Here is a 72089-nt window from a genome sequence, read left to right on the forward strand (position 1 = left end):
TTTACCGATTGGATTAGTTCTTTTTTTATATTGATAGATCAGGCGATTCTGAACGCGGCGATACCAAATATGTGTATGTAAGGTTTTTGGTTTTTTTATTATATTTTGAATGGGGCGAAAGGGGGGTGATTTAAACTTTTATATTTTTTTAATTTTTTTTTATATTTTTAAAAAAAAAATTTTTTTTCACTTTTTGCATGCTTCTATAGTCTCCATAGGAGACTAGAAGCTGCAACTGTCCGATCGCCTCTGCTACATACAGGGGACGAGTAGATCCCCTGTATGCAGCAGAAATGCTCCTGTACTATGAGCGCCGACCACTAGGTGGCGCTCATAGCGACCAGCTCATGACAACCACAGGCGTCTGCTGCAGACCCTGGGTTGTCATGCCCACCCATCGGTGACCCGCGATCACGTGACCGGGGTCGCCAATGGGCGGTGCGTAGGACGCACTTCCCGGAAGTGCGCGTTAAATGCCGCTGTCAGAGATTAACAGCCGCGGGTGGATCGCGATTCCACCCGTGGCTGTTGTGGGCACATGTCAGCTGTAATAATCACCTGACATGTGCTCTGTTCAGTGCGGGCTCACCGCCGGAGCCCTCACTGAACCAGGGGATTACAGCCTGTGCGTACTAATACATCACAGGTTGTAAAGGGGTTAAACTATCTTTCAATATAAATTATATGTCCATATGAAATGTTACGGTAACATCAGTATACTGTATATCAGAGCAGAGGCTGCTTTGTTATTCCATGGAAGCGTGTGCACATTTTGGCAACTTTGAGGTAACTTCCCCGTTGTCAAGTATCTCTAGAACAAAGGAATGGTGAAGTGTAGAGATGAGCGAACCTGAACTTAAAAGTTCGGGGTTCATTCCAGACAGTGTCTGGTGCTAATCGCCGAACATGGACTTCTCCCGGAAGTCCATGCAATGTTCGGAGTTCCAGGGGAAGTCAAAAGAGAGAATATTTTCCAGATCATAAGTTCGGGTCCCATTGTTTTCAATAGGGTTCAAGTTCTGGTACCCAAACCGAACTTTGGAATAAAGTTTGGTTCGGGAACCAGAACCCGAACTTCCACGGGTCCGCTCATCCCTAGTCAAGATGACCCACACAACATGCCTGACCTTTCTTTTCTCTCACATGTATCTCCAGGGTACAGTCAGGAGGTTCCCCATGCACATTAGATGGTAGGCCAGTCTTCCCAAAATCAGTAGGTTCAACAAGTTACCAGTTAATGTGTAGGGTGACATGAAGCGCAGATTAGGTTGAGCAAGTAAGAGATGTCAAGATTTATATGCATCCTGCAAGGACTGTTTGCAGCTTTTAAAATATAACGTTTGCCACATAGATTGTTTCTAAAATACATATGTACCTGTCTTTTTAACTAATTTTTGCCTTCTTTCAAAATACAGAGCAACAAAACTGTCCCCCAGAGAAGGACTATTGGTAAATATGTTTTAAAAGTCTCCGATGCAGTCTACTGACAGGAAGGTCTGTTTCATAGGTTTGGCATTCACGGTCCAAGTATGGACCACAATGTCTCAACTAGCCATGGATCCCTCTACCCGAACTTAACAGCCTGTCGTATAAGAGGCTGTTGAGTTTGACTTGGGAGACCCGCAGTTAATCCAAACTCGGACCATGAATGTCAAATGGGTGAAACTGGCCTAAAAAGATGCTGTTATCCAGGAGGCTGGAACTGTCAATGAGATCATTCTCCTCTCTGCCGTATAATGTCAGGTTCCGGGGGGCGATACCAGAGTAAGCCATGTCTACTGTATTTCCAATAAACTTGTATTTTATTAAAACTGCAACTGTTCGTGTATTACTACTTGTACCAGCATTTTAATTGTGCTAGATTGAATTATAAAATGACTGAGACTTTACTAACTTTCCGCTAAATTAATACAATTGCTTATCAGGAAAGACTACTTGCTCATTATTAAAGCACCGCTCCAGCAGTTTTTTTTTTTTTTTTTATTTCATCGCTGAAGTGGTGCTACTACTCTTAAATTCCCCAACCCTGGCATAATACTTACCAGCTGCCATATTCAGCTGTTCCCGGTGCTGCTCCAGTCCCACAACACCATCTTGTGGCTGCAGCTTCCGACTGATCGGATGTCAGAGGTAACGGTCACAAGCTCTCAGTGCAACTCTGAGACCCATGTTTTGACTCTCATTGACTTAAATGGAGTTGTGACTTATGGACTGGTCCAGCAAACACCGGAGCGATTCGGCAGGTCACATAATATTAGAAACTGACCAGAACAGATGAAAATGGCGGCTGGTAAGTATAAGACTATGGCAGAGAGCTTATATTAGTGGCACCACTCCAGCGCTGCAATAAAAAACCCCGCTGGAGTGGTGCTTTTAAATATTTAGAGACAAGCCCCTTACAACTTCACTATGGCCACAGTCAAGCACTGTCTTCATTTTTTTTATTTTGGCAGTGGTTCTTTCTCTACATCCCTCTTCTCTGTAGGTGAAGCCAAGTGGTGGCATGTATGGTTGTAACAAGGTCTGGAATATATGGGCTGATGACAGGAGTCCTAGAGCCATGCTACTTCTAGTATTTTTTTTTTTCTTCTATATCTTATAAAGGGGAGAGATGGGGAAGGTGACCTCACTGGAATATTATTATAGTCCAAAAGGCAATGACTAGACCAGTCTATCCCTCTAAAATTACAAGTCTTGTCCAGGACTAGAAAATATTTTTCTTCCCAGAAGAGCATCAAACTTGTCCATAGGTTTGGATGTGATTTTTGCATGTCTACCCCCTACAAGGTCCTTAATAAATATGTGAAAAAGATGGCCCAATACTGACTCTTGATACTGTTGAAAATAATTTTAGTAATGGGTTTAACTACCAAGACAGAATGCCAATTTTCCAATAAAGAAGAACCTCGTCCTTAAAGCGCACCTGTGAGCAGGGTTGTGCTCAGCAAACTACATACACTGTCAGGTGGGCGTCATTTCACTGATTTAATGATACCTGGGTTGATGAAATCAGTCCTTTGGTTGTTGCATAATCTTTACTTTCAGTTTGGAGATAATGATATGCTCGTGCTCCGGGGCGGCCTGTGGGGGGGCGCTCTATCTGGTGTTCTGCTTACATATTCATCTGTATGCTCTTATGACAGCTCACTGTGCCTTCACTGACCTGCTTCCTATTTTACATAATGCATCTAGTAGTGCGGGGCTAGGTAAAATAGGAGGCAGGTCAGGGAAGGCACAGTGAGCTGTCATAAGAGCATACAGATGAATATGTAAGCCGAGCACCGCCCCGAAGCACAAGCATATCATCTCCAAACTGAAAGGAAAGATTACACAACAACCACAGGACGAATTTCATCAACCCAGGTATCATTTCAATCAGTGTAATGTCGTCCACCGGACAGTGTATGTAGTTTACTGATCACAATCCTGCTGCCAGGTGCGCTTTAAAGGGGTAATGTGGCTTTGCTCATTTTCGTATCGGGATTTATGCAGGGCCATTTATGTTTTGTCTATAGATGGCTACTGACTGGTATCGCACACTTGTACTAGACATGCGTGCCAGTTGCTGTCTGTGAAAATTTCATCACCAGCCCTGCTCACGGTCTCATGCTGAAATGATTGAAGCAACATTACTCCTTTAATTATTGAGTGCGGTTTTGTGATCTCTTATTATGTGAATTGTTATAACATTCCAATGAACTTTATATGTCAACGCCCCCTGGAACCAGTGAGACCTCTGGAAAACCAAACAAGTCTCCTGCACTGCAAGTCCTCTCTGGTTACTTTCTCATTCCTGCATGCTTCTTAAAGAGACATTCTGGTTGGATCAACTTATCACCTATCCACAGGACAGGTGATACTGTTCAGACTGGTGGGGGTCTGACCATTAAACATCAACACCCTTCTCTTATCACTACAATGGGGCACTTTTTTTTTTTTTTTTTATCCCCGTGAGAAGGTGCCACAGTGAGTGTGCTTCACCTGTGTGCCATTCTCTGTGCTGTGTTGTTACTAGAGAAAGCCAAACGCAGAGCTCAGTGGTCCCACAGTGAATAGATGGTGCTGCGGTCGAGTAAGTGCTGCTGCACCTTTCACATTGAATTTTAGCACCCATTCAGTGGTCCGGCACTGTCGGGGCTTATGTCTAAACCCCCTGCAAAATGTGATTTGGACGTACAGTTAGGTCCATATATATTTGGACAGAGACAACATTTTTCTAATTTTGGTTCTAGACATTACCACAATGAATTTTAAAGAAAACAATTCAGATGCAGTTGAAGTTCAGACTTTCAGCTTTCATTTGAGGGTATCCACATTAAAATTGGATGAAGGGATTAGGAGCTTCAGCTCCTTAACATGTGCCACCCTGTTTTTAAAGGGAACAAAAGTAATTGGACAATTGACTCCCAGGCTATTTCATGGACAGGTGTGGGCAATCCCTTCGTTATGTCATTCTCAATTAAGCAGATAAAAGGCCTGGCTTTGATTTGAGTTGTGGTGCTTTCATTTGGAAGGTTTTGCTGTGAAGTAAACATGCGGTCAAAGGAGCTCTCCATGCAGGTGAAACAAGCCATCCTTAAGCTGCAAAAACAGAAAAAACCCATCCGGGAAATTGCTACAATATTAGGAGTGGCAAAATCTACAGTTTGGTACATCCTGAGAAAGAAAGAAGGCACTGGTGAACTCATCAATGCAAAAAGACCTGGGCGCCCACGGAAGACAACAGTGGTGGATGATCGCAGAATAATCTCCATGGTGAAGAGAAACCCCTTCACAACAGCCAACCAAGTGAACAACACTCTCGAGGAGGTAGGCGTATCAATATCCAAATCTACCATAAAGAGAAAACTGCATGAAAGTAAATACAGAGGGTTCAGGGCACGGTGCAAGCCACTCGTAAGCATCAAGAATAAAAAGGCTAGACTGGAGTTTGCTAAAAAAAGCTAGCACAGTTCTGGAAGAACATTCTGTGGACAGATGAACCCAAGATCAACCTCTACCAGAATGATGGAAAGAGAAAAGTATGGCGAAGGCGTGGTACAGCTCATGATCCAAAGCATACCACATCATCTGTAAAACACAGCGGAGGCAGTGTGATGGCTTGGGCATGCATGGCTGCCAGTGGCACTTCGTCACTAGTGTTTATTGATGTGACTCAGGACAGAAGCAGCCGAATGAATTCTGATGTATTCAGAGCCATACTGTGTGCTCAGATCCAGCCAAATGCAGCCAAACTGATTGGTCGTCGTTTCATACTACAGATGGACAATGACCCAAAACATAAAGCCAAAGCAACCTAGGAGTTTATTAAAGCAAAGAAGTGGAATATTCTTGAATGGCCAAGTCAGTCACTTGATCTCAACCCAATTGAGCATGCATTTCACTTGTTAAAGACTAAACTTCAGACAGAAAGGCCCACAAACAAACAGCAACTGAAAACCACCGCAGTGAAGGCCTGGCAGAGCATCAAAAAGGAGGAAATACAGCGTCTGGTCATGTCCATAAGTTCAAGACTTCAGGCAGTCATTGCCAACAAAGGGTTTTCAACCAAGTACTAGAAATGAACATTTTATTTACAATTATTTAATCTGTCCAATTACTTTTGGTCCCTTTAAAAACAGGGTGGCACATGTTAAGGAGCTGAAACTCCTAAACCCTTCATCCAATTTTAATGTGGATACCCTCAAATGAAAGCTGAACTTCAACTGCATCTTTAATTGTTTTGTTTAAAATTCATTGTGGTAATGTCTAGAACCAAAATTAGAAAAATGTTGTCTCTGTCCAAATATATATGGACCTAACTCTATGCACTGATGGGGGGGCCATAGACTATAATGGTGCTGACAGTGAACGTGCTCTCTGACGTGCAGCTTTTTCGGATGTGTACACCTACTGGAGGTGGACACCCAGTCGTAATAGACTACATCTGCGTGTCCACCTCCAATAGGTGTACATGCCTGAAAATGATACATGTCAGAGTGCATGTTTGCTCTGCCAGTACCATTATAGTCTATGGCATACGCCCGAATCCCATATTAGGGGTGGGGTGGGGTGAGTGGGGGTTGTGTTCAGACGTAAGCCGCAATGTGAGCCACATAACTTGTGCCTAAACGAAATGTAAAGGTACCCCAATGGGTAAAAGTGTCCGTTCTGGAAGGCAGTGGTCGGACCCCAACGGATCTAAAGGTTATCACCTATCCTAGTAAGTTCTGAGGGGGTTGCTCCTTCCAATAACTTCCTGATACCTAGGATGCTGAAGTTGGTTTCTTATTCGGCAATTTCTTTTTGTCTTTTACAAGTTTAACAACATAAAATTACAATAATAAAATACAATGTAGCGAGGTGACCTGATCTGTAGCTGCTTTTAAGCATATTCACAAGTCATAAAACTGGCACAAAAAATGGGCATCAAAGTGGGCACCGAAGGGCGTTATTGAAAGGGTTAAATGACATTGGCCACTGATCTCCCACTGCAGACACACAGATCAGGGAGCACTACATCTAATTCAGGTCACTCCAGCCTGGCCCAAACGGGTCTTGGGCATCAAAGCGGGCAAGTAGCCACTTTTCACTGATTTGAATAACTGGTGTTTTTCAGGGGTTAAATAGGGGCCCTGCATTAGATATGGTGCTCCCTGATCTGTGTCTGTGAGCTCAGTGGCCCAAAGTCATTTAACCCTTTCAATAATGCCCTTTGGTGCCCACTTTGATGCCCATTATTGTGCCAGTTTTATGCCTTCTGTAGCTGCTTTTAAGCATATTCACATCTGGGCTCCTCGCTGCATTGTATTTTAATATTGTAATTTTTTATTTTTGTCGTTAAACCTGTAAAACACAGAAAAAAAAGAAATTACTGAATAAGAAACCAACTTCAGCATCGACTCATGTCTACCCCTGCTGTGCCAGGAGCAAAGACTGAAGGCGAGGGGAGGTGTCTGCATTAGAGGGTCTTGTCTGGGGGTATATGACCTTCAGCACTATGCTCGGTGCTCTGCGGACCCCTGCCAGCACTCTCCAGCCCCGGGCTGCTCCCCGTGACCGCCATCCTCCACCATATAACACTACTGTACAGCCTATGGCAGCGGCCCCCGCCAATCACATTAAGGTCACTTCTCCTTTAAACGATTTGGCGACCAAATTAGACGTCAGAGCACTTCCGTCCTGAAGCGGGAAGTGACGTCACGACAGGTAAGGCTGCTGGCGAGGGCTGGTAAGAAGCGATCGCGCCTCTACGTACGGTAGGTGCCGTAAAGAGAGAACGTTCCCTAGACGATCCTTGGGGTTGTAGTTGCCCGTATGACGGTGCGCGGTCTCGGTGATCATTTCCCTTCTGTCCGTGGAGAGATTCGGTGCGGAACTTCCGGCTGCCTGCTGCCATTACACTGGGGCGGGCGTGCGGGCGTCAGAGGACGCGTCTATCACATGTATAGTGAACAGCTACAGCGGCCCCCTCTGTGCACACGGGGTATGGCCGGTAGCTAAGACCGCACTAGAGCGTTCCCTGCCCGTCACTGAGCACATGGGCAGCATGGAGGGAAGGCCGCGGTGCTGTATGGAGAGGGGTGAGAGGAGGCCGCGGTGCTGTATGGAGAGGGGTGAGAGGAGGCCGCGGTGCTGTATGGAGAGGGGTGAGAGGAGGCCGCGGTGCTGTATGGAGAGGGGTGAGAGGAGGCCGCATGGGGGGGGGGGGTGATGAGAGGAGGCCGCATGGGGGGGGGTGATGAGAGGAGGCCGCATATGGGGGGGGGGTGATGAGAGGAGGCCGCATGGGGGGGGGGTGATGAGAGGAGGCCGCATGGGGGGGGGGTGATGAGAGGAGGCCGCATGGGGGGGGGGGTGATGAGAGGAGGCCGCATATGGGGGGGGTGATGAGAGGAGGCCGCATATGGGGGGGGTGATGAGAGGAGGCCGCATATGGGGGGGGTGATGAGAGGAGGCCGCATGGGGGGGGGGGTGATGAGAGGAGGCCGCATGGGGGGGGGGGTGATGAGAGGAGGCCGCATGGGGGGGGGGGTGATGAGAGGAGGCCGCATGGGGGGGGGGTGATGAGAGGAGGCCGCATGGGGGGGGGGGGTGATGAGAGGAGGCCGCATGGAGGGGGGGGGGTTGATGAGAGGAGGCCGCATGGAGGGGGGGGGGTTGATGAGAGGAGGCCGCATGGAGGGGGGGGGTTGATGAGAGGAGGCCGCATGGGGGGGGGGTTGATGAGAGGAGGCCGCATGGGGGGGGGGGTTGATGAGAGGAGGCCGCATGGGGGGGGGGGTTGATGAGAGGAGGCCGCATGGGGGGGGGGGTTGATGAGAGGAGGCCGCATGGGGGGGGGGGTTGATGAGAGGAGGCCGCATGGGGGGGGGGGTTGATGAGAGGAGGCCGCATGGGGGGGGGGGGTTGATGAGAGGAGGCCGCATGGGGGGGGGGTTGATGAGAGGAGGCCGCATGGAGGGGGGGGTTGATGAGAGGAGGCCGCATGGAGGGGGGGGGGTTGATGAGAGGAGGCCGCATGGAGGGGGGGGGGTTGATGAGAGGAGGCCGCATGGAGGGGGGGGGGTTGATGAGAGGAGGCCGCATGGAGGGGGGGGGTTGATGAGAGGAGGCCGCATGGAGGGGGGGGGGTTGATGAGAGGAGGCCGCATGGAGGGGGGGGGGTTGATGAGAGGAGGCCGCATGGAGGGGGGGGGGTTGATGAGAGGAGGCCGCATGGAGGGGGGGGGGTTGATGAGAGGAGGCCGCATGGAGGGGGGGGGTTGATGAGAGGAGGCCGCATGGAGGGGGGGGGTTGATGAGAGGAGGCCGCATGGAGGGGGGGGGGTTGATGAGAGGAGGCCGCATGGAGGGGGGGGGGGATGATGATGAGAGGAGGCCGCAGTTGTACATTTAACTGATTTTCTATATTATGGTGATCTTAGGGCAGACTATAGAATTGACATTGTTGTCCATCTTTTCCATCCTCGTTGAATAGGTTTGCTCACTGGTCTCCGTTTGCTTTTTTGCTGTGCCATGTCTCATTTTCATGTATACTATAGTATTTGTGTAATTACTAGTGATGAGCGAGCACTAAAATGCTCGGGTCGAGCACATTGGAATACTCGGGTGCTCGACCCGAGCAACGAGCCCAATGTAAGTCTATGGAAAACTCGAGCATTTTTCTGGTAGTCGTCCCCCCCCCCCAGGCGGTCTGCAGAGGGTCAAAAATTGCCCAAATCGATGGGAACAGTGCTCAATTCAACGTCAGGCAGGCAGGGTATATAGGAGGGTGCATGAAAAACATAGCACCACACTTGGAACACACTAGTGCCCTCCAGTTTTCATGCACCCGTCTCTTTAAAAAAAAGCCGGCCGGCAATTCAGCGGCATACACCGGTACCAGACAATTTAGAACAGAAAGAATAGAGCATCACACATAGATTAGATTAGATAGAAACATGTCAGTCACATATATAATAAGTACAGTGATAGTGTTGATTACTGTACTTGTCATTTAGTGTTAAAAAAGGATTTATTAAAAAAAAAATTGGCGTGGGGTTCCCCATAATTTTAGTCTCTAGCGGAGGTTAAGCAGATGGCTGGGGCAGATGTTTGAAGCCTGGGAAGGGGGTAATACCCACTTAGCTTCCCAGGCTACTAATATCAGCCCCCAGCTGAATACCCAGCCTTTACCAGCTATTAAAATGGGGGACCCCCCCAAAAAAAATTACGTGGGGTCCCCCCTATTTTAATAGCTAGCAAAGGCTAGGCAGACAGCTGGGGGCTGATATTAATAGCCCAGGAAGGGTGCCATGAATATTGGCCCCCTCCCAGGCTAGAAACACCAGCCGTCAGACACCCCCCATTACTAACCCCATAGTCAAAGTTAAAAAAAAAACCACAAGCACCCAGAATAAAGTCCTTTAAATTGAAATAAACACACAATTTTTTAATGTTCTAAATTAAACCATACTTAGCATCACGCCCATTCCAGCTGAAGCCAACAATCTCCTGCAATAAAAATAAAATAATAAACCAACATCATCCTTACCTTTCCATGGTTCCCAGGACGGCTCCAGCTCTGCTACATCGAGATGACAGGCTGGACCGCAGCAGAAAGCTGCCATCCAGCTTGCCATGCCACAGACACTGAGAAGTGCAGGCATGCTTGCGCTCCTCAGTGTCTGGCTGTGACGGCATCCAGATGAGCAGAGTTCATGTCCAATGAACTCAGCTCACCTCATGCACGTCACTGACAGCGTGGGAGAATTCTCCTGCGCTCAGCGCTTGAGCAGGAGAATTCTCCCACGCTGGGATGGCATTGAGATGACAGGCTGGATCGCAGCTGAGCATGGATTTATACAGTGTGACCTAGTTGTCACAAGCACTTTCCAAGTGATGCTAATCGCTTGGAAAGCGCTTGTCAATCCGCATGCGGAAATGTCAGTGAATAACGCTCCATTTCCGCATGTCCCTGGCAGGAAAACGTATGTACAATCCGCATGCACAATCTGCATGCGTTTTTTTCTGCCAGGGAGATGCAGAAACTCTCAGGAAAAAATCCTGAGCATTTCTGCATCGTGGGCACATAGCCTGACGGGGGGCTTTAAATGGGTCATCAATATCAGATAGGTGAGGGAGGTCTATTTAACCTGTTGATCACCTTTGTTTCATATGATTGGGTCACCAAGTGTCTGCATGACATTTTTAGGGACTGTTCCAATAAGAAGATAAAGACTTGTCTCTTAACTACACGCTCCTCCTTGTGATGAATTCCAGTAGTAGATTAGTAAATATAACTTATTTATTGAAACATAGTAAAACAGCGCTTTTCATGGACGTCCTGTCCACTTCATCAGGTACATAGCCATTAGTAGACACCAAGGTATAGCGCATATATACAGTACAGACCAAAAGTTTGGACACACCTTCTCATTTAAAGATTTTTCTTGACTATGAAAATTGTACATTCACACTGAAGGCATCAAAACTATGAATTAACACATGTGGAATTATATACTTAACAAAACAGTGTGAAACAACTGAAAATGTCTTATATTCTAGGTTCTTCAAAGTAGCCACCTTTTGCTTTGATGACTGCTTTGCACACTCTTGGCATTCTCTTGATGAGCTTCAAGAGGTTGTCACCAGAAATGGTCTTCCAACAATCTTGAAGGAGTTTCCAGAGATGCTTAGCACTTGTTGGCTTTTTTTGCCTTCACTCTGCGGTCCAGCTCGATTGGGTTCAGGTCTGGTGACTGTGGAGGCCAGGTCATCTGGCGTAGCACTCCATCACTCACCTTCTTGGTCAAATAGCCCTTACACAGCCTGGAGGTGTGTTTGGGGTCATTGTCCTGTTGAAAAATAAATGATGGTGCAACTAAACGCAAACTGGATGGAATAGCATGCCGCTGCAAGATGCTGTGGTAGCCATGCTGGTTCAGTATGCCTTCAATTTAGAATAAATCCCCAACAGTGTCACCAGCAAAGCACCTCCACACCATCACACCTCCTCCTCCATGCTTCATGGTGGGAACCAGGCATGTAGAGTCCATCCGTTCACCTTTTCTGCGTCGCACAAAGACACGGTGGTTGGAACCAAAGATCTGAAATTTGGACTCATAAGACCAAAGCACAGATTTCCACTAGTCTAATGTCCATTCCTTGTGTTCTTTAGCCCAAACAAGTGTCTTCTGCTTGTTGCCTGTCCTTAGCAGTGGTTTCCTAGCAGCTATTTTACCATGAAGGCCTGTTGCACAAAGTCTCCTCTTAACAGTTGTTGAAGATATGTATCTGCTGCTAGAACTCTGTGTGGCATTGACCTGGTCTCTAATCTGAGCTGCTGTTAACCTGCCATTTCTGAGGCTGGTGACTCGGATAAACTTATCCTCAGAAGCAGAGGTGACTCTTGGTCTTCCTTTCCTGGGGCGGTCCTCATGTAAGCCAGTTTCTTTGTAGTGCTTGATGGTTTTTGCAACTGCACTTGGGGACACTTTCAAAGTTTTCCCAATTTTTCGGACTGACTGACCTTCATTTCTTAAAGTAATGATGGCCACTCATTTTTCTTTACTTAGCTGCTTTTTTTCTTGCCATAATACAAATTCTAACAGTCTATTCAGTAGGACTATCAGCTGTGTATCCACCAGACTTCTGCACAACACAACTGATGGTCCCAACCCCATTTATAAGGCAAGAAATCCCACTTATTAAACCTGACAGGGCACACCTGTGAAGTGAAAACCATTTCCGGTGACTACCTCTTGAAGCTCATCAAGAGAATGCCAAGAGTGTGCAAAGCAGTCATCAAAGCAAAAGGTGGCTACTTTGAAGAACCTAGAATATAAGACATATTTTCAGTTGTTTCACACTTTTTTGTTAAGTATATAATTCCACATGTGTTAATTCATAGTTTTGATGCCTTCAGTGTGAATGTACAATTTTCATAGTCATGAAAATACAGAAAAATCTTTAAATGAGGTGCGTCCAAACTTTTGGTCTGTACTGTATATATCCATATATATATATATATATATATATTATACACACACATTATATATCTCCACAGATCAATTGTGCTAACCAAATTTTATTGAAAAAACGTGCTGAAAGAAGGGGGGGGGATATATAAAAAATAATATATCTATCTCCTTCAAACTATAATATATAGTAACCTTTCTTTTAGAAAAAGATGTGAATAGTTGGATTAGATGATAGTGAGGGTTATCTCAAAACACAGAGACTTATACTTTCACATTGTTAATTTGATCTTGACTTGATAGGTATGGAAAGACTTAAATAAAAATATGATAATAAATAATTAATATGAGGAATAAGTGGACCATATAGAGAAGAGGGAATGAAAGAAAGAAAAGATCTCTCATTACCTATACCTCTCATTATATTACACTAGATAGCACTCGAAAAAACTTTTGCATGATTTCGATAGAGAATCTATGGACCGTGGGCGTAACATCAACTAGAGCCTTCAAGGATGAAAAAGGAAGAATCAATGACAAAAAGAGGGACACTTCCCCCTTTTCACCCGATTATTGTGACTGAAAAATGAATCAACCTATTCAAATGCATACTTCTGATACTTCGTTTATTTCTTGTGGTTTTAATGTATTCAGCCTATAAATCCAGTAGACCTCTTTCCGGTTTAGACTCTGGATTCTGTTAGCGGTGTGAACGGGAATGTGTTCTATGGGCATGATTTTTAAACAGCTAAAATCCTGTTTGTGGTGGTTAACCATGTGCCTTGATAACCCATGTTTTAAATGTTATGCCTATGTGAATTTAATCTTTTATGTAGATGCTGTGTGGTTCTGCCCACGTATTGTTTCGTGCATGGACATTGAATCATATGTACTACATACTCTGTGTCACATGACATAGAGCTGTTAATTTGGAAATTTTCTCCAGTAGATACTGAAAATAAATTATCTAAAGAGCGAGTGATTGATTTACAACACAAGCAATTCCTCCTGCCACATCTATTTATTCTGCTTTTGATCTTTTTAGTGTTTATTCCAGATGATATATAGGGAGTATGTATTCTAGTAGGAGCTAAGATATTCTTTAGGGTGGGAGCTCTTCTGAAAACAATAGCAGGGTCTTTTGGTATAATATCTTTTAAAACTGGGTCATTCCTCAAAATGTACCAATTTTTTTACGGGACTTCTCTGATACCTCTATGTTGAAGATTAAAAGTGGTAATGAACTTCAAACCATCTTCAAAAGTATTTCCTTTTTTTTATTTGTAAGTCATGAGGGAATCCTGGCCACAGGTTTCTTTTACTCTTTCAAAGGAATCTTACTAATCCTTTGGAATATTTCTGCTTGGTAAACCTTTGCTTAAGGATATTCGACTGTTCGGAGAAATCTGTTTCTAGGGTGCAATTTCTCCTTATTCTCTGGAACTGGTTATATGGGATGTTACTCAGCCACTTGTAGTGCCCGCTACTGTAATGAATAGAGTCGCCTTTTTAAAAAAAAATTTTTGGTGATCAGGTCATCCTTTTATAAACAATGTAAAATCTAGAAAATTTATGTTCTCTTTGTTGGTCTCAGAATTGAACGAGATCCCCCAGTGGTTGTCATTTAAAAATTGAACAAAAACAGTTGGTGAAATGATGTCTGTCTATAATCAAAAATAAATCATCCATATATCTTTTATAGAAAACAATACCCTTGTAAAACCTCCCTCCATAAACAAAAACTTTCAAAACCTCCCATAAAAATGTTTGCAAACGTAGGCGCGACCTTGGACTACATCGCAGTACCTTTTTGGTCTGATGGTACATGTGTTTTAAAAAATAATTATTATGTACAATTAAAGATAATCCAGTTAAAATAAAACTTTTGTGTGCAGAGGACAGGCGCTCATCTCGGGAGATGGCATATTGGATGCACAATAAACCGATGTCTAGTTCGATATTTGTGTAGAGGGAAGCTAAATCTAGACTGGCGAAAATATGATTTCTTCCACTTGAAACCTTTGACCTGTTGTATCAAGTGACTGGAATCACATAAATAGCTTTCTAAGCTCTTCACGTGTGGTTGTAGTATAACATCTAAATATTCCACTAGGTTACTAGTAAGTGACCCGATGCCTGATATGATCGGCCGCCCAGGAGGCTTGACGGAATCTTTATGTATCTTGGGGAGATGGTAAAAAAAGGGCATATTTGGATTTTTTACATTTAGAAATTTCCTTTCATTTTCATTGAGTATCCCATCCCCTGCTGCTTCTGCGCTAATTTTTCTTGTAAGTGGGAATGATACTTTTAAGTGGTCATAGAAAATCTCCTTATAGTATTGAGTATCATCCAAAATTTATTGGCTTCTCCCATGTAATCCAAATAGTTCTGGACGACAATACCTCCCCTTTGTCTGCTGATCTTATGTTCTTGTTTCCTTTTAGATCGCTTAGAGCCTGTCTTTTTTATTCAAGTTTTTATCTCTATTAAACATAGTTTTTTTTTTTTATGACTTTCTTTAGATATTGCATAGTAATCTCATTGAACGTGTCTATCTGATGGCTTTTAGTTTCTGTAGGATAAAACTTGGATTTATTCTTTAGATCAACATGTAATGAGGGGTTAGGATTAAAGTTTACGGGGTTTTTATCCTGTGTAGGTTTTTCGGGTTTCAGTGCAAAATTCCTCTTAAGGGTTATTTTCCTAATGAAGGAATGGAGGTCGAGAAAGATATCAAAATCGCTCAATTTGTGGGTAGGACAGAAGGATAGCCCTTTGGATAATAATGTTTTTTCATCCTCATTAAGTTGTTACGATGACAGATTAAATACATTTGTTGCGTCTATACCATCTACCGGTCTTATAGTCTTTTTTTTGTTTGACTCCTCCTCTACACCCGCTATGGGTTTTTTTTTCTTTTCCCCAGTTTTCTGAAGTAGTGGTCTAAAGTGTTATGTCCGGGAGGTATTACCTGAGGTTAAAAATGATTAATACAAGTCGGGATTGAGGATTACCTGTATGAAAAAAATATATAAATATTATGCGCTAAAAAGATGGAAAACCTCTTTTTGAGATTAAATACAAATGTAATATAAAAGTCGCAAAGAGATACATTTTTATTTTATATAATCTCATACCTTACATAATGTGTGTAGACTTTTATCTGTTACACATGTGGAATTCTATGGGAGAAATCTGCACATACTTAGCGTATCTGCAGGAGAATTTGACATATTGGCAATTACAAACATACACCTCAGGTCACAGCATTAAAAACAAAAGCACAGTGGACACGAGATTTCAATATTTCCCAAGGAGCGTCAAAACCTCCTCTTCGGATCTTGACCTTAGTCATTCATTGCTGAGACGGTAATAACTGTGTATGCGCCAGCCAGCAGGACTCCAGGAACAGGCGAGGGCTGCACAAAATAATCCTGTAAGGCCCAAACCTGTGTGGACGTGAGGGGATAATAAATAGATATGCTATTGGTTCCTCCATCTTTGTGGTTCACATTTTCATTCTTGAAAAATATGTATTTTTACATCCATTCAATAATGCTGTTCTTCTAAATTGAAATTATTAAAAAAAAAATCTAAAGTGTGTTGTTTTTTTTTTTTCTTCTGTCTCCTCAGGTAAAAATGTCACAAGTTGTCCGTTTAGAAGGAGTTGCATCTGCTGTTAACCTACAAGATCTTCGATCACACTTTATAGGATTGGATATTCCCCAAGGAGGAATTACGATCATTGGTGGTCATTGTGGTGTGGCTTATATTAGCTTCAGCTCACGGGTAGATGCACAACATGCTGTTCGATTATCTGGCCGCTCCCTAAGGGGGTCCATTGTGTATGCTCTTCGCAGCTCTATATCAGAAATGGCGCACTCCTTAAAAAGCTTTGAAATGTCTAGAAACGGAGTCCATAAAGGTAGAGATTCTTTTACATCAGGGCATGAAAGAGAAGGACACCATTCAAGGTCTCCAGAAAGGCTTTCTGATTCATCATTTCGGAAATCTAGGTCACAACAATGGCATTTTAGATCTCCGCAAAGATATCCGCCACCTGAGCAAAAGTATACAAGATCGCCACCATGGCATTCTCGGTCTTCTCACAGTAATTCTAGATCACCACGATTTCGTTCCCGATCTCCTCCTGTGAGATCTAGGTCTCCCCGAAGGCATAGAAGCTCTTCACAAGAAATGTCCAATGACCCTTTATACAGTGGTGACTTTCACGTCCACGTGACAAACCTGAACTATACCACTAAGAAAAAAGATTTGAGGAATTGGTTTTTTAACCTTGTGAGTGAGGATCACATTCGGTTTCTGCATGACGAGAAGGGCCGGAGAACAAGAGAATGTTTCGTCGTATTCCAAAGGGAGAAGGACGTCAGGAGAGTTCTTCAACTTGACAAAGTAATGCTTAATGGACGTCTTCTGTTCATCTCTCCTATTTCTAAGACAAACATGATAAATATGATAAAAGGCAGGAGAGTATTATCCTCACATCATTCAAAGGGAAAATGCCTTCTTATGAGAAACTTTCCTCCGGATTTGAAGAAAAGTGACATTCAGAAGTTCTTCGCTGGCTTGGCTCTCAATGAAGAAGACATTTCACTGCTAGCTGACAAACATGGAGTTAGCCTTGGTGAAGCATTGGTCAGCTTCTCATCTGAAGAACACTTGAAATTAGCTGAAAAGCTGCATCGTAAGAAGTTTAGAGACAGGGAAATCAAACTGAGACGAATTCCTGAGGATAAGCTGGAAGGTTTCTTGCATGCCAATGCTGTAGTCTTGATCCCTGATGATCCAAATGAGTGTGTAACCCAGGAAGATGATTTACTTGATGAGGATGACACACAGGAATATAATACACCTCACGAAGATGACCAGAACGACAACATCCCAGATGAAGATTCGGGTTTCCACCAAACGGACAACACTAATGAATGTGTCAGTCAGGCGGATGATGCACCCAATGAATCTCCTGTCCAAGCAGATGATGATGATGCAATTGATGAATCTCCTGTCCAAGCAGATGATGCAATTGATGAATCTCCTGTCCAAGCAGATGATGATCCTGCTGTCCAGGCAGATGAAGCACCCGATGATCCTGCTGTCCAGGCAGATGATGGATCCGATGATCCTGCTGTCCAGGCAGATGATGGATCCGATGATCCTGCTGTCCAGGGAGATGATGGACCCGATGATCCTGCTGTCCAGGCAGATGATGCATCCAAGGATCTTGCTGTCCAGGCAGATGATGGACCCGATGATCCTGCTTTCCAGGCAGATGATGCATCCGATGATCCTGCTGTCCAGGCAGGCGATGAACTTGATGATCCTCCTGTCCAGGAAGGCGATGCACCCGATAATCCTGCTGTCCAGGCAGGCGATACACCCGATGATACTGCTCTCCAAGTAGATGATACACAAAGTGCCTAGTGCATTTTGAGCAAAGAGCATATACATCTAGACCATGATAATGCCATCCTGTAAGATGCGATTTCAAGTGACGATAGCGTATGATGATGAAGTGTGGTGGTTATTTTTATATGTACTAATTTCTAATCCCCCCCCCCCCCCCCCCCCCCGCTTAGAGTAAGTGTCCTGTTGTGGATGGATTTTAGCTATGTTAGAAGCATTGCCTGCCGTATACCTCCAATGGAAGGCTCTGATGTGACCTACAGTACAACCATACAGTAGCATACATCTTCCATTTAGCACCATTATAAAGACAGGATCAAATATAATTTTCTTTTTAATAAAACATGGTGGCCCACTGTATAAGAAAGTACAATTAGTGGTATACCAATACATACACCCGACTGAGGCCGATAAAAGCAATCTTTGGGTGACTAACCTATGAGATTTAATGTGAATATAGCCTAAGAGATGATTTTGCTTAGAAATCCACCCCAGTAAAGAATATGGACTTTATTGGGACTTTTTTTTTTTTTTCCCTCAAATGCATGTGTTTAGAGTTAAAAATATTTTTTACAATTGTGTCATTTAAAATTCTGTATAGTTTGGCTTTCACATTTTCTGTTTCCTTACACATTAATGGCTGCAGAATGATTTAATTGAAAATCTGTCGGTGAGTTCCTTCTTCCTGGAATTTTTCTTTTTTTAACTTTTTTTTTCCCCTCTCCTTTTCTGTTGATTTTATGACCGCAGACTACGTCCAAGTTTAGCTGAACTTTGTTCAGGACAAGAGAAGCTCAGAAAAAGACAGATGAGCATTGTAAACTCTCTTCTCAGAATGCACTCACAGATCCTCAGTTAACTCATTCTGCAGTCAGCATTGTGCCAGGGAAGCAGAAAGCTAAAAAGCGGAGAAGTTATAATGAACGCAATTGCAAAAATTCAAAATAGATGCATTTAAGTAGATAAAACCTGTTCCCTAAGATGCCCAGATGCATCAATGCCAACAGTCTTTACACCCAGGAAACATGTCAGCTCCCATAGCTGTTCTCTATGAAGGCAGCATGGTATTGTGATATGCAGAATACCCCTGCCAGGCAGACTCTTGATAGGCTTCTTGCACAATAATAACAAAAATCTGCTGATGAGCGTGAAAACCCCTGCATATCAATTGGGCTGCTTGTAACACACTGCACAGTTTAGCATGTAAGTTCTCACAAACTTCTTCACAGTCAGGGTATGTGCACACCATGTCTTTTTGACACCGGTGGTGTTTTTCCAGCCCCCCCCCCTCCTCTCTCTTTTTTTTTTTGCAGCGTACATCTATAAAGACGAGTGAAGATTGGTGAGGTCACTTTTCTTTTTAGTGTTTTAACAGGTTCACTTTTAAAGGGGGATCTATGAGTATTGTAGTATTCAAACCAAGTACAGGCTCTGGGTGCAAAAAGACAAAAATACCATCAGCTCACCAGATTGAGAAATGTCTGGAGTGAGGGCACGGTTAGGGATGGTTTCCTGAGCACTAAAGCAATGAAAGAAGAAAAAGGAAAATCCAGCAAGCGTAAGAAAAAATATTTTCAACCATCATCTTTATTTTAGATATTAAAGAATGTAAAAAGAATTAAAAATACATATTGAATGCTAAGATTGAAACGTTTCGAGCTGTACAAGCTCTTAATCCTGAAGATCAGGATTAAGAGCTTGAAACGCGTCGACTTTGGCGTTCAATTTGTATTTTTAATTTTTCTTTCACATCTTTTAACATCTAAAATAAATGATGGCTTAAAATATTTTTTCTTGCGGTTCCTGGATTTTCCTCATTCACAGGCGCTGAGTGCACCCTTGGTGTGGCCAAACATTGAAGTGCACCTTCCCACTTACTTGTTTTCCATCTGTCTTGCCCTTTTCAAGCTCTATAAAACAAAGAGCTCTGAATCAATCAAAGAGGGGGGATGGAGATAGATGGAAAATAAGTAGGTGGGAAGGTGCACTGAAATGTTTGGCCAGGCCATTTACTTCCTAAACTTCACATAGAAAGCATAGCTGGTCATTTCATGCTAAATAAGCCACAGTCAAACTGCTTTAGCAGCGTTTATCTGTTAGAAAAACACAAGGATCCCAATCATTATCTTTCCTGATATCCTAGATCAGAGTCGGGAGGGTGCAGACAGACAGTCATATTACTCGCGTCAGGATCGCATCGCAATCCTTGGACTGGCTCATGGCTATCCTGAGCCTGACCACATGTATTTCTATGCAGATGTCACACTCAGGTCAGGAGAGCTGACTAGTCCGAGGATTGCGATGCGATCTTCACGCGAGTAATACAGCTGTCTGTCTGTACCCTAAGGATTGGTAGACAGAGGTGAGGAAAGAGATGTAGGGCGGTGCAGAAATGTGGAGAACTTTGTGACTGAGAGAGAGAGAAGTTTATATTGTATTCTATAGTGGGTGGGTAACCAGTGCAGTGAATGGCACAAGGTGGAGGCATCGGTGTAGCAGCTGGACAGAAATACAATCCTAATCTTACTACGCTCTGTTTGTGTCCGGCAGATTATCTAAGGGCTGCTTCAGATGTCCTAGCATGGACTGGCCATAGGTTTCCCGACACGAGTATGATTGCTTTATATATATCTGAGGTTGTGACGCTCAGGTTGGGAGACCCATGACTAGTATGTACTCTGACCAATGTGCACGGATGTCTGAAGCAGCCCTTCGGTATACGGGGCACATAGTCTTAGGAGTACAAAATGTGTTAAAATTCGATACTACCCAGGAGGGAGAGTTTTTGTGTTTGTTGTAGTAGAAAGGATTGACCACCATGCAGGGAGATAGTAGCTATGTGTATAAAAAGTCACTAGTTTGTCATTGACCTTGAATTACTTCGGTTCGTAAGTTGTTCACTTGTTTAATAATACAATCTTCTAAATTGTTTTCAATCTACATTGTCGAATTCCTCAGCTGAGTCATTTCTGAAGATAAGTGCACTCGTGTTCACGAAGCATGACCAAATCTGACCAGCAACATTTATGAAGATCATTTTCCCCTCCAATTACATTGACTCGTTAACAAGTTCAGAGAGCCACGGGGACCCCGCTTGCTTTTTGCACAAGTTTTAGTTACAGTAGCATACAATTTTCTTCCTATTTCGCACCGTGAAATCCCCTTAATTTCATGTCTATCTTTATTAAATTAGTTGTTCATGAATATTCATTATGTTTTCTGCCTTTAGCTCCTTTATTAGCTGAGAGCTAATTCTTGTGTGTCCTTCCATTCATTTCAGTGCCGGAGCCACAAGAGGGGGTCTCTAGAGGTCCTCACTAAACTTGCTTTGTTTTTATACAGATGATTTTCTATGTTAATTCACAAATCTGAAAAGCTGATGCATTCCTCACTGCATACAGCAGACACATCTAGGGAAGGATATACCCCAACATATGACATTCAGGAGCGCATTATTTGGCAGGACAATGGGTCCTGTTCCTACAAACACCTTTCATTTTGTCTTTGGGAATAGACAAGACATAGGATTGAATGTCCAAAGTGGTCTGCAAGTGCCCAAAAGATATTGCACTTTGGGGCAGCAAAAACAATATAAGCCTAGGTACTTTTAAGAGCTCGTTCATACATAGGAAAAATGCGGTGGATTTTCTGCTGGGTATTGACTCGAGGAAAATCCACTAAAGTGCCAGCATAGTGCAAAAGAATTGAATTAGCCTGATACAAAAAAATATATGTGGAGTAAACTGATAAGAGCTGCGGGTTTAAGATCCACAGAAAGTAAATTTTAGGCTGTGGATGTCGATGCGAAGGGTGAAGTGTGTGGTCACCGCCATGACCTTCCAATGATATCCGCGTTGCTTACGCTGTGGCATCTCTGCTGCAGGAGGTTCACGTGAACGACTCTCAGTGGAAACGTACCCTAATGAAGGAAGTCAGAAATAAACATTTCCGCTGAAGGCATAGACTTCTGAGATGGCTGAGTGTTGTTACTTTCACTTTCTGAACATTATTAAAATTACTTGTTCCTTGTTTAATTTGGATGTTACTGTTCCTTTTAAACCACTTTTTTTTCTCCTTTGATATATGATCATAACAGTACAAGCTTCTCTGTAAAAATGTGTTTTGGTAACAGTTTAGCTGGAAGACATGTGCCATTAAATCTAATGTTACATTAAATGTGATAATTACCTAAAGCTTCCACTAAGCACGTTGGGTGATTCCAGGGCCTCCATTACTTTACTTACTTCAGAAGTACTTCTTAGGTGTCCTTACACAGAACATGTCTGCCAAACCAACACATTTCAGCAGCCTCAGCAGTCTGCCAATTCTAAAGTGTATGGTATGGTGGTGGTGTCCTAACCCTCCTCCCTTACTCCAGCTGTTGGAGAAAAAGGATCAGGCATGTTGGATATCAACATGTCCCATCCTTTGATGAGAGCAAAGATGAGCCAAAGGAGTCTGGCAGCATATTCTACACCCCATTAAAACACACGTGTGTAAAGGAGGGTTAACAGCTTCTGTACATCTAATGGCACCTTTAGACAAGAATTGCAAATGCAATTTTAACTAAAGACCTAAGTTTCTATAAAGTCATTTTTATACTACCTTTTTCCGGATCAACTTCTGGCTTGGGCATTAAAAACTTGTAGGTGTGATCAAACCAAATACTTTTTTCTTTTGTGTTAGGCATTGTCTTACAACATCTACACAAAAAACTGCATATGTGAAAGCCATCTTAAAGAGAGAATCTCCATACCACTATTGGTTTAAAGAGGTATTCCCATATTCTATCCCAATATGTAGTAGATGTAATAATATTAGCAAATGCCTCCCAATTAGAAATGTAGTATAGTTCTTCTGATTCACTATATCTTTCCTCTTGTGCAGGAATTGCAGTAGCTTAGGTATCCATGGTTACTATCACTAGCAACTAACTGTCACTAGATGAGTGGTTGTAACCATGGATACCTAAGCTACTGCAATGCCCTGCACATGGTGTAAGAGACATAGCGAATTAGAAGAACTATACTACATTTCTAAGTGGAGATATTTGCTAATATTATTACACCTACTACATGTTGGGATACGTTCTTGGAGATGGGAATTCCCGTTTAAGTTGCATATTCTTAGTAAAAACAAGCAATTTTCCAATTTACCTATTCAATATCCTGCTATTTTTCTTATGTTTAATGCTCAGTGTCTAGGTTACTGGCAACCGTTGCAGTGTATCAGAGGTGGCCAAGTATGTGCAGTGCTTACAAGCTCTTGACGAGGCCACGTTCACATGTTCAGTGTTTGATCAGTATTTTACATCAGTACTTGTAAGCTAAAACCAGGAGTGGAACAATCAGAGGAAATGTATAATAGAAACACGTCACCACTTCTTCTTTTTTCACCCACTCCTGGTTTTGCCTTACTAATTCACGCTTTCAGTATTTTACACGAGTATGTGGCCTAATAGACATTGTAAATTCACTGATTTAAAACTGGCCAGATTGCTGGAGCACACTATGGTGCCGAATATACACTGCTCAAAAAAATAAAGGGAACACTTAACCCCTTAATAACATCTGACGTACTAATACGCGTCTGTGCCCTGGGACGTAAGAGCCAGACCCGTATTAGTACGTCATCGCGATCGCGCGCGCACACAGGCTGTGCGGGCGCGATCGCCGCCGGGTGTCAGCTGATTGTCACAGCTGACACCCGGTACTATGTGCAGGGAGCGGTCCTGCACCGCTCCCAGCACATTAACCCCCGAGATGCTGCGATCGAAGTCGATCAAAGTCGATCGCGGCATTGCGGGGGCAAGGGGAGGTGATCGGCGATACTCACCTCCTCTTCCGGCTTCCAGCGCAGTCTGCAAAGGCTTCCCGGGTGTTGCCATGACGACCCGATGTCGTCATGACAACATCCGGGTCACCAGATTGCAGGAAGATTGCTTGGACATGCGCAGTGCATCTCCAAGCAATCTTCACACTGTGCACTTCTGACAGCCTTCATGGCATAGGGATGGTGCTCCATTCCTGTGCCATGCAGGCGATCAGAAAAAAAAAAGTGAAAGTCCCAGAGTGGGACAAAGTAATAAAGTGTATAAACTGTGTGAAAGTGGAAAAAAAAAAAAAAAATGTGCAAAAATATTATAAAAAAATAATACACCAAAAATAAAAATATAATGTACCCATCAATAAATCTTATTATTAAAAAAAAAAAAAAAAAAAAAACAATAAAAGTACACATATTTGGTATCGCCGCGTCCGGAACAACCTGACCTATAAAACTGTCCCACTAGTTAACCCCTTCAGTGAACACGGTAAAAAAAAAAAAAAAACGAAGCAAAAAACAATGCTTTATCACCATACCGCCAAACAAAAAGTGGAATAACACGCGATCAAAAAGACGCATATAAATAAAAATGATACCGCTGAAAACGTCATCTCGTCCCGCAAAAAACAAGCCGCCATACAGCTCCATCAGCCGAAAAATAAAAAAGTTATAGCTCTCAGAATAAAGCGATACTAAAAAATATTTTTTTCTATAAAATAGCTTTTATTGTGTATAAGCGCCAAAACATAGAAAAATGATACAAATGTGGTACCGCTGTAAACGTACTGACCCGAAGAATAAAGCTACCTCATCAATTTTACCACACGCGGAACGGAATAAAAAAAAAAAAAAAACAATTCCTGAATTGTTGGTTTTTGTTTATTCTGCCTCCCAAAAATCGGAATAGAAAGCGATCAAAAAATGTCACGTGCCTGAAAATGGCACCAATAAAAACGTCAAGTCATCCCGCAAAAAACGAGCCGTCACATGACTGTCTGCCAAAATCTGGAAAAATTATAGCTCTCAAAATATGGCGATGCAAAAACTAGATTTTACAAAAAATGCGTCTTTTAGTGTGTGACAGCTGTCAGTCATAAAAACCCCATATGATTCTGGCATTGCTGTAATCACACCGACCCGAAGAATAAAGTCGTCTAATCACTTATACCGCACAAGGAACGGCGTCAAAAATAAACTCTTGGGTTAGGATTGGGCTAGGGTTAGGGCTGGGTTTGGGGCTAGGGTTGTGCTGGGGCTAGGGTTGTGCTGGGGCTAGGGTTGTGCTGGGGCTAGGGTTGTGCTAGGGTTAGGGCTGGGGTTGGGATTTTTTTCAAAAGTAAGAGAAAAAGATGACGATATGGCGACTAGTGTTGAGAGCAAGTGCTCGCTACTTGAGTTTGCATCGGGTGCTCTGGTATGCATTGAGTATCGTGGGTATTTGAGTGACATGCTCGAGTCTCTGCCCCATATGCTTCGCGGCCAAAAAACTTTACGGGGATTGCCTGCCATGCACGAGCGATCCCCGCATGTTTTTTTTTGGGTGTCTAATAACCGTGAAACATGCGGAGCAGGGACTCGAGCATGTCACTCGAGCACACGCTGTACATGGTGCATACCTGAGTACCCGATGCAAACTCAAGTAGCGAGCACTTGCGCTCAAGAATAATGACAACTTATTCAATATGATGACCTAATGTAAACAAATAATGTGCCGTACCTCTGGGTTCAAAATGTTCACTATACACCTTAATAAAATCCTTGAGGGGTATAGTTTCCAAAATGGGGAAACTTGTGGGGGAGCTCCACTGTTTAGGCACATCACGGGCTCTCCAAACGCGACATGGTGTCCGCTAACAAATTGAATGGAAAATCGGATCAAATTGTTAGCGGACGCCATGTTGCGTTTGGAGAGCCCCTGTGTGCCCAAACATTGGAGCTCCCCCACAAGTGACCCCATTTTGGAAACTAGACCCCCCAAGGCACCTATCTAGATGCATAGTGAGCACTTGGAACCCCTAGGTGCTTCACAAATTGATTCATAAAAATGAAAAAGTGTTTTTTTTTTCACTTTTTCATTATTACGAATCAATTTGTGAAGCACCTGGGGGTTCCAAGTGCTCACTATGCATCTAGAAAGGTGCCTTGGGGGGGTCTAGTTTCCAAAATGGGGTCACTTGTGGGGGAGCTCCAAAGTTTGGGCACAGAGGGGCTCTCCAAACGCAATGTGGCGTCCGCTAACAATTTGAGCCGATTTTCCATTCAATTTGTTAGCGGATACCATGTTGCATTTAGAGAGTCCCTGTGTGCCCAAACATTGGAGCTCCCCCACAAGTGACCCCATTTTGGAAACTAGACCCCCCAAGGCACCTATCTAGATGCATAGTGAGCACTTGGAACCCCTAGGTGCTTCACAAATTGATTCGTAAAAATGAAAAAGTGTTTTTTTTTCACTTTTTCATTATTACGAATCAATTTGTGAAGCACCTGGGGGTTCCAAGTGCTCACTATGCATCTAGAAAGGTGCCTTGGGGGGTCTAGTTTCCAAAATGGGGTCACTTGTGGGGGAGCTCCAAAGTTTGGGCACACATGGGCTCTCCAAACACAACATGGCGTCCGCTAATTATTCAAGCAAATTTTACAATCAAAAAGTCAAATGGCGCTCCTTCCCTTCCGAGCCCTGCCGTGCGCCCAAACAGTGTTTTTTCCCCAAATATTGGGTATCTGCGTGCCCAGGGGAAATTGCACAACAAATTTTGGGGTCCATTTTTTCGTTACCCCTGTGAAAATAAAAAAAATTGGGTCTAAAGTAACATTTTTGTGAAAAAAGTTAAATGTTCATTTTTTTCTTCCACATTCAAAAAATTCCTGTGAAGCACCTGAAGGGTTAATAAAGTTCTTGAATGTGGTTTTGAGCACCTTGAGGGGTGCAGTTTTTAGAATGGTGTCACTTTTGGGTATTTTCTGTCATAAAGACCTCTCAAAGTGACTTCAAATGTGATGTGGTCCCTAAAAAAATGGTTTTGTAAATTTTGTTGGAAAAATGAGAAATCGCTGGTCAACTTTTAACCGTTATAGCTCCCTAACAAAAAAAAATTTTGGTTCCAAAATTGTGCTGATGTAAAGTATACATGTGGGAAATGTTATTTATTAACTCTTTTGTGTGACATATCTCTCTGATTTCAGGGCTTAAAAATTCAAATTTTGAAAATTGCAAAATTTTCAAAATTTTCGCCAAATTTCCGTTTTTTTCACAAATAAACGCAAGTGATATCGAAGAAATTTTTCCACAATCATGAAGTACAGTATGTCACGAAAAAACAATCTCAGAATCAGGGGGATCCGTTGAAGCGTTCCAGAGTAATTACCTCATAAAGTGACAGTGGTCAGAATTGTAAAAATTGGCCCGGTCATTAACGTGCAAACCACCCGCGGGGCTTAAGGGGTTAAACAACACAATGTAACTCCAAGTAAATCAAACTTCTGTGAAGTCAAACTGTCCACTTATGAAGATTGTGAATCAATTTCTCCTGCTGTTTTGTAAATTTAACAGACAACTGGTAGAAATGATCGGCAATTTGCAGACACCCCCTAAAAAGAAGCTATTCTGCAGGTAGAGACCACAGACCATTTCCCTGTTCTCATCCTTTTTGGCTGCTGTTTTGGTCACTTTTTCATTTTGCCATTGCTCTCACCCCTAGAGGTTCAGTAGCATGAGGCGGTGTCTACAGTACAACCACAGAAGTTGCTCATGTAGTGCATGCAGTTCATTCAGGATGGCACATCAGTGTGAGCTGTGGCAAGAAGGATAGCTGTGTCTGTCAGCACAGTGTCCAGAGCCTGGAGCAGATGCCAGGAGATGTGGAGGGAGTCATAGGAGGGGAACAACCCAGCAGCTGGACCGTTACCTCCTCCTTTGTGCAAGGAAGAACAGGAGGAGCACTGCCAGAGCCCTGCAAAATGACCTCCAGCAGGCCACAAATGTGCATGTGTCTGCACAAGCGGTTAGAAACCGATTCTATGAGGATGGTATGAGGGCCCGACGTCCACAGATGGGGGTTGTGCTCACAGCCCAACACCGTGCAGGACGCTTGGCATTTGCCACAGAACACCAGCATTGGCAAAGTCGCCACTGGCGCCCTGTGCTCTTCACAGATGAAAGCAGGTTCACACTGAGCACATGTGACAGAGTCTGGAGATGACGTGGAGAGCGATCTGCTGCCTGCAACATCCTTCAGCATGAGCGGTTTGGCAGTGGGTCAGTAATGGTGTGGGGTGGCATTTCTTTGGAGGGCCGCACAGCCCTCCATGTGCTCGCCAGAGGTAGCCTGCCTGCCATTAGGTACCGAGATGAGATCCTCAGACCCCTTGTGAGACCATATGCTGGTGAAGTAGGCAGATGCTTTAGTCCAGGTCTGGGAGGAGATCCTACAGGAGATCATCCGCAACCTCATCAGGAGCATGCCCAGGTATAGTAGGAAGGTCATACAGGCACGTGGAGGCCACACACAATACTGAGCCTCATTTTGACTTGTTTTAAGGACATTACATCAAAGTTGGATCAGCCTGTAGTGTGTTTTTCCACTTTAATTTTGGGGGTGACTCCAAATCCAGGCCTCCATTGGTTAATAAATTTGATTTCCATTGATGAATTTTGTTGTCAGCACATTCAACTTTGTACAGAACAAAGTATTCAATGAGAATATTTCATTCATTCCGATCTAGGATGTTTTAAATATTTGAGTGTTCCCTATATTTTTTTTGAGCAGTGTAGTTACCGAAGAGTAACATAATTAGATAGATATTAAGCAATGGTTTAGTAAAGGTAGCAGTAGAGCTGGCTTCGTTAAAAGTGCAAGACTTATTCTTTCAGTGAGGAGGGCCAGAGGGTTGTGGGATACCACATCGCATGCCAGGGACCCATAAAAAAAAATTTGGTCCCGACTTGCTAGAAAGTCAGGTCAGTTTGATTTACTTGGAGTTCTATTCTGTTGTTTAAGTGTTCCCTTTATTTTTTTGAGCAGTGTACTTCGTAAAGGGTGCAGTAGAGCTAGATTGGTTCAAAGTGTGAGATCTTGTGTTTTCAGTGCGAGGGATGGTTGTGAGATCCTGCTCTGCATCTTAGGATCTCACAACCCAGAAGTTCAGACCTGACTTTAGCTAGAAAGCCTGATCCTTTAGGGGTAACTATTGGAGACACTCTTTTTTTCCCAGTTTCCAGTAGATGTTATTTAGTAAAATCACCAATCCCTAGCTGCCCATAGTTTTCTTAAATAAAAAGGACAGCCCAAAGATTGGTGACAGGTGCTACTTACATTTTGCTTGCTATGCAATCAAATCCTATGAAGTTATGGTGAATACATTATTCAAAAAGTTAAATCACTTTGTGAAATGGTAGCTGCCCGTTCAGTTGCAAAGTTTATTACCTGGGAAGCTTGATTCTTGCTGTAGTGAATGAGGAAGGGGGGAAAAAAAGTATACAAGGAATATGTATGCGTGATTATGCAATGAAGTTATCATCCTGACAGGATGGCAAGTGCAGTACAGTGCGGCTTTAAAAAGAAAGTGAGGGATTTGGAGCTTTTTTTCTGTTATTAAATTCCTTACAAAGGAAGAAAAGAAGCTTTAAAGAAATCCATGAAAGGATGATTGCTGCATATGGTAATGATGCACTTTTCTACTACCAAATTTTTTTTTGGTCCAAGCAGTTTAAATGGGGTAATCAATTGAAGATGACATCCTCCAACCATCTCCCACCCGGTTCAGGGCGACCTGTCGAAGCATCTTCAGTGGAAATCTGTCCTAAAATGTAGGCCATGATTTTAGAAGATAGTCAAGTCATAGTCAGTGTTCTAGCTTATGACTTAGGCATTTCAGTTGCATGGCCTAGATTCCAGTATCATTCATGATGTAAAAGGTCCGTTCCCGGTGGGTGCCATGAATGATGCCTGAACAAAAAACATGTTGCCAAAAGAATTATGATTAATGCTTAGAGAAATCCAGGCATTTTCTAGTGATGAAACATGGGTCCACCACCATGTTCCTGAGACCAAACAAGAGTCTATGCAATGGAAGCACAAGGGGTCCCTAACTCCAAACAAATTTTGTGTACAGCAGTCAGCTGGAAAGATCGTGGCAAGTTTTTTGGGATACAGAAGGCGCTTTATCACTAAAATTAATTCCACACAAGACAACAATTATTGGAGACCCCTATGCTTCTGCAATGAAGGCATTATGTGAGGCGATCAAAAAGAAACATCATGGGAAGTTGTTGGCAGGTATGTTACAGCTTCACGCCAATGCGCCAACTCTCAAGTCTTGCAAATCAAAATCTGCTGTCAAGGATTGTGGTTTCAAAGAGCTTAAGCATCCATCGTCCAGACCTGGCTCCCAGTGATTTACTTTCTATTTCGGAACCTGAAGAAATTTCCGCATGGCCATCGATTTCTTGATGATAGTTCAGTCAGATGGGCAGTAACAGGGTTCTTGCAGCCGCAAGAATTCTCCATCTATTCTGAGGGCATTCCATCACTGGAGACGAAGTGGGATAAGTGTTTGAAGTCGAGAGGGATTACATTGAAAAGTAATAAGTTCAATTATCTCAGAAAATTTTGTTTTCATATTTAGGTAGATGAATTATTGAACACTCCTTGTACAGTAATGTTCCAAAGCTTATGCTGGTGTGGAAAGAATACTTTAAAAAATGAAAATAAGCTGTTAACACTTCTATCAAAAGAAGTAAATAATAAAAGCCACCTTTAATAGGTCAATGGGGTTGGTGGTTTTCATTATTTCCTTTTCACCATCCATTCTTTGGCGCTCCACAGACCGCGGCCTTGTCCTTTATCTGCTCTGCATTTTTCCCACTCAGAGGGTCTGCTGCAAGAGCTGCCTTTCCCTTGCGAGTCAATTTTACTTGAGGACCTGCGCCTCAGGAGGACCTGCCGTGACATCATTGCCAGTCACGTGACCGCCCAAGCTGCAGCAGCACCACAGCACTGTGGACCTCCGCTCTCCAGGCTATTCCCGGGGTTGTGCAGGGGTGCACAACCCGGTCAGGAGAGCAGTTTTCTCGCCCCATTTGTGGCACCCCAGAGGGTCTGGTTGCCACAGTGGTAGTAATACCATGTCTGGGAGCAAAACAGGGGTTTCCTGGTCAGGAACACATTACATGCAACACCTCCTGCTCCAGGCCAGAAAAGGGGAGGATTCTGCCCTATATAACTGGATCTGGAAGCGGGGTTAGGGAGTTCAGTCAGTGTCAAGGAGTGAGTTAGGACACGAAGGAGCTGAGGACTGGAGCTGGTATAGCTCGTCCTGGACAGCACACAGAGGACCGGAGTCTGAGGCTGCGGGACCCTTCAAGCCCAGCAGCAGATACCGCAAAGCAGGAGATTGCAGGTCTCCTAACCTACAGAAGCCCGGAAGCTCAGCCACACGAAAGGACCAGTACCGCCACAGAGGAGCGAGGAATACACGGGATCCGAGTCGCCAGCCATACGCGTGAGCACAGCACGTCACATTCAGGGATGTGGGCTACAACACGACTATAAGCGGGATAGCCAAAAGAGTACAGTCAGAACGGCAGGCCTACAACTCCACCTGGCCAGTGGAATTCTAGGATTGCTCCTAGACTGACCAGGCCCTCATCCCTAGCAAGTACTCCCGTTGGGGCCTATATTATTACCACCAGTAAAGACCCTAGGACTGCACTGCAAAGACTCCGTGTTATTATTACTGATCCAGGCACTATCACCACCATCTTCCATACACGCTGCCCTGAAGCTCCGCTCTTCCTGTGGGGAGCTACATCACCTTGCTGCACATACCATCAGCTTCAGTGGACTTCTCCGCAGCGGCGGTTCCCAATAACCGCATTCCACAGGTGGCGTAGTCGGACTATCTATAACTGAGACACATAGACTACCCTGGTTTGACCGCCCCGGGTCACCGCCACGGTGACTACAAACCCCAGCATCTACAAGGCCCGGCTCCGGGTATCCCCCACGGCCCAGTGGGCGCATCATATCCCTGTTCTTAATCCCCAGGTTTCTCCCAGAGCACACCTTGTTTCTCTATCTCTCTTTCTATATAATCGCAGGGAGACTCTGTTGAAATCAGGTCGCTGTGGGGGCTGTATCATCACTTGCATATCATCAGTTCTTATTTACGATTAAAGATAGTGCTGAAAGCGTAACCATTGTTTTAATTTCAGTAATCAATAGTACACAAGAATAAAGCAACTTGGTAATATATATTATAATTAGTGATGAGTGAGCACGCTCGGGTGCTTACTGAGAATTTTTGGCGTGCTCGTATATTATGTTCAAGTTCCTGCGTCTGCATGATTTACGGCTGTTAGCCTCAGCACATGTAGGGATTGCTTGTTTGTTAGGGAATACTCACATGTGTTGAGGCTGTCTTACAGCTGTAAATCATGCAGACGCAGGGACTCAAACGTAATATAGAGCACGCCAAAGATACTCGGTAAGCATGCTCGGTCAAGGGGTTAAACGAACATGCTCTATCATCACTATTTATAATAAGAAATGTACTTCTTTCTCCTGCTGGATTCAACTTTCACGCTTAAGTCATGGGTAAAATCAGTGTTCAGTCAAACAGATTTTCTCAGTGCTGAGATAGATGACAGTTGGTGATTATAAGATCCTATGGAGAGGGAGGAGCTAGAGGCAGACATTCTGCTGCTAGTTCTCCTGGAATGAGTTACAGTTTTCCATAAAACTTTGAGCATTAACTCCTCTCCGTAATGCGAAAATCTGTATTCACTGAAGATATATTCAGAATGATCAATCCAGGAGAAAGCAGATTTCTCTGATAAGATATCTTACAAAGTTTCTTGTTTTGTATGTATTATTGATTTAAAAAATAAATAATAAATAGTTACTCTTTATTGACATTGGCTGGATGTTTGGGGTCACTATACAGTCATGGCCAAAAGTATTGAGAATGAGACAAATAGTAATTTTTCCAAAGTTTATTGCTTCATTTTTTGTAATGGCAATTTGCATATACTCCTGAATGTCAAAGAGTGATCAGCTTAACAGCAATTACTGTACTTGCAAAGTCAATATTTGCCCAGAAAATGAACTTTAACCCCCAAAACACATTTCAACATCATTGCAGTCCTGCCTTAAAAGGAGCAGCTAACATCGTTTTAGTGATTGATCCATTAACACAGGTGTGGGTGTTGATGAGGACAGGGCTGGCGATCAGTCAGTCATGATTAAGTAAGAATGACATCACTGGACACTTTAAAAGGAGGCTGGTTCTTGGTATCATTCTTTCTCTTCAGTTAACCATGGTCATCTCTAAAGAAACACGTGCAGCCATCATTGCACTGTGTAGCATCGGCGTCTCTGCCCCGTACTAGGCAGAGACGCCGTCCCTCTCACCTCCCCGCTCCTGGCGCGGCGTCCTCCAGCGCTTCTCTCCCCGCTGCTTCCGGCACGCGCTCCTTCCCCGGCAGTGTGCTTAGGGCGCGCGCGCGCTCCCCCTCTCTTAAAGGGACCGCACGCGCCGTCCTAAGGAGTCCCCGGGCCAATTGCCGGAGGACCTCCCATATTTAAGGCACCTCCTCCAAAATGGAGGTGCCCGAGCAATGTTGTTGCAAAGCCTTCACTCTGCTTCAGCCCTCAGGTCCCGTTACCAGTTACCAGCCAGTCACCTGCCAGATTCCTGCTTGTTACCTGCCAGTCACCTGCCAGATTCCTGCTTGTTACCTGCCAGTCACCTGCCTGATTCCTGCTTGATACCTGCCTGATATCCGTTTACCTGCTTGCAAGCCTGCGGTCCGACGGTCTGCTTTCCTACACCTGTCAGTCTGTCGATGGACCAGCCTGCTCGCTCACCCGGGAGCGCTCATCTGCTACCTGCCTGCTAGCCTACCTGGAGGCTCCGCCGTCACTTGCCGTGACCACCTGCCTGTCCAGAGACTCTTGCCTGCTCACCTGGGAGCGCTCACCTGCTACCTGTCTGCTAGCCTACCTGGAGGCTCTGCCGTCACTTGCCGTGACCACCTGCCCGTCCAGAGACTCTCGCCCGCTCACCTGGGAGCGCTCACCAGCCACCTGCCTGCTGTCCCTCTACCCAGAGACTGTCCCTGTCACTTGCCGTGAGTACCCGTCCTTTTACCCAGAGACTGTCCCTGTCACTTGCCGTGACTGCCTACTGTCCCTCTACCCAGACTGTCCCTGTCACTTGCCGTGAGTACCCGTCCTTTTACCCAGAGACTGTCCCTGTCACTTGCCGTGACTACCTGCCCATCTTCCCTGGGAGCCACCCGCTTCCTTACATGGACTGCCCCCTTGTATAGTTGCACAGAGGTTCCACCTCCCAGACCCGTTACAGTTTGCTCGGGCCATGGAACCCGGTGGCCCCCAGATCTCCGATCTGCACCAGGAAGTCTTACGTCAGAAAACTCAGCAGGAGGTGGTACTGTCCTATCTACGGTCCGTTAATTCTCGTCTAGGCGCATTGTGTGACTTGTCTATGTCTACCTCTGGTCCAGCCATGCCCATTCCTGCGGTACCGCAATCCAGTCCCTTCATGGTACCCGACTATGGACCTCGGCTTCTGGCACCTCCACGCTTTGCCGGCGAACCTACTTTAGCTCGAGGTTTCATAAACCAGTGCACCCTGCACTTTGAGCTATTGGCATACCAGTTCATCTCCGACCGAGCCAAGGTGGCCTTCATCATGTCCCATCTTACTGGGGAGGCACTGGCATGGCTAAATCCCCTGTGGGAGAGAGGGGATCCCCTGGTGTCCGACCTGCCGTCTTTCCTCGCTGCTTTCCGGAAAGTCTTCAATGAACCTGGACGGAAAACCTCTTCTGCCTCCTCACTGCTACGTCTCTGCCAAGGGAGTCTCACCGTGGGCCAATATGCCATACGGTTCCGCACCCTCGCTTCTGAGCTTGCCTGGGAAAATGAGGCTCTGGTGTCCGTCTTCTGGGAGGGTCTTTCCGGTCGAATTAAGGACGAGTTAGCTGGTCGGGACATTCCTACCACTCTGGATGACCTGGTGTCACTAGCTACCCGGATTGGCATTCGGTTCCAAGAACGTGCCAAAGAGACTACCTGGGAGAAAGACTTTTCTTGCTCTGCTCCTACTTCCCTGAGACCTGCCACTCAATCAGTCACTCCGCGGGCGCCCTCGCCTGAACCTATGCAGATCGACCAGACCAAGATGGTCAAATCTCGCCAAGAATCTCGCCGAGCCGAGGGAAGCTGTTTCTATTGTGGCAGTATGGAGCACATCATCCGTTCCTGCCCGGAGAAGCCGGGAAACGCCAGTGTCTAGGACCGCTCGGAGAGGTCGTCCTAGACAAAAGTAAGCCCTCCCCGTCTCTCACTTTACCGGTCTCTATTGCTTGGGGAGAAAACCGTCACTTTGAACTTGCCCACCTGGATTCTGGAGCTGCTGGAAACCTCATCTCCCAGTCTCTGGTAGAGAGATACCGTATTCCCACCAAGTCCCTGACTGAACCATTATCAGTCGCCTCCGTGGATGGAAGACTTCTCTCGGAGACCATCCTGCTCGTCACTGAACCCATAACCCTGCAGGTGGGAATGCTGCACTCTCAGGAAATCTCATTCCATGTGTTGTCCGGACTTTCTCACTCCCTGTTGCTAGGTCTACCTTGGCTCCAGACACACGAACCCGTATTGAACTGGCGATCCGGTGAAGTACTCCGATGGGGTCCAGACTGCCATAGGACCTGCCTGGTTCCGGTCCGCCCAGTTCGCCCTCCGCCTACTCCAGCTAATTTACCAGGTCTCCCGGCTCCTTACTGGCCCTATGCGGACGTCTTCGGTAAGAAGGAAGCAGAGACGTTGCCACCCCATAGGCCATATGACTGCCCGATCGACCTGGTACCTGGCGCCACTCCTCCCCGTGGGCGTATCTACCCGTTGTCTGCAGCCGAGACCCGGGCCATGTCTGAGTACATTGAAGAGAATCTGGCTAGGGGATTTATCCGGAAATCTACCTCCCCGGCTGGAGCCGGATTCTTCTTTGTCAAAAAGAAAGACGGCTCGCTACGCCCCTGTATTGACTATAGAGGACTCAATCAGATCACGGTTAAAAATAAATACCCCCTTTCGCTCATCTCTGAGTTATTTGATCGTCTTAAAGGCGCCAGGATCTTCTCCAAGCTGGATCTACGTGGAGCTTATAACCTGGTCCGTATCCGTCAGGGAGATGAGTGGAAAACAGCATTTAATACCCGGGATGGACACTATGAGTACCGTGTGATGCCCTTCGGTCTCTGCAATGCTCCCGCTGTCTTCCAAGAACTGGTCAACGACATCTTCCGTGACCTTCTTTACTCCTGCGTGGTGGTATACCTGGACGACATCTTGGTCTTCTCTCCGGATCTTCCCACACACCGGAGGGATGTTCGTCAGGTCCTGCTTAGGCTCAGGCAGAACCACCTCTATGCTAAATACGAGAAGTGCCTTTTTGAGCAGACCTCTCTTCCTTTCTTGGGCTATGTTATCTCCCAGACAGGCTTGCGAATGGATCCCGAGAAGCTCTCTGCTGTCCTAAAGTGGCCCCGTCCGGAGGGCTTGAAGGCGATACAGCGATTCCTGGGCTTCGCTAATTACTATCGTCTCTTCATTCCTCACTTCTCGTCACGGACTGCGCCCATATCTGCGCTCACCCGTAAGGGAGTAAATCCCAAGGTATGGTCATCCGAAGCTGAGGAGGCCTTCCTTTCCCTGAAACAAGCCTTCTCCTCTGCCCCTGTGCTGCACCGTCCGGACTGCAACAAACAGTTCTACCTGGAGGTTGATGCCTCCTCCTCTGGAGCCGGAGCGGTGCTCACCCAGAAGTCTTCCTCCGGGAGAATGGTAACCTGCGGCTTTTTCTCTAAAATCTTCTCCTCCTCTGAGCGCAATTACTCCATAGGAGACCGAGAACTGCTTGCCGTTAAATTGGCGCTGGAGGAGTGGCGTTACCTGCTTGAAGGGGCTCTATACCCGGTGATCATCTATACGGATCACAAGAACCTGGCATATCTCCAAAATGCCCAGAGACTTAATCCACGTCAAGCCCGGTGGTCTTTGTTCTTTGCCCGCTTCGATTTCATCCTTCATTTCCGCCCGGCGGACAAAAATGTCAAAGCTGATGCCTTGTCCCGATCCTTCCTGTCCTCCGACCAAGAGGAGGAGCCTATGCACATTATCGACCCCTCCAAGGTGATGAATGTGGCCCCCTTGGATTTGACTCGTCTTCCACCCGGCAAGACGTTCGTGGCACCTCCAGACCGTGAGAGGGTTCTTCGCTGGGGTCATTCTTCTAAACTAGCTGGCCATGCCGGCCAAAAGAAGACCTTCCTACTCATTTCCCGGCATTACTGGTGGTCTACCCTGCGTAAGGATGTGGTAGACTTCGTCTCTGCCTGTTCATCTTGTGGCCGCAACAAAATTCCCAGACACTTACCAGCTGGTCATCTCCTGCCGCTTCCCATACCTGTTGCCCCGTGGCAACACATCGCTATGGACTTCATTACCGATCTTCCTGTCTCTGCCGGGTGTACTGTCATTTGGGTGGTCGCAGACCGCTTCTCTAAAATGGCCCACTTCATTCCCCTGCCTGGTCTTCCGTCTGCACCTGAGCTGGCTAAGGACTTTATTCGCCATATCTTCCGTCTCCATGGCCTACCCCTCCACATCGTGTCGGATCGAGGGGTTCAGTTTACCTCACGCTTCTGGAGAGCCACATGTAAACTGCTGGACGTCACCCTGGACTTCTCCGCTTACCACCCTCAGTCCAATGGTCAAGTGGAGCGGATCAATCAGATCCTTACCAGCTATCTCCGGCACTTTGTTAATGCCCACCATTCTGATTGGGTGGACCTCCTTCCTTGGGCCGAGTTCTTTTATAATAACCACGAGAGCGAATCCTCTTCCAAGTCCCCGTTCTTTATTGTCTATGGCCAGCACCTCCGGATTCCACTCCCTGTCTCCGTTTCTGTGGACAACCCTGCTGCGGAGTCTCTTGTCAGCGAATTTTCTACTATTTGGGAGAGTACCAGGTCCGCTCTTCTTCTGTCCTCTGAGCGGATGAAGAGATATGCTGATAAGAGACGTCTGGATCCGCCTCAATTCCGTCCGGGAGACAAGGTTTGGCTCTCGTCCAAACATGTGCGGCTCAAAGTACCCTCCTTCAAGTTGGGCCCTCGATTCATTGGTCCCTTCGAAGTCCTCAGGCAAATTAACCCTGTGGCCTACAAATTAAAACTCCCGGCCACCCTACGGATTCCCAACTCCTTCCACGTATCTCTCCTCAAACCCGTTGTCTTTAACTCTTTTTCCAATAATCCAGGTGCCCCTCCTGCTCCGGTTTCCGCTGATGACGTCTTTGAGGTAGAGAGTATTCTGGCCTCCAAGAGGGTAAGAGGAAAGACCTTTTTTCTGGTAGATTGGAGGGGGTTTGGTCCTGAGGAGAGAACTTGGGAACCCAGGGAGAACATCAACGCCCCGCTTCTCCTTGAAAAATTTCTTTCTGGCCAAAAAAAGAGGGGGCCTAAAGGGGGGGATACTGTAGCATCGGCGTCTCTGCCCCGTACTAGGCAGAGACGCCGTCCCTCTCACCTCCCCGCTCCTGGCGCGGCGTCCTCCAGCGCTTCTCTCCCCGCTGCTTACGGCACGCGCTCCTTCCCCGGCAGTGTGCTTAGGGCGCGCGCGCTCCCCCTCTCTTAAAGGGACCGCGCGCGCCGTCCTAAGGAGTCCCCGGGCCAATTGCCGGAGGACCTCCCATATTTAAGGCACCTCCTCCAAAATGGAGGTGCCCGAGCAATGTTGTTGCAAAGCCTTCACTCTGCTTCAGCCCTCAGGTCCCGTTACCAGTTACCAGCCAGTCACCTGCCAGATTCCTGCTTGTTACCTGCCAGTCACCTGCCAGATTCCTGCTTGTTACCTGCCAGTCACCTGCCTGATTCCTGCTTGATACCTGCCTGATATCCGTTTACCTGCTTGCAAGCCTGCGGTCTGCTTTCCTACACCTGTCAGTCTGTCGATGGACCAGCCTGCTCGCTCACCCGGGAGCGCTCATCTGCTACCTGCCTGCTAGCCTACCTGGAGGCTCCGCCGTCACTTGCCGTGACCACCTGCCTGTCCAGAGACTCTTGCCTGCTCACCTGGGAGCGCTCACCTGCTACCTGTCTGCTAGCCTACCTGGAGGCTCTGCCGTCACTTGCCGTGACCACCTGCCCGTCCAGAGACTCTCGCCCGCTCACCTGGGAGCGCTCACCAGCCACCTGCCTGCTGTCCCTCTACCCAGAGACTGTCCCTGTCACTTGCCGTGAGTACCCGTCCTTTTACCCAGAGACTGTCCCTGTCACTTGCCGTGACTGCCTACTGTCCCTCTACCCAGAGACTGTCCCTGTCACTTGCCGTGAGTACCCGTCCTTTTACCCAGAGACTGTCCCTGTCACTTGCCGTGACTACCTGCCCGTCTTCCCTGGGAGCCACCCGCTTCCTTACATGGACTGCCCCCTTGTATAGTTGCACAGAGGTTCCACCTCCCAGACCCGTTACACACTGCACAAAAATGGCCTAACAGGGAAGAGTATCGCAGCTACAAAGATTGCACCTCAGTCAACAATCTATCGCATCATCAAGAACTTCAAGGAGAGAGCTTCCATTGTTGTCAAAAAGGCTCCAGGGCGCCCAAGAAAGACCAGCAAGCGCCAGGACTGTATCTTAAAACTGTTTCAGCTGCGGGATCGGACTACCAGCAGTGCCGAGCTTGCTCAGGAATGGCAGCAGGCTGGTGTGAGTGCTTCTGCACGCACTGTGAGGCGGAGACTCTTTGAGCAAGGGCTGGTTTCAAGGAGGGCAGCAAAGAAGCCACTTCTCTCCAGAAAAAACATCAGGGACCGACTGATATTCTGCAAAAGGCACAGGGAGTGGACTGCTGAGGACTGGGACAAAGTCATTTTCTCTGATGAATCCCCTTTTCGATTGTTTGGGACATCTGGAAAACAGCTTATTCGGAGAAGAAGAGGTGAGCGCTACCACCAGTCTTGTCTCATGCCAACTGTAAAGCATCCTGAAACCATTCATGTGTGGGGTTGCTTCTCAGCCAAGGGAATCGGCTCACTCACAGTCTTGCCTAAAAACACAGCCATGAATAAAGAATGGTACCAGAATGTCCTCCAAGAGCAACTTCTCCCAACCGTCCAAGAGCAGTTTGGCGCCCAACAATGCCTTTTCCAGCATGATGGAGCACCTTGCCATAAAGCAAAGGTGATAACTAAATGGCTCATGGAACAAAACATAGAGATCTTGGGTCCATGGCCTGGAAACTCCCCAGATCTTAATCCCATTGAGAACTTGTGGTCAATCATCAAGAGACGGGTGGACAAACAAAAACCAACAAATTCTGGCAAAATGCAAGCATTGATTATGCAAGAATGGACTGCTATCAGTCAGGATTTGGTCCAAAAGTTGATTGAGAGCATGCCAGGGAGAATTACAGAGGTCTTGAAGAAGAAGGGGCAACACTGCAAATATTGACTTGCTTCATTAACTCATTCTAACTGTCAATATAACCTATTGGTACTCATAATATGATTGCAATTATATTTCTGTATGTGATATAAACATCAGACAAACACTAATAAAAACCAGAGGCCAGCAGATCATGTGAAAATATAATTTTTGTGTCATTCTCAAAACTTTTGGCCATGACTGTACTGCTGCAGAATTAATTTGGAGCCATTCAGATGCCTCCCTGCTTTTACTACATGATAGTTAAGTATCTGCCTGTATTTCTCGGCATTGAGCACACCATTAATACTGACCAAATCTCCAACTCCCTTTGATGAAATGCAGCCCCAAATATTAAAGGATCCTCCACCATGCTTCACTGTTGCCTGCAGACACTCATTATTATGTCAGTCATAAGCCTGTTAGCAAATAAACTGTTTTCTGTTACAAATATTTCATATTTTGACTCGTCAAGAGCACCAGCTGCCATTTTTCTGCACTCCAGTTCCTGTTTTTGTGCAGAGATAAATCTGGCTTTTTGGTCGCGATTTTTCTATGAATACTCCTTCTGACCAGACTTCTGCAAACAGTAGATGGGTGTAGCTGGGTCCAAGTGGTTGCTGCCACTTTTGAGCTGATGGCACTGCTGGACATCTGATTTTAAAGGGAAGCATGATTTGTCACTCATCTGCTGCACCAAGTTTTCTTTGCTGACTAGTGTGCCTACTGTCCTCAATATTGCCTATTTCCAATGCTGAGAAATACAGGAAGATACTTCTCCATCATGCTATACCATCGGAGAGGCATTTGTTTGGCTCAATATTTATTCTCAGCAGGGCAATGACCGCAAACATACAGCCCAGGTCAGTAAGTACTATCTTTAGTGTCAGAAGAGTCCAGAAAGTGATGAGATGACCTCAACAGAGCCCTGATCTCAACATCAAGTGTGTGTGATATTTCAGAGACAGAAGAATTTGAACAAGTCTATATGGAGAGAAGATGTGTGGTTCTGCAAGATGTTTGGAATGATCTCCTTGCCTAGTTGCAAAACACGTGCAAATGTACCTAAAAATAATTGATGATTTGATGCTGTATACAAGGCAAAAATTGATTTAGGTTTTCTCTTTGTGTTCATTCACTTTGCATTTTATTGATAAACTATTAACAAGTCTATTTTTTTTCTTTTTAAAGAATCCTTAGTTGGCAGCACTTTTTTTTCTACACCTGCCTACATTTTTTGCCCAGTACTGTATATTTCTACTGTTTTTCCTTTTAGAAGGGGGTGGTGATGGAAAATGACTGTAGGGACCACCAGCAATCTGAGATCAGGGTTCTCTATAAAGCAGGGCTGTGGAGTCGGTAAGCCAAAACTCCGACTCAATCTCTTGTGTGATTCAAACCGAATACCTTCACTTACCTGGATCAATTCCAATTGTTACTTAAAAACACATTCAGAATTGTACCACACAGTTTATTAAAGGATAGTGATTCTAGAAGTTACATATTGTGAATAGTGGATGTGCAGCAGACTTACCTTGACCTTTTATGACACACACCAGCATTGTGGATGACTTTTTGTTCATACATTGTGGAGGAAATCCAAAGCATAAATTCATCTGCGGTGCTGAACTGAAATTCTCAGAATATCATTTGACGCTGAGGAATTTTTAGTATGGATTTCTCCCTTTACACTGCAGTACAATCCATAGTGGATCAGTCCTATCTTAGGCCGGTTTCACACGTCCGGATATTTTGTGATGTCCGTGTGCGCATGTGTGGCACACGTACCGGAATTGAGAATCAGCGGTACAGTGAACGCTGTTCCCAAGTGCTGAACTCTGCCCTCATCTTAGTGCCCTGCCGACTCTGCGATCAGCCCAGCAGGGGATAATGATGAGATTAGTATTCTGCTCCCGGTATCTCCACCTGTAAAAGTAAGAATTAGAGATGAGCGGTGTTCGACTAGAACTGTTCGCCAATCTCAAATTCAAGCTGTTTTGGGCGGTGTTTGAGTCGTTCGACGAACGATTTGCAAAAAATTTGGCTGTTCGAGGTTATGTTCGATAACTGTTCGTGCACCAAAACCGTATCCTGCATGTCTAGCGCTATTTAGAGCACCAATCATGCAGGGATTGTCTGCCACTCACTGTAATGCCACAGCCATGGTGCTTGTGGCAGTACAGTGGTTGCCCAAATCGATGGGAACAGTGCTCACAGTGAAACATGAAAAGCCGACAATTCAGCAGCGGCATACACCGGTACCCGACAATTTATAACAGAAAGAATAGAGCTTCACACATAGATTAGATAGATAGAAACATATCAGTCACATATATAAGAAGTACAGTGACAGTGTTGCTTACTGTACTTGTCATTTAGTGTTAAAGGATTTATTAAAAAAAAATAATAGTGTTTTCATGCACCGTCTCTTTAAAAAAGCCGGCAGGCAATTCGGCATCTGTACCCGACAATTTAGAATAGAAAGAATAGAGCATCACACATAGATTAGATAGATAGAAACATGTCAGTCACATATATAATAAGTACAGTGACAGTGTTGATTACTGTACTTGTAATTTAGTGTTAAAATAAAGGATGTATTAAAAAAAAAATTGGCGTTGGGTTCCCCGTAATTTTAGTCTCTAGCGGAGGTTAAGCAGACGGCTGGGGCAGATGTTTGAAGCCTGGGAAGGGGGTAATACCCACGGAGCTTCCCAGGCTACTAACATCAGCCCCCAGCTGAATACCTAGCCTTTACTAGCTATTAAAATGGGGGACGCAAAAAAAATGACTTGGGGTTCCCCCTATTTTAATAGCTAGCAAAGACTAGGCAGACAACTGGGGGCTGATATTAATAGCCCAGGAAGGGTGCCATGAATATTGGCCCCCTCCCAGGCTAGAAACACCAGCCGTCAGCTGCCCCAGAAATGGCGCATCCATAGGATGCGCCAATTCTGGCACTTGGCCTCGCTCTTCCCACTGCCCTGTAGCGGTGACAGTGGGGTAATAGGGCTGGGGTTGATGTCAGCTTATAATGCCAGCTGACATCAAGCCCAAGTTAGTAATGGAGAGGCGTCTATAACACACCCCCATTACTAACCCCATAGTCAAAGTTAAAAAAAACCCACAAACACCCAGAATAAAGTCCTTTAATTGAAATAAGCACACAATTCTTTATTGTTCTAAATGAAACCATACTTACCATCACGCCCATTCCAGCTGAAGCCAATGTCTTCTGCAATAAAAGTTAAATAATAAACCAACATCATCCTTACCTTTCCATGGTTCCCAGGATGGCACCAGCTCTGCTACATTCACATGACAGGCTGGATCGCAGCCAAAAGCTGCCATCCAGCTTGTCATGCCGCAGACACTGAGAAGTGCAAGCATGCTTGCGCTCCTCAGTGTCTGGCTGTGATGGCATAAAGATGAGCCGAGGTCATGTCCAATGAACTCAGCTCACCTCATGCACGTCACTGACAGCGTGGGAAAATTCTCCTGTGCTTGCAGTGAGCGTGAGAGAATTCTGCTGAAGTGATGAGCGCAGGAGAATTTTCCCACGCTGTCAGTGACGTGCATGATGTGAGCTCATGTCCAATGAACTCAGCTCACCTCATGCATGTCACTGACAGCGTGGGAGAATTCTCCTGCGCTCAGCGCTTCAGCAGGAGAATTCTCCCACGCTGGGATGGCATTGAGATGACAGGCTGGATCGCAGCTGAACTCTGCCAGCTTGTCATCCTTCAGAGACACTGCAGAGCGCAAGCACTGTAGCCTGCGCTCTGCAGTGTCTATGGAGGATGGCATGCTGGATGGCTGCGCTCAGCTGCAATCCAGCCTGTCATCTCACTGCCATCCCAGCGTGGGAGAATTCTCGCGCTGAGCGCAGGAGAATTCTCCCACGCTGTCTTTGACGTGCATGAGGTGAGCTGAGTTCATTGGACATGACCTCGGCTCATCTGGATGCCGTCACAGCCGGACACTGCAGAGCGCAAGCATGCCTGCGCTTCTGAGTGTCTGCGGCATGGCAAGCTGGATGGCAGCTTTCGGCTGCGATCCAGCCAGTCATGTCAATGTAGCAGAGCTGGGGCCGTCCTGGGAACCATGGAAAGGTAAGGATGAGGTTGATTAATTATTTTACTTTTATTGCAGAAGACATTGGCTTCAGCTGGAATGGGCGTGATGGTAAGTATGGTTTAATTTAGAACATTAAAAAATTGTGTGTTTATTTCAATTAACCACTTCACACAAGAGCCTGTTTTTGCCTTCGTGACTGGGCCAATTTTTTCAATTCTGACCACTGTCACTTTATGAAGTAATTACTCTGGAATGCTTCAACGGATTCCCCTGATTCTGAGATTGTTTTTTCGTGACATATTGTACTTCATGATAGTGGTAAAATTTCTTCGATATCACGTGCGTTTATTTGTGAAAAAATTGGAAATTTGGCGAAAATTTAGAAAATTTTGCAATTTTCAAACTTTGAATTTTCATGCCCTTAAATCAGAGAGATATGTCACACAAAATAGTTAATAAATAACATTTCCCACATGTCTACTTCACATCAGCACAATTTTGGAACCAAAATTTTTTTTTGTTAGGAAGCTATAAGGGTTAAAAGTTGACCAGCGATTTCTCATTTTTACAACAAAATTTACAAAAACATTTTTTTAGGGACCACATCTTATTTGAAGTGACTTTGAGGGGCCTTTATGACAGAAAATACCCAAAAGTGATACCATTCTAAAAACTGCACCCCTCAAGGTGCTCAAAACCACATTCAAGATGTTTATTAACCCTTCAGGTGCTTCACAGGAATTTTTGGAATTTGGAAGAAAACAATGAACATTTAACTTTTCTTCACAAAACTGCTACTTTAACCTCAAATTTTTAATTTTCACAAGGGCAGCCAGAAAAAATGGACCCCAAAATGTGTTGTGCAATTTCTCCTGAGCACGCTGATACCCCATATGTGGCGCAAAACCACTGTTTGGGCGCACGGCATGGCTCGGAAGGTAAGGAGTGCCATTTGACTTTTGGAATGGAAATTTGGCTGGAATGGATAGCGGACGCCATGATGCATTTGGAGAGCCCCTGGGGTGCCTAAACAGAGGAAACCCCCAACAAGTGACCCCATTTTGGAAACAAGACCCATCAAGGAACTTATCTAGATGTGTGGTGAGCACCTTGAACCCCAAGGGGCTTCACAGAATTTTATAATGTTGAAGTGTGAAAATAAAAAAACACATTTTTAACACAAACAGAGGAAGCCCCCAACAAGTGACCGAATTTCACAATCTACTCCTCTGTATAAATTAATCTAGTGGTGGGAAAATAAGTAGATAGGTAAATGGTCACTAAACCCATAGATGAATTCCCAGAGAGCTGTCATATTCAAAATGGGGTCACTTCAGGGGGGATTCTGCTGTTCTGGCACTTTTCAGAGGCGCTAAGTACCAGAACTAAAGAATCCCCCCTGAAGTGACCCCATTTTGGAAATGACACCCCGCTGGGAATTCATCTATGGGTTTAGTGACCATTTTAACTCAATGGATGATTTCCAGAAACAAGCACGCAATGGAAGGTTTAGATTCTGGAGAACCACCCCCCCCCACACACACACCCCTGGAAATTAAGTGAGCTCTACTCGAATGTGTCATTCACTAAATGAACCAAATGTTTGAATGACAAATTGGGATACATTTTTACAGTTTAAAAACGTGGTTCTGTGTGGAAGATTTTAAAGCAGTCAGTGATACTGGCAATGATGGGCATTGTGGGCAATAGTAGCGGGTATCACGCCTCATTCCTCTCTTAGTACATACACAACATCTTTTCTGGAGGTTCCTTCTATTTTCCGTTGCTGGAATAAGTGCAATAAAATGTCGCTCAGTGAGTCTTTTCACATCCTCAGATTCTAATGGATGAGCGGGGCTAACACTTTGAAAAACAAGATTTTCAATTACCTTTTCTTGATAATCAAGAAAAGGATCTGAATTTCCTGCATTTTTGTACAACACAAAAGAATTGTATGTGGCCACCTGAAACAAATAAATAACCAACTTTTTATACCAGGTATAGGACTTTCTTGATACCTGGTATGACTGTAGAACCTGGTCTGCAAGGTCCACACCCCGCATGTGTTTGTTGTAGTCAATGACTGACACAGGTTTTTGCTTCAGAGTGGTGGATCCTAGTTCTACAGTGGCCCTTGTGGCATCTGTGTGGATCGAGCTGAGGACAAAAATATCCCTCTTATCCCTATATTTCAGGGCAAGCAGCTCTCCGTTGCGTACAGCCCCTGACTGCCCCTTTTGAAACTTTTGGTTGACCAATGGTTGTGGAAACCCCTGACGGTTTTTACGGATGGTCCCACAAGCCCCGATGTTGTGTTCAACCAGACTTTTAAATAGGGGTATGCTGGTGTAATAATTGTCCACATATAGATTGTAGCCTTTTTGAAAAAATGGACTTATCAGTTCCCAAACAATTTTTCCAGATGTCCCCAGATAAGTAGGGCATCCTGGTGGGTTTAGGTGGCTATCTTTCCCCTCATAAATGCGAAAAGCGGATGTGTATCCGGTTGAACTTTCGCACATTTAATAGAGCTTTATTCCAAACCTTGCCCTTTTAGATGGGATAAATTGCTTGAGGTGCAGTCTTCCTTTGAATTTTACAAGGGACTCATCTATAGATATATTTTGTGTCGGGGTGTAGAGCCTTAAGAATTTTTCTGACAAATTTTCAATGATGGGTCTAATTTTATATAACCTGTCATGTTCTGGGGCATTTCTGGGCAGACATTGACTATTGTCGTTAAAATGCCAAAACCACATGAGCATTTCATAACGGGTCCTAGTAAGAACGACTGAAAACATAGGGGTGGCTTGAACAGGGTGGTTGGACCAGTAGGATCGAATGCTCGGTTTTTTAACAAGTCCCATGGCAAATGTAAGTCCTAAAAAAAAATTTATTTCCAGGACATTAGTTGGTGTCCATAAATTTGCCCTAGCATAGTAACATCGTGGATTCTGGCTTATGAATTGGGATGCGAATAAATTTGTTTGCACGACAATATGCTCTAGCAAGCTGTCTGTAAAAAACAAATTAAAAAAATGAATTGGTCCAAAATCTTCCACCTCCACATTTATACCAGGAATGGCGTTGAAATCAGGGCTGAATGGAGCAGCCGAATCCGAAGCCTCCCATCTGGGAAATGCTAGATCATGTGGCAAAGCCCCTTGTACACTGGCGTGCGCCAATTCACTGGTAGCAGGGACAGCGCTTGTACTGGGCAGTGTTCCCTGATTTGGAAACGTTTCTCCAGTAGCGCTATTTGCCCCTATTGCTGTACTGGTCCTTGGGCTTGAGGATGGACCAGAATCACTGCTCATTTCTGAGCTCTCAGTGTCGCCGCTGCTAAAGCCCTCAAAATCCACATCTCCATCTGAGATTGCACTGTCATCAGTGTCAGAACACAGCAGGGCATACACCTCCTCTGTGGTATAAGTCTGACGGGCCATTTTATTTTTATATTTTTTGACTGGACTGAACGGACCAGACTGAACGGACGGGACCGGACTGGACTGACCGGACTGACTGACTGACAGGACTGACTGACAGGACTGACTGATCTGACAGGACTGACTGACTAACAGGACTGACTGACTGATCTGACAGGACTGACTGACTGACAGGACTGACTGATCGACAGGACTGACTGACTGACTGATCTGACAGGACTGACTGACTGATCGACAGGACTGACTGATCTGACAGGACTGACTGACAGGACTGACTGACAGGACTGACTGATCTGACAGGACTGACTGACTGACAGAACTGACTGATCTAACAGGACTGACTAACCCTAACCTTACTTTCTTTTTTGATCTTTTTTTTTCACATTTACAGTGGCAAGGCTGACAGCTCTTGTCACATTGTTTCTCCTCTGCTCTCTCACTGAGATCGGAGGAGAAACAATGTATTTATCAGCCAGATCGCCCGGGAAAGTTTGTTGCTAAAACAAACTTCCCTAGTGATCTCTCTGATTGGCTGGTGTGACGCTGACATCATCGAGACCTGAGCCAATCAGGTCTTGATGATGTCAGAGGTCACAGCACCGGGATCCCCGCCGCTGCTAAGGTATGTGGGGGGTCCCGATCGCCGACCACCAGCTGTCACTATCTTTTAAATGCTGCGATCGCTATGAAAAATTGCCATGGGGCTTCACCCTATTTTTGTGTCCAGCCAGGTACAGCAGGCAGGAACCGGCTGCCCCCAACCACCAGCTGCCTATTTGTACCTGGCCGGACACAACAATATAGGTAAGCCCTTTTTTTTTAAATTATTTCATGAATTTCAAGAAATAATTAAAAAAAAAAAAAGGGGGGGGCTTCGCCCTATTTTTGTGTCCAGCCAGGTACACCTAGGCAGCTGGGGGCTGGAATCCGCAGCGCAGGGAGGCCCAAGCTTTCTGCCCCCCTCCCCCCCCACTGCAAATTGCAGTCCGCAGCCACCCCAGAAAATGGCGCGTTCATAGAAGCGCCATCTTCTAGCGCTGTACCCAACTCATCCAGGGCCCTGGTGCGGTGGCTCACTGGGTAATAAAGGGGTTAGGGCCAGCTTGGCATTATCAGCTGGCCCTAAGCCCGAAATTCATGGGGTCATGCCAATATTGGACATGACCGGCATGAATTTCTAGTAAAGTATTTAAAAAAACACAACACCCAGAATAAAGTCCTTTAATTGAAATAAACACACAATATTTTAATGTTCTAAATTAAACCATACTTACCATCACGCCCATTCCAGCTGAAGCCAATGTCTTCTGCAATAAAAGTAAAATAATAAACCAACATCATCCTTACCTTTCCAGAGTTCCCACGATGGCTCCAGCTCTGCTACATTGACATGACAGGCTGGATCGCAGCCGAAAGCTGCCATCCAGCTTGCCATGCCGCAGACACTGAGAAGCGCAGGCATGCTTGCGCTCTGATGTGTCCGGCTGTGACGGCATCCAGATGAGCCGAGGTCATTACAAATGAACTCAGCTCACCTCATGCACGTCACTGACAGCGTGGGAAAATTCTCCTGCGCTCAGCGCTTCAGCAGGAGAATTTTCCCACGCTGTCAGTGACGTGCATGAGGTGAGCTCATGTCCAATGAACTCAGCTCACCTCATGCACGTCACTGACAGCGTGGGAGAATTCTCCTGTGCTCAGCTCTTCAGCAGGAGAATTCTCCCACGCTGGGATGGCGTTGAGATGACAGGCTGGATCACAGCTGAACGCTGCCATCCAGCATGCCATCCTTCATAGACACTGCAGAGCGCAGGCTACAGTGGGAAGAGCGAGGCTAAGTGCCAGAATTGGCACATCCTATGGATGCGCCATTTCTGGGGCGGCTGACGGCTGGTGTTTCTAGCCTGGGAGGGGGCCAATATTCATGGCACCCTTCCTGGGCTATTAATATCAGCCCCCAGCTGTCTGCCTAGCCTTTGCTAGCTATTAAAATAGGGGGGACCCCAAGTCATTTTTCTGGGGGTCCCCCATTTTAAAAGCTAGCAAAGGCTAGGTATTCAGCTGGGGGCTGATATTAGTAGCCTGGGAAGCTCCGTGGGTATTACCCCCGTCCCAGGCTTCAAACATCTGCCCTAGCCGTCTGCTTAACCTCCGCTAGAGACTAAAATTACGGGGAACCCCACGCCAATTTTTTTTTTAATAAATCCTTTATTTTAACACTAAATGACAAGTACAGTAATCAACACTATCACTGTACTTCTTATATATGTGACTGACATGTTTCTATGTATCTAATTTATGTGTGATGCTCTATTCTTTCTATTCTAAATTGTCGGGTACCGATGCCGAATTGCCGGCCGGCTTTTTTAAAGAGACAGGTGCATGAAAACACTATTATTTTTTTTAATAAATCCTTTAACACTAAATGACAAGTACAGTAAGCAACACTGTCACTGTACTTCTTATATATGTGACTGACATGTTTCTATCTATCTAATCTATGTGTGATGCTCTATTCTTTCTGTTCTAAATTGTCGGGTACCGGTGTATGCCGCTGCTGAATTGCCGGTCGGCTTTTTTAAAGAGAGTGTCTTCTGAGCAGTTTGTAAGCTTTTGTACACCTTTGAATGTGTTTTCTATGTGTTTCTATGTGTTTTTGTTTGCCTGTCATTGGTTTTAACGGTGTTCGACGGTGTTCTAAGGTGTTCGACGAACAGTTCCACGAACATCCCGGTGTTCGACGAACCGAACCGAACCTGAACACTACGGGGGTGGCTCAACACTAGTAAGAATATAAAAAAATCCATATACTCACCTGTCCTAAGTGTCTGATGCTGTAATCCATGCGACCGATCACACCGAGGAGCCGGTGAGAAAGACTCCTGCAGCAAGCGGGCCCCGGAGCTGTGCTCTGTGAGTCACAGGACACCGCTCGCTCAGCGCAGCTTCTAGGCAAGCTCGCTGCGGGACTCAGTTTGTTTTGAATGCAAAATTTGCTGGAATAATTAGCGGACACCATGTCGCATTTGGAGAGCCCCTGATGTGCCTAAACAGGTGAAACCCCCACAAGTGACACCATTTTGGAAACTAGATCCCTCAGGGAACTTACCTAGATGTGTGGTGAGCATCTTGATCCCCCAAGTGCTGCACAGAAGTTTATAACGTAGAGCCGTGAAAATGAAAAAGTCCCATTTTTCACACAAAAAAAGTATTTTTAACCTTCATTTTTTATTTTCAAAGGGGTAAGAGGACCCCCAAAATTTGTTGTGCAATTTCTCCTGAGTAAGTAGATACTCCAAATGTGGGGGAAAACTATTGTTTGGGCACACGGCAGGGCTCAGAAAAGGAGTGATGTTTTCGAACGCAGACTTTGATGGAAAGGTCTGCGGGTGTCATATCGCGCTTGGAGAGGATATGTGATTATGTACTGTCAATAAGGATAAATTTATGGGTTCCGTCAAATCCTCCATTTGTGTGGATGTGACCATGGGTGAGCAGTTCACTCCAATATCTAATGGAAAATGGACTGAATCTTTATCAATTGACTGAGCTACCGTGACTGTATCCAAAGATGTGGGGTTTTGATATAGATTGGACTGTACTACTTGTATAGTGTTTGAATTTATTCTGTTGTATAAGTCCTTACTAATGCTCTCTGACGTGTTTTTGATTGTCTCAAATCTTTCGATGTCTTGTCTTATGGGGACATTGTCTTGTCTTATTCTGACTCTTGATGTTAGTGCCCTTTACAGCAATATATCCCATGAAGTAGGGTTAAAAGCAGTCGAACATTTTTTGCTGGCTGATGAGAATATCCCAATAGAGCAAAATAATTTTCTTAAGACGTCTATTATGTTCATACTGAACAATAACGTGTTTACATTTGAAGGGGTGGTCTACTGTCAGTTGAAGGGCTGTGCGATGGGGACGAGATTCACCCCTAGTTACACTAATTTGTTTATGCGTCTTCATCGCACAGTCCCCTATGGCGGCGTGCCATGTGGTCTTTTACCGTCGCTATATATGACTCGCCCCCTGGGCCGTGGGCCACCCGGGAACCGGGCTTCAGTGCGATGATGGGGGTAGTAGTGGCAACCCGATCCCGTGGCTCAGGGTAGTCAGAGACCAAATGCTGTGGCAGTCTATTTGTAGAGTTATGAATGTCCGACTACGCCACCCGTGGATTGCGGTCAGGGATGACCGCCGCTGCAAGGCAGACCGCTGAGGCTGATGTTGGTGTGCAGCACAGGGATAGGATAACTCCCCACGGGAAGAGTGTAGCCTCAGGGCAGCGTATGTGAATGCTGGGGGTGATAGTGCAGGCCGCAATAATAAGAGTTCAGAGTCCGCTTCAAACAGTCCAGGGTCTTTATTGTAGGTATTACTAATGACCCAACAGGAGTACCGGGTAGCAATGGGCCTGGGTGTCTGAGAGCATTAGGGCGAGCCCCACTGGTCAGGGTGAGTGTGAAGGCCTACCGTTCTCTCTCTGCCCTTGCTGACTATCCCCCTTTTCGTGGTGTAATAGCCCACGTCCCTGAGCTGGCCGTGTACTTCGCCTGTATGGCTTGCGACTCGGGCCTTAGGTACCTTTTGCTTCTCGGTGCTGTACCGGTCCCTCTGTGTGGCGGAGCCTCCAGGCTTCTTAGGCCAAGGGACCTGAAATCCCTCGCGGGTTGGTTCTCTGCTGCTGGGCTTGCAACCCTGACAGCCTCGGACCCCAAAGTCCGGTAGTGTAGATCTCTCAGCCAGGACCGGCTCTCGTCGCCTCTGTCCCTGGCTCGCAAGCTTCTCCTCTGCCTCACGGACTCCTTGGCTACAGCTGAACTGTCCCTCCTTCTCTGGGACTAGTCTCCGTCCTGAGCTAGGTCGTCCAGTTCTCTCTAACCCTGCCCCCAGTTCCAGCTTTTATAAGGGCAGCCAGCTCCCCCTACTGGCCTGGGACAGGTGGTGCTGTATGTTAATTGTCCCTGACCAGGGAACCTCCCTCCTGCTCTCAGACACAGCCTTTAATATTTGTGGCATCCAGGCCTGGGGTGACACATTCCCCCCTAGTAAAATTTAGTACTTCGGGACTAACAGGAAACACAAATACAGGGTATAAACAATAACATATTTACAAGTGCATTTTGTCCTTAAGGTCACGGCGCTTCCGTGACCGGGTGTCCATATCACCCAATAAGGCGAAGTTCCGAACGGTGTGGGGACCTGTCTCCATAAACCCCAAGTTCCAGGCCTTGGGTGTGGCAACAAGGCTGAGCTACCTACTTTGGGCCACAAGGGAGCCACGCCGGACAGGTTTTTCTTCCGTGGTCATCTTCGAAAGAGGGCACCAGGTGCAATTATCTACATGGTGGTTCCGGTTATTCACCGTCCATAACCTGTCAGTCCATTGTATCTAGGGAAACTGGAAAACAGTATTAATAACCAGGGTACAAACATAAAAACATTAAATATATACACTGTGCATTTAGATCTTCCAGCGAGCTGGTATTTGACCCCTAGTGCTCCGGGTGGACCTCCGTAACCCACTGTCCGGTGGTGGTCTAACCTGGCTTTCCCCACTAGTATTAAGGGTACAGCTACTAGCTGGGTTCATAGGCAGGGTAGGCAGCTGTCTGCGGGTTCTTTGGCTTACCGCAGGCATGACAGGCTCACTATCAGCAGAGGGTTGACTCTCCTGGGCTGCTGGCATGGGTTCTTCTGCCTCCGGGGCTGCTTGTTCTTCTTGTTCTTCTGTAGGCTCCTGCTGGGTAGGCTGAAGGAAGTGTAGGACGGGTACCACTATCGCATCGTTTATTCGAGTCCAGGACCGGGGGAACTCACCAAGAACTGTGCTGATCATTTCTTCCTTGTCCTCTGCGGGTTCAAGGTCATCTTGATCTTCTCCTGCACTCTGTAGTTGCTCGGGGCACCGTTTTAGGTGGTCTCTGGAGACAGTGCTAGTGGTTTCTCCTCCATCCTTGGTAATTTCACATACCTTCGAGTTGTCGTGGTTGGACGGCAGTACTGTGTACAGGTCTCTCTCCCACTGGTCATCCAGCTTGTGAAGCTTTCTCGTCCGCTTCAGGACCTGCTCTCCAGGTTCCAGGGGACCAGCAGGGGCGTGTTGGTTGAAGAGCCTCTCTTGCTTTTCCCTCGCTTGAGCCAGTCTCCTCTCCACACTCTCCTGTACCTTCTTGTACTGTAGCCGCCGTTCCGTATCCCAGTCCGCGTCTGGGGAGGTGTCCTCGGGTGTCAGGACTCCCATCTCCAGGTCTATCGGCAGCTTACCCGGTCTTGCGCGCATCAGGTAAGCCGGGGTGCAATTTGTAGCATTCACCGGGATATGGTTGTACAAGTCAATCAGGTCTGGCAGCTTCTCCGGCCACAGGCTGTGTTCTTCCAGGGGCAACGTCTTGAGGAGAACAATGACGATATTATTCATTTTCTCACACAGCCCATTGGTTTGCGGGTGGTAAGGCATTGTCCGAATCTTCCTACAGCCGTAGAGGTTGCAGAACTCCTGGAATACTTCAGCCTCAAACGCTGGACCTTGACCTGTCAGGACCTGTTCCGGATACCCGTGTGGACGGCAGAAGTGTTGTTGGAAGGCTCTGGCCACCGTTTGGGCTGTCAAGTCTTTAACCAGGACCACCACCAAGAACCGGGAGTAATGGTCCACAATCGTGAGGGCATAGATCTAGCCAGACCGGCTTGGAGCCAACTTCATATAGTCCAGTGCTACCAGCTCAAGAGGCTGCCTGGTGATAAACGGCCTCAAAGGAGTCTTCTGGCTGGTACGATCCTTCCTTCTGAGGTTACATGGGCCGCAGTCCCTGCTCCACTTCTCTATGGCCCCTCTCATACCGATCTCGTAGAACCGCTCTCTCAGTAGGAACTCCAGTTTCTTCCACCCGAAGTGTCCCGCTCTGTCATGGTAGGCCTCCAGGACCATTGCTGCATCTCGCCTTGGGACCTGGTCAGCTCGTGCGTCCGGTGGTTGACAAGCCTTCTGCACAGCTTACCCTTGTAGAGGAACAGCCTGCTTTTCTCCTTCCATAACTGCTTATCTTCCTCTGGAGCGTCCGGGCCAGGGCTAGCGTCTGCCTAGGTTAACAGGTCTTTCACCAGGCGAACTGCAGGGTCATTATCTTGCGTTTCAGCCCAGCCGTGGTGGGGTAGGGGTTGAACATGACGGTGGTTAGGTCTTTGTCTCTTACCCGGTGAGAATACTGAGTGGCCCCATACCGGTGGAACGCAGGGAGCTCTACTTCCTCCAGCTCTTCTGAGTCTTCCTCTCCTTCGGGTCGGTGGGGCATTCTTGATAGGGCATCTGCGTGGGCTTTGGTTCTGCCTGCCCGGTACTTGATTGTGAAGTCATAATTTGATAGCCGGGCCATCCACCGCTGTTCTAGGGCACCTAGTCTTGCATTGTCCAGGTGTGTCAGCGGGTTTTTGTCCGTGTACACAGTGAACTTTGCGGAGGCCAGGTAATGCTTAAACCGTTCTGTGACGGCCCACACCACTGCCAAGAATTCTAGCTTAAAGGAGCTGTAATTCTCCGGGTTTCTTTCAGTAGGCCTCCGCTTCCGGCTGGCGTGCGCAATCACCCTTTCTCTGCCCTGCTGGTTCTGTGACAGTACGGCTCCCAGCCCCACATTACTGCCGTCTGTGTGGAGGATAAAAGGCTGGCCATAATCGGGGTAGGCCAGGATCTCATCCACCGTGAGGGCCATCTTCAACTGGCGGAAGGACTCCTCTTCCGGCTTGTCCCACTTGAAGGGTGGCTTTTGGCTTCTGGCCTTAGACTGACCTATCAGGAGGTCCTGCATTGGAGCTGCCATCTTTGTGAACCCGGGGATGAACCTTTGGTAGTAGCCTACCAACCCGAGGAATTGCCTCACTTCTTTGATATTAGAGGGGATTGGCCAGCTCTTGATGACGGTAACCTTGTCTGGGTCGGGGGCTACTCCCTCTGCACTCACCACGTGTCCTAGGTACTGTACCTTTGGCTTTAACAGATGGCACTTGGAGGGTTTCACTTTCATACCATAGCCAGCCAGGGCTTTGAACACCTCTGCCAGGTGTTTTAGATGGTCCTCGTAGGTCTTCGAATAGACGATCACGTCGTCCAGGTAAAGTAGGACCGTCTCGAAGTTTCGGTGCCCTAGACAGCATTCCATCAGCCTCTGGAAGGTCCCGGGTGCGTTGCAGAGCCCTAAGGGCATACAGTTGAACTAGCTCAATCCCATCGGGATGGTGAAGGCGGTCTTCTCCTTGTCAGCCTCTGCCACAGAAACCTGCCAGTACCCGCTAGTAAGGTCCAAAGTAGAGAATAAATTAGCTGATTTTAGTGCGGCTAAAGACTCCTCTATCCTAGGTAACGGGTACGCGTCTTTATGGGTGATACGATTGACCTTTCTATAGTCCACGCACATTCTCATGGTACCGTCCTTCTTTTTTACCAAAACTAAGGGGGCTGCCCAGGGGCTACAGCTATCTCTAATGACCCCAGCTTCTTTCATTTCTCTTAGCATGCCCTTTGCGTTCTGATAATGTGCAGGAGGTACAGGTTTGTGTCTCTCTTTTATTGGTGGGTGGCTCCCCGTGGGGATGTGGTGTTCTACCCCTTTCACTCTGCCGAAGTCTAGCGGGTGCTTACTAAAGATTCTCTCGTACTCCTGAACCACCCGGTAGACTCCTTGTTTTTGGTGTGAGGGAGTGGAGTCAGCACCCATGTGGAGTTTCTGGCACCAGTCCTCCTTGTGTTTCTGGGAGCCATTATCCTCCACCGGTGGAGATGGAGGGAAGATCCGGACGGGCACCCTTCCATGGAGGACATCAACCACCCCCAGGCTGTCAAAATGGTGGGCCTGCTGTCTGAGTACACGGGTTCTACCATGGCTTGGTAGTCTCTCCCTCTTAACCCGATTGCAGTCCGACACCAGATCATCATTTCACTTTTGGGAGGCATGGCAATGGGGAACGGGTCGCTCATCCTCACGCTACCGATCTCACCACCAGACAGTTCTACCTGTTGCCGTCTCATCAGGGTTCTTACCTCTTTCTGGAGGACCCTCTGTTGGCTGGAACTCGCATTCATCGCCACCTGCTGCAAAATAACAATTACTTCTGAAAGACAGTTTTCAATCACATTAGTACCCAAGGTTATTTTAGGGTGACTTTCTCGACGGTCAATGTCCACAATGATCACTCCCTGTGCCGGCAGTTCAACCTTTCCAATCTTGATGGTCATCTCTCTGAACCCCACCTGCGGCACGGGTTGGCCATTGCTGGCGATGATGCTTAAGTCATCGTCTGGATAGCGGGTTATGTCAGCGTCACTCCAGTACCGCTTGAAAAGTACGTAAGGGATGATAGTCACTTGAGACCGGGCGTCCCCCCACGTACTTATCGCGCCAATTAGATGGGCCTGATGACCTTATGCCTGGGGGTTGGCCCTCTGCCCCAGGTCGGACCCATTTAAAGTACAGTACCTGGCTATGTGTCCTGGCTGGCTGCAACGGCGGCAAATCGGCTGTCCGTCCTCGGTGTAACGGTCGGCGGGCCTCCCTCTGAACGACGGGATCTTCCTCTGTCGACGCCACGGGACATCCTCTGGACTGGAAGCCAGCTTGATTGGTCTTGACGGTTCCATCTGCAACGACTGTACGGTCCTGGTCAATGCAGCCACACTCTTTGTTAATTCTTGGACCTGATGGTGCAGGTTTGCAGGCTGGGATGGATTTAGGGCCTGTGCATCAGCCCCCACAAGGTCTGCGGGGTAGGGCGCCGCCCCCTGGTGGTAAGTGATGGCAGGGCGCCGGGAAGCTACAGCGCCACCTGGTAAGGGTTCTCGGAGCACCCGGATGGCCCCATCTTTGAACTGCGCAAAAGTCAAATCGAGGTTCTGGAGAGCCATGAGGCGCAGCTGGGTTCTGTGGGCGCTGGACAGCAGACCTTCTATGAACTGGTCAGTCAACAGTTTATCGGTGTCCTGCACGCTGCCAGGGTCAGCTTGCTTGATTGCTCCCAGAGCTTCTTGCAGGTTCAAGGCATAGTCTCTGATACTATCTTGGGCTCGCTGCTTACAGCCATAGAACCGCATTTTGATTTCTGCTGAGGTACGGGTGTCAAAGATGTCCCGCAGACGGGTCAGAACCCCCTTTACAGTCCTTTTCTCCTCAGCTGTCCAAGACTTTACCTCCCGTTGGGCCGCACCAGTTAACTGCCCTATTAGTATGCTTACTTTCTGTTCTTCTGTCATGGGATAAACCTTGAACAGGCTATACAGCCTTTCTTTAAAGTCGCCCAAGGTATGTGACTCGCCGGCATACTGGGGCAGCCAGGCCGCTCCGGAGATATAGGGCATGGAAAACGGCATCACAGCTGCAGCGGCTACGCTGGTGGTAGAGGGTCCCTCCGCGTCCGACATCTTCCTCCCCCCCTAGTTAACTGTGGCCTACCTTCCGACGATCCTCTTCTGTAGGCCGCGGCTCCGCTCGCGATGCTCTGGGTGAGGACCTTGCGTCGCGGGGTGATGACGTCAGCGTCGCTCTCTCTCCTTCCAGGACCTTGCGCAGCGTCTCAGCGTAGGGCAGAGCTTCAGGTCTCGCGCGTTTTTGACGTCCACGCCCCTCTTCTTCCCGCGCGGCGTCCCGAACATGGTGTTCGATGGCGGGAAAACGGCTGAAGATGGCGAGAAACGACTGAAGATGGCGGGAAACTTCACTCAGGTAAGTATGAAGTCTTGTGGCGTGTTGGTCACAATCCTGCCGACTATGCCAAAGCTGACTCGCCCCCTGGGCCGTGGGGCACCCGGAACCGGGCTTCAGTGCGATGATGGGGGTAGTAGTGGCAACCCGATCCCGTGGCTCAGGGTGGTCAGACCAAACGCTGTGGCAGTCTATTTGTAGAGTTATGAATGTCTGACTACGCCACCCGTGGATTGCGGTCAGGGATGACCTCCGCTGCAAGGCAGACTGCTGAGGCTGATGTTGGTGTGCAGCACAGGGATAGGATAACTCCCCACGGGAAGAGTGTAGCCTCAGGGCAGCGTATGTGAATGCTGGGGGTGATAGTGCAGGCCGCAATAATAAGAGTTCAGAGTCCGCTTCAAACAGTCCAGGGTCTTTATTGTAGGTATTACTAATGACCCAACAGGAGTACCGGGTAGCAATGGGCCTGGGTGTCTGAGAGCATTAGGGCGAGCCCCACTGGTCAGGGTGAGTGTGAAGGCCTACCGTTCTCTCTCTGCCCTTGCTGACTATCCCCCTTTTCGTGGTGTAATAGCCCACATCCCTGAGCTGGCCGTGTACTTCGCCTGTATGGCTTGCGACTCGGGCCTTAGGTATCTTTTGCTTCTCGGTGCTGTACCGGTCCCTCTGTGTGGCAGAGCCTCCAGGCTTCTTAGGCCAAGGGACCTGAAATCCCTCGCGGGTTGGTTCTCTGTCCGGTAGTGTAGATCTCTCAGCCAGGACCGGCTCTCGTCGCCTCTGTCCCTGGCTTGCAGCTTCTCCTCTGCCTCACGGACTCCTTGGCTACAGCTGAACTGTCCCTCCTTCTCTGGGACTAGTCTCAGTCCTGAGCTAGGTCGTCCAGTTCTCTCTAACCCTGCCCCCAGTTCCAGCTTTTATAGGGGCAGCCATCTCCCCCTACTGTCCCTGGACAGGAGGTGCTGTATGCTAATTGTCCCTGACCAGGGAACTTCCCTCCTGCTCTCAGACACAGCCTTTAATATTTGTGGCATCCAGGCCTGGGGTGACACATATAGACAATCTATTCTTTCTATGGAGGGGCACAAGTGAGAGCGCACTTAAATTTGTTGATGAGCTTAAATCCAACTCGTGGGGTTTATCTTTCACAGCAACTATTTCTGAAACTGCCCTCCAATTTTTGGACCTGATGGTACAGTTTGACACTATGGGAAGATTGTTCACATCAACCTTTTTCAAACCAGTGGATGTAAACAGTTATCTGAGGTTTGATAATGGACATCTTCCAAAGTGGATCACTAATGTCCCCTATGGACAATATTGGAGGGTTCGTAAAAACTGCACTAGAGACTCTGAATTCTTGGTAGAATCAAAAATATTGAGGAAACGGTTCATACAGAAGGGTTACCCCAAAATACTTTTGAATGATGCCTTTTCTAGGACTAGAGTTCTTACCCAGGATGTTTGTATTGATAGGATAGAATCATCCACTGGTAAAAATAAAACGGCTTCAGAATTGGCTAGATGGAGTATGGTCACCACGTTTAGTCAATCGAGAGTCACTGTTCAAAACATTCTGAATAAGTTTTGGTTCATTTTAAAGGGTGAATCTTAGGACCAGTCATACCCAACAAACCAAGTATCATTTATAGAAAGAATAAAAATCAACGAAGTTTAATTGCACCTAGTAATACATCTCTGAAGCCTAAAACACAGTCTTCACAGGATAGTACTTGTTTGGGTTGCCATCCTTGCAACGCGCCAAAGTGTTTATGCTGCAAAGCCATTCAAAATGGCACCCAAAAGATTTTTTCATCACAGACTACAGGAAAAAAATTTTCTATCAAATATGACGTGAATTGTCAATTGTAAGGTAGCGCTGGGGTACTCGCTTCACCGGGTCAATTAAAGCACACATGCCACGTTTTCCGGCAATATGTAGTCCAGCAGTTTATTACACATCATAAACCGCACATAACATAGTCCATCTCAGTGGCTCGCAGGAATGTTACACATGTAATATCCTAGAGCCTTTTCAGTGGCAGCTATGCCTGCTTGGCTTCAAATGCAGACTTCAGCAAGGTACAGCAACGATATTCACTTATAGCGCCGATTTACCTTTGCCGGGTCTCAGCTGCTTGTCAGCTCGGTTCTACAACAGCTGTGGCTTTAAGGCTTCCCAGATGTGGTCTCCGGGCCCCGTGCCTTCCAAGGCTACAGGTATCTCAAACACAGGGATCCAGCCTCTGCCTTCCAGGCTTCACCAGGCCTCTCTCTCTGTTTCAAAACCACCAGGATTTATATATCCTTTTGTGCACACAGAACCTGTGATGTCACAATCATGTGAGCAGTCACCTGAGGGGGAGGTAAATGGTCAGCCAGAACACACCCCCTGGACATTTTAGCAATGCAGCAAGTCGCTGCATTACACAATCAACACATGTAATCTACTTATTGGAGTGCACATGTGACCTTCAGTATGTGGGCCGAACGATACAAACCATGCATGCACCTCTGAACAAACATAGACATAACATCCAAATAGGTTATCAATTACATAGTGTATCTAAACACTTCAGTATTGCCCATCAAAAGGATCCAGGAGTTATGAGGCTTACTATTATTGATCATGTACCAGATCCTGTCCCAGATCGATTGGCGAGTTTAATTAATAAAGAGAGTTTTTGGATTTTTAAACTTGGCACATTAGCCCCTGAAGGTTTGAATTTGGCCCTTGAAAATGTGGTTAGTTCCCAGTGACTCTGTCTTTCTTATTCTTAGACCCATTGGTGATTTTATCTTTCATTCTCCCTTTTTATCAGTTTTATTGTCATTGTGATATTTGGAATGCATCACAATATGTAATATTTGAATTTTGTTGTTTTAATACTAATATTGTATTTTCCAATATTTTTCATTAATATGTATTGCTGTATTCCACGACTTATCTATTTTGTTTTTTAATTCTGAACCTATGTGATTGTTGTCCATGTGCTCTTATTAGAAGTACATGCACACTGGCACATGAAGGGTTCTTTGAACTCATGATTAACTAATTAGCCTGTGAACCAATCATTGTGAAACTTTGTCTATAAATGTTTTTCTTGTGTTCATATCCTTGTACCACCTGCTGAAGAAAGTTTGACTATCGAAACGCGTTGCGGAGAGGGCTTAATAAATGGTTTTTAGCCCTAATTCTGTCTTCCAGTGATCAATCTAGCGCTCCACAGACCGCTTTTGTCTTTTCATATTCTTCCATTTTCATTAACTCTTAGAGGGTTAGCGGCAGGAGCAGCAGTTGATCACCTGTTTTCTATTTGAGGACCTGCAGGCACCGGAGCCGCCCTCCCTAACACCAAAGGACCTGCGGTGATGCGCACGCAGTCTCGAGTCACGTGGTCCGCCGCCAGTCACGTGGTCCGCGTCCAGGAACACGGAAGCAGCAGTCACAGCGGTCTGCAACACATGGTGGGCACACCGGTCCTCATCGTGCGGTGAGAACTACCATCTCTCTACCTCCAGGCAGGCACCCGGGTTGTGAAGGGGTGCGCAACTCCATCAGGTGAGTGGCCATCCTCATTTTAACTGGTCCACTCAGTCCTTCACAAAGCACGCTTTTTCTTCTCTTCTTTTAAACAGTGGAAGACACCCACAAGTGACCCCATTTTGGAAACTAGACCATTCAAGGAATTTGTTTAGTGTGGTGAGCACCTTGAATCCCCAGGTGCTTCACAGAATTTTACAACGTGGATCTGTAAAAATGAAAAAAATATATTTTTTCCCACAAAAATGTGTTTTAGCCCCACATTGTTTCATTTTCACAAGGATAGAAGGAGAAAATGGACCACAAACTTTGTTGTGCAATTTTTCCTGTGCATACCGATACCCCATATGGGGTCGAAAACTATTTTTGAGGCACAGTCTAAAGCTCAGAAGGGAAGAAGCGCCATATTGGAGTTCAGATTTCGCTAGACTGGTTTGACAGTGTCATGTCACATTGGCAGAGCCCCTGAGGTGCTAGAACAGCAGACCCCCCCATAAGAGACCCCATTTTACAAACAACCTCTCAATGAATCCATCTAGGGGTGCAGTGATCATATTGACACAAGGTGGGTCATAGAATTTTATACCATTTGGCAGTGAAGAAAAAAAATAATTACATTTTTACCACAAAAAATTTGTTTTAGTCCCAGATTTTCACACTGGGAAATGAGTAAAAATGGCACCAAAACTTGTCCCACAATTTTTGCTGAATGTGGCAATACCCCATATGTGGCTCTACAGTACTGCTTAGCTACACGGCGAGGAGGGAAGGAGTGCTATTTGCCTCCTGGAGCGCAGATTTTTCTGGGATAGTTTGCGGACTCCGTATACACAGACCATAAGTGTTGGAATAGCAAAATCCCCCTCAAGTGACCCCATTTTGGAAATTATACCCCTTTGGGAATTTATCTACATTTCTAGTGACGATTTTAACTCTATGGGTCTTTTCCAGGAACAAGTATCAGCGGATGTTGCGGAGTGAAAATTTAAATGCTGATGTAGTGATCAGTACGTTGTGCCCAGCTCGTGCTTCTGGAGACATGCACCTGTAAATTAGGTGGGCTCTCATCGCTACAGAAATGCCAAACATGGATGATAACTGCTGTTTAGGCACACTGGGGCTCAGAAAGAAGGGGGGCATTAGGATTTGGGAGCACAGAATTTGCTGAATTTCTTTTGCGGGGCAAGGAGCCATGGCGCTTTTCCAAAGCCTTTGCGCTACCAGTAACGTGGAAGCCCCTATATTTCCGATAAAAGACCTGAGTGGGGACTAGCTTTTTTTGTGGATTGAGTTGAAGCTTTTATTGGGAACATTTTACATAACATTTTGGATCACATTTATTCTGCGCTTTACGCTGAGCACTTTGATCGGGGTTTCCTTCTGAATCACGTCACTCATAGATTTAGATGAACCCCCAAGAGATCCATTCACTATAATGAGGCAGCAGAGTTACCCTGGACACTGTCTGGGCTCTGTTCAGCGTTATCCTTTTCAGAAGTGCACAAAACTGTAGCCGACGGCACTTTTATGCAAGCATAAAAGGACGGACACTGCCAGATCACAGGTCAGACAGCGGCTCCATCTACCTCATTATAGGGAATCTTTGGCCGGGGGTTCTGTCTAAATGACGTGTTACATAGATTTATACAGAAACCCTGTGTAAGCGCTCAGCGCAGGATGTGAGCCGAGCCTTACTTTGATCTTTGGGAGGCAGAATGAACAAATCAACAGCAGGTAAAGAATTGGTTTTATTTTTTATGCCATTCCTCTTGTGGTATAAGTGATTAAGCAACTTTATTCTTCAGGTCGGTGCGATTACAGCGATACCAGATTTATATTGGGTTTTTACGTTTGGCTGCTGTCACACACTAAAGGAGACTTCTTATTGCAAAAACTAGTTTTTGCTTCGCCATAGTTTAAAAGTTATAACTTTCCATAGTTCAGCCGACAGAGTCATGTGAAATCTTGTTTTTTTTGCGGGACGAGTTGACATTTTTATAGATACCATTTTCGGTCACGTGACTTTTTTGACCGCTTTCTATTCTGATTTTTGGGAGGCAGAATGAACAAACACCAGCAATTCAGGAATACTGTTTTTTTATGTTCTGCGTGTGATAAAATTGATAAGGCAGCTTTATTCTTCTGGTCAGTACGATTACAGCGATACCACATTTATATATTTTTTTTTATGTTTTGGTGCTTTTGCACAATAAAAACAAAAATAATTATTTTTGCATCGCTTTATTCTAAAGCTATAACTTATTTTTCCCGCTGATGGAGCTATATGGTGGCTTGTTTTTTGCGGGACAAGAGGACGTTTTCAGAGATACCATTTTTATTTACATTTGTCTTTTTTATCACATTTTATTCCACTTTTTGTTCGACAGTACCATGATAAAGCATAATTTTTTGCCTTGTTTTTTATCTTTTGTTACGGTGTTCACTGAAGGGGTTAACTAGTGGGACAGTTTTATGGGTCATGTCAGCCTGGACGTGGTGATACCAAATATGTGCACTTTGTTTATTTTTTCATAAAAATATTTATGGGTACAATTTATTTGTATTTTTTTTATTATTTTGTGATTTTTTTTTTTTTTAAATATATGTACAATTTTTTTTTTACGTTTACACTCTGTCCGACTATGGGACTTTCACTTTTTTTAACCTGATCGCTTATAAAGCATAGGGATGCAGTCTGTTTTTCATTTTAATTATGTGATGTCATAGACCTAATGAAGAATACTTGAAAAGCAAAAAGAGAAATTGTCAAGTAAACAGTACTATGGAATATGATGACTGCTATATATTAAGAGGATGAAAACTTTGATGGTAGGAGTGCTTCTTTAAGTAGTTTTATTTTGCAGACAACACACAGATTTTGATTGTAGTACTTTTATTGAACAATTTATTAGTTTTTAAAAAAGGCAATTAAAGGTTTAGCAGCATGTACATACCATTTTGAAACAAAAAACTTGTTCCTATCGACCTCCGCCTAAAGCTTACATCCTGTGGTAGCGGCAGTACAAGTCAGTAGCTCCGACTTCAGTCTGAAACTACAGGTCAGGACAGCCCTTCTGTGACCTGTCCTAGAAAGTGTGCCCTGCCCACTCCCCACTTCTTTGTTTCCTTTTCACCAGTACTTTATACAGGAAATTCTGACATTGGACATTTACATGCAAGTCCTGGCCAGCTATCCAATATGGCTGCAGCATGAGTGGGAATGGGTGTGGCTACGACCATCCGTCAAGTGCAGGATAAGTCATGCCACTTTAGTATCGTAACTTACTCCAGAAATGTAGTCCAGTCCCTGGCTGGAGAACATTTTGTGTGGAGGGGAATGCCGGATAACAGGTGAGCCTAAATTATTTAGTGTTCATAGAAGTACATAGAACTTTAAAAGAACCAACTGTCATCATCTGTCTTATTAATTGGAAAATCTGATTGAGAAGATTGTGAAAGATCAGTGCAGTAGAAAGAAGTCGATTTCTCTAATAAGATATATTACAAAGTTTCTTATTTTCACATGTAATACTACATGATCACTGAACAACTGGTGAGGTATACACACTCTAGTCACATATTAGATATTCCCTATTGGGAAACTCAATTAATTCAAAGCAAACTGAAAACTTGCATATATACTCAAAAAAATAAAGGGAACACTCAAATAACACATCCTAGATCTGAATGAAATATTCTCATTGAATACTTTGTTCTGTGCAAAGTTGAATGTGCTGACAACAAAATCACACAAAAATCATCAATGGAAATCAAATTTATTAACCAATGGAGGCCTGGATTTGGAGTCACCCCCAAAATTAAAGTGGAAAAACACACTACAGGCTGATCCAACTTTGATGTAATGTTCTTAAAACAAGTCAAAATGAGGCTCAGTATTGTGTGTGGCCTCCACGTGCCTGTATGACCTCCCTACAATGCCTGGGCATGCTCCTGATGACGTTGCGGATGGTCTCCTGTGGGATCTCCTCCCAGACCTGGACTAAAGCATCCGCCAACTCCTGGACAGTCTGTGGTGCAACGTGATGTTGGTGGATGGAGCGAGACATGATGTCCCAGATGTGCTCAATCGGATTCAGGTCTGGGGAACGTACGGGCCAGTCCATAGCTTCAATGCCTTCATCTTGCAGGAACTGCTGACACACTCCAGCCACATGAGGTCTGGCATTGTCCTGCATTAGGAGGAACCCAGGGCCAACCGCACCAGCATATGGTCTCACAAGGGGTCTGAGGATCTCATCTCTGTACCTAATGGCAGTCAGGCTACCTCTGGCGAGCACATGGAAGGCTGTGCAGCCCTCCAAAGAAATGCCACCCCACACCAATTACTGACCCACTGCCAAACCGGTCATGCTGAAGGATGTTGCAGGCAGCAGATCACTCTCCACGGCATCTCCAGACTGTCACGTCTGTCACATGTGCTCAGTGTGAACCTGCTTTCATCTGTGAAGAGCACAGAGAACCAGTGGCGACTTTGCCAATCCTGGTGTTCTGTGGCAAATGCCAAGCGTCCTGCATGGTGTTTGGCTGTGAGCACATCCCCCATCTGTGAACGTCGGACCCTCATACCACCCCCATGGAGTCGGTTTCTAACCGTTTGTGCAGACACATGCACATTTGTGGCCTGCTGGAGGTAATTTTGCAGGGCTCTGGCAGTGCTCCTGTTCCTCCTTGCACAAAGGCTGAGGTAGCAGTCCTGCTGCTGGTTTGTTGCCCTCCTCTTGCCCCCTCCACATCTCCTGGTGTACTGGCCTGTCTCCTGGTAGCGCCTCAAACCTCTGGACACTACGCTGACAGACACAGCAAACCTTCTTGCCACAGCTCGTATTGATGTGCCATCCTGGATGAGCTGCATTACCTGAGCAACTTCTGTGGGTTGTAAGTCCGTCTCATGCTACCACGAGTGTGAAAGCACAACCAACATTCAAAAGTGACCAAAACATCAGCCAGAAAGCATTGGTACTGAGATGTGGTCTGTGGTCCCCACCTGCAGAACCACTCCTTTATTGAGGGTGTCTTGATAATTGCCAATAATTTCCATCTATTGTCTATTCCATTTGCACAACAGCATGTGAAATTGATTGTCAATCAGTGTTGCTTACTAAGTGGGCAGTTTGATTTCACAGAAGTTAGATTTACTTTGAGTTATATTCTGTTGTTTAAGTGTTCCATTTATTTTTTTGTCCAGTGTATATATTTTTCTGGTTAGCCAATAAAAGTATCACTCCGAGAATACTTTTGTCATTTTTGGGCATAAAAGTATTTCTATCAATTTTTATGGCTAACACGGTACCACAATATAACTTTGTATTGTACATCACTATATGTAGCAGAATGACAAGTTTGGTGAATGGCAAGGCTTTACCTGACTGGCTGCATTGTTCCAAGTGTAAGGTTTGGTGGTGGATAGATAATGGTATGGGTTTTTCAGCCAAGGACCCTTAAGTTCCTATGAAGGAAAACCTTAACAGAAACCACAAGCACCATGAATCGTAGACTGGATGGATTGTAACCAGGTTTGTTTTTCTCTATAACACTTTGGCACATCAGAGAAAACATAGTTTAAGGACCAGGCCAGGAACCATAGCCAGAGACAAGACTAGTAAGGTGCAATTTCAGACTTGGCTTGTCCCCACACCACGGTAACGGACAGGTCTCTCTTATGTGTCCACATAAGAAGACCTGTCAATCACCTGGAGTGATGCAGGAAGACAACCAGGGGCAGTGCCGCACTAGTCTCTTCTCTGATTAGAAGTCACCATCTTGACCTTTAAGCTACATTTTCTGGAGTGTTTCAGAAAAAACTATAACTGGCAGCAATAATGCACCCAGGCTCTGATTCATGCTGCCTGCCATTTGGGCAGCATGAAATAACTTACTAGTTCCATTTAAAGAATTGTTCCAAAAATCACAATGTGGTCTTATGATAATATATTTATTATAATTTATTTTTATAGCCCCATTGATTCCATGGTGCTGTATATGAGAAGGGATTGCAGCATCTCCAATGGTGTTGAGGTGGCAGCACGGTCATTGCAGGCTGTAAGCTTTCTTAAAGAGATGGGTTTTCAAGTTCAATTTGAAAGTTCTGGATGTGGTGAATGATTGGACTTATTGGGGCACAGAATTCCAGACGATGGGGTATACTCGGGAGAAGTTTTGGAGGCGATAGGGTGAGGAACGTACGAATGTAGTTGAGAGAAGGAGGTCTTGTGAGGACTGGCGATTATGGACGGCTTTGTAGGTCAATATTCGTAGTTTGAACTGGATACATTGGGGAATTGGGAGTCAAAGAAGGGATTTGCAGAGGAGAGAAGTGGAGGAGTAATGTGGAAAGAGGTGGATTGGTCGGGCAGCAAAGTTAAGAAAAGAGTAGAGGTGCAAGACTATTATTAGGGAGGCCACAGAAGAGGAGGATATTTCAATAGTCAATGATGAGGGCATGCACTAACATTTTAGTAGATTCAGAGTTGAGGAAAGGATGGATTCTGGAAATATTTTTGAGTTGGATGTAGCAGCAAGTGGTAAGATATTGGACGTGAGGTTTGAAGGACACAGAGTTGAGGGTTACTCTGAGGCAGCGGACTTCCAATCGCTTTTGCTAACAAAACTCAGTTTTAAATCTCCACTATTTTGCGCATACAATAGTGTTCAAAATAATAGCAGTGTGTTCAAAAACATGAGTTAAGCACAAAATCTTATACTAGTTTTTATTTCCATGCATTGGGAACATCGCACACTGTTTTCTAATTCAAAACATGACGAGAAATGTATATAATTTTTAACTACTTTACAGAAAATAACAAAAATAAACATTGGGCTGTTCTGAAAAACAGCAGTGTCTGCATTTGTCTTTAAAAAATTACACTATGTACTTTTTGTTTTTTGAGGATTTAGCATTCCTGTGAATCACTACCATAATGTTTAGCTGTATACCCACAGTTTTTTTTTTAGAACTGCTTCACATGTATGCTGCGTAGAGTCAACCAACTTCTGGCACCTGTCAACTGTTATTCCAGTCCAGGATGCTTTAACTACATCCCACAATCTTTTTGGTATTTGTTGGCTTTGCCTCAGAAACTGCATTTTTGATGTCACCCAACAAGTGTTCTATCGAATTAAGGTCTGGGGATTGGCCTGGCCACTCCATAACCTCAATTTTGTTGGACTGGAAACAAGATTTTGCTCGTTTACTGGTGTGTTTAGGGTCATTGTCTTGTTGAAACAGCCATTTCAAGGGCATATCCTCTTCAGCGTAAGGCAACATGAGCTCTTCATTATATGCAAACTGGTCCATGATCCCTGGCATGCGGTAAATAGGTCCGGCACCATAGTATGAGAAACATGCCCATATCATGATGCTTGCACCACCATGCTTCACTGTCTTCAGAGTGTACTGTGGCTTGAATGCAGAGTTTGGTTTTTTTTGACGAACTATTTGCAGCCCTTGGACCCAAACAGAACAATTTTACTTTTATCAGTTCACAAAATGTTTCTCCATTTCTCTTTACGCCAGTTGATGTGTTCTTTGGCAAATTGTATCCGCTTCAGTACCGATCTTTTCTCTAATCCCCTCCATGACAGCACCAACAGGAGATTGCCTCCCCATCCTAATTAGGGACAGGAAACACAGGAGCTTAAATAGCCCTCCCCTTCCCTCCATCCCCAGTGTTTTCCGGTCCCTAATGGGATGAAGGTTTCCTTCTTGGGTGATGTGGCCGGCGAGCAGTTTCCCCAGTTCACATACCATAGCCAGGCAGCTGTAGAACGATCACCCAGTGTCTTCCTCCATGCTGCTGCTCCCACTTCCTGGCGGGACAGCACTATCCTCGGTGACATCCTATCTAAAACCAAATTATGCTCCTTACCCTTCAAGGGGGAATACATCTTTGGTCCAGCACTGGATGATTTATTGGAGAAAGTATCCGATAAAAAGAAATCTCTCCCATAGCCAAAAATACCCAAAAAGAAGCCATTTCGTCCTCCTCAGAGACAAAATCCCTCATACAGAGGAAAGGGTAAATCAGGTTGCTGGAACTATCCCAAAGGAGGAAGCGGTAGAAGCATTTTTCAATCCCAACGTTCTGATAGACAATGACGCCAGACAAGCGGGAGGCAGAATCTCAGGATTCTTCAAGCAATGGCGGAGAATAATATCAAACCACAAGATCCTAGACTGGGTCAGGTCAGGAATAAAAATAGAATTTTCCTCCTTTCACACTCAGAGACTGGAAGTAATATCTCTCCCATCAGCAAAACTCCAGAAGGTTCTAACATCAGAACTTCAGCAGATGCTATCTTCAGCAGTAATTGATCCCGTGCCAGAAGCAGAACAGGGCAAGGGCCATTACTTAAGATTATTCCTGGTAAAAAACCAAACGAATCCCATCGGGTTATCATCAACCTGAAGTGGCTAAATCAATATATTCTTTGCCAAAGATTCAAAATGGAGTCAGTAAAAACTTTGTCATGGCTATCGTAGACCTAAAAGACACATATTACCAGGTGCCCATCCACCCAGATTGCCAGCGATATCTGAGGTTTGCTGTTTCACTAAATCAGATTGTATGCCATTTCCAGTTCAGAGTCCTTCCCTTTGACATCTCCTCAGCGTCCCAGACATTTACAAAAATAATGGCAGAAGTAGTCGCATACATCAGGGGAGAAATTATCTGCATTGTTCCTTACCTAGACAACTTCCTCATCACGGCTCCTTCTATTCCAGTCCGAAAAGAGCAACTTCAAATCAGTCTTACAGACCCCGGGATTCTTGGGCTGGATCATAGATCGGGAAAAATCAGACCTTACCCCATCAACACAAAAGGTCTTAGGAATCCTCTTAGATTCTCAAAATCAGAGGTCCTTGCTACCAACATCCAAACAATTAATTGTGAGATCAATGGTCCAGATACTAAAGAACCAAAAGACAGTATTCATAAAGTTCACCATGTCAGTTCTGGGATCAATGACAGCATGCATTCAGGTGGTTCCCTGGGCCCAGGCTCACATAAGAATCCTTCAGAACTTTGTCCTCTCTCGCTGGGACAAACATCCAGAGATGCTCAACTCAAAAATATCTCTTCTCCAGCATATGAAGGTATCTATCAACTGGTGGCTCAACCCGGGAAATTTGACCAAGGGGATTTTGTGGATTCAGCACCCAATCTCTTCTCTAACAACAGACGCCAGCAAAAGAGGTTGGGGAGCAGTCATATCCCGGAAGATCTTCCAGGGCATCTGGCCCAAAGAGATGGACGACCAATCCTCAAATTTCAGAGAACTAAGAGCAGTAGAGGAAGCTATGAGGGCAGCAGGTTCTATTCTCCAGGGAACTCATGTCATGATTTACTCAGACAACATGACAACTGTGGCCCATCTTCGTCATCAGGGCAGTACAAGGTTCCGAAGCCTACAAGAAGTCTCGGCAAGAATTTTCTTCTGGGCAGAACATCATCTGCTGCCTCTATCAGCCCTTCACCTGAGAGGAGCCGACAATATTCAGGCAGACTTCCTAAGCAGGACGGAAATAAATCCGGGAGAATGGAGCCTCAGTTCAAAGATGTTTCAGCTAATAACCAGGAAATGGGGTCACCCAGATGTAGACCGGTTCGCAAGTCGACAGAATACAAAGGTGAATCAATATTTCTCCATAGATCCCAGAGAGACCCATTCAAGGATAGATGCGTTTTTTCACCCATGGAGCTTCGAGTTGTCCTACGCATTCCCTCAAATTCCATTGCTACCGAGGACCTTGCAAAAAATCAGAGTGGACAAGGTCAGGACCATTCTAATCGCCCCTCTATGGCCAAAGAGAAGTTGGTTTGGGGCTCTGAACCTCCTAAACCCAGAGGGCCCTCTTATCCTACCTCCGAACCGCGATCTACTCCATCAAGGTCCAATATTTCATCCAGCTCCCCACAGCTTATGCTTGGCAGCCTGGCTTCTGAGGCCTTAATCCTGAAGGCCAAAGGTCTCTCGGCTGTTGTAATAGACACTCTACAAAAAAGCAGGAAGCAGGTCACTAATGCCATTTATTTAAAAATATGGAAGACATTCTCTACATGGTATCGATCTACTTCCATCGATCCTTTTCATCG

General features: G+C 45.7%; 1 protein-coding gene across 4 annotated transcripts; it reads left to right on the top strand.

Annotated features, from left to right (window-relative positions):
- Positions 1–7146: 7146 nt before the first annotated feature.
- Positions 7147–22060, top strand: LOC141265905 (RNA-binding protein 12B-like). 4 transcript variants are annotated; one of them, XM_073679586.1, is made up of 2 exons: positions 7147–7188; positions 16077–22060. In XM_073679586.1, exon 2 carries the CDS (start codon positions 16083–16085, stop codon positions 17883–17885), a length of 1803 nt encoding a protein of 600 aa, XP_073535687.1. In that variant the 5' UTR covers positions 7147–7188; positions 16077–16082; the 3' UTR covers positions 17886–22060. The 4 variants fall into 4 exon arrangements, with proteins under 4 accessions (XP_073535687.1, XP_073535686.1, XP_073535689.1 ...); XM_073679585.1 differs by having other exon boundaries at positions 7148–7238; XM_073679588.1 differs by lacking the exon at positions 7147–7188 and adding an exon at positions 7331–7349.
- The last annotated feature ends 50029 nt before the right edge of the window (positions 22061–72089 follow it).

This window comes from Phyllobates terribilis, unplaced genomic scaffold (genome assembly GCF_046119375.1).
Source record: "Phyllobates terribilis strain yellow unplaced genomic scaffold, ASM4611937v1 Scaffold_4__5_contigs__length_816908805, whole genome shotgun sequence".
Taxonomy (NCBI): Eukaryota; Metazoa; Chordata; class Amphibia; order Anura; family Dendrobatidae; genus Phyllobates; species Phyllobates terribilis.

Excerpts from the sequence above, each read along its gene's own strand:
- LOC141265905 (XM_073679586.1), top strand. The coding sequence starts at position 16,083 with ATGTCACAAGTTGTCCGTTTAGAAGGAGTTGCATCTGCTGTTAACCTA.